Consider the following 72,089-nt stretch of genomic DNA (forward strand, 5'->3'; position numbering starts at 1 on the left):
AACCAGTAAACTTTGTTATCATAGGGGGCACAAACAATCAGGGTACAATGATAACTATAAAACATAAACCATGTTAATTACAATCCTATATATTTAACTTGTGTATCTCCAATACAATAATATACTTATCCTTCCACGTAAGGTGTAAAATATAATTTCTTTTTCATTTAAGTCAATATGGTCATCATGTAGATCGACCTCACTTCTGCAGTATTGACTATGCTCTGCGTCTTTTGAGGACACATAAAGCCATATACGTCCTTAAGTCCTCTCTTCTGACAGAGTCGAGTGAAGTGCTTGTTGTTCAAATAAAAAATATTAGGACATGCATATATAACATGAAATAAGAAAATGATATTGTAACTTATAAAATAGCCAGTTGCATGAAGACTATATCCAGTCCTCAATATTGAGGAATTAAACGAGGTCCTTCTCGTCAATGGTGAAGTTTTATGTTACATCTGAACCTATAACCCCCAATAGCATGTTGAATGTAAAGGGGTTCTCCATGTTTGCCACCATGGAATGAAGAAGCACCAAATTTCAATGCATAACCCCAACGTGATTAGGAAGAGGCTGAAGGATAGTGTCCCATCCCAAAAAATTTTATTTGACAATAAAGGATTAAAAATTGAGGGTCAATGTAGGAACTAGACGGGGAGATGAAACAACTTTTGATATGGAACCCCAAAAAGGTCCGGGCTGACATTTCCGTAATTATAGGTCTAGGAAGGGCAAAATGGGAAAATTTGAGAAAAATTCTAGCAATTCCCCAAAAAAAAAAAAATTGTAGATTAGAGGTTTTGGAAACTCAGTTGAGGTCCAAAAGGTGGAATTTCAGTGAAAGTGAATTATTACGGAATTTCCCGTAAACAGAGGTTTTTCGGGAAATTATTAGGGAAATGAAGGAAAATAATTATTTTAATGAGTTAGAGGCCTCAATAAATTTTAGAGATTAATGGAAAATTCATATAAATATTTATTTGAATTTATAAAATTGTTTTTAGGCCTTGAAAACTTAGGAATTAATTTTAGAGAATTTATTTTCCCTCAGATTTACCAATAAAGGCCTAATCGGAGAAAATTCAAAATAAATACCTAGATATGGTAAAAAATTCTGAAAATTTTTAGATCATATTCTCATATTAAAAGGTGAATTATCATAGAGAGAAATGAATTTTTGGAGCTCTAGAAAAATTATGGGATGTTACTAGTGAATAGTAACCAATAAAGTTTTTAATTGGTTTGAGATAGTGATTTGGTTTATGGGTCATATTTTTGGGCCTGACCAAATCATTTGTGAGGCACACAATGGACCCATTAAAGGCCCAATTTCGTGCACTTTCCAGATTCCACCATTTTTATTAAATAAAAAGTGAAAAATCATGGAAAATGCTTGGAAAAATCTAGCAAATGTACACTTGTTCAAATCTGAAGGTTTGGGGCACTTGATGGCTGCCAACGCACCTCCTTATCTGTCATTTGGGTGTGCTAATTAGGGGGGAAGTGGCAGAATTTTTGGTCTATAAATACCCCTTGAAAATACAAAGAAAATGTTAGAAAATTGGGAAAAATAAGGGGAAACTCTGCCACTGTTCATCCAGCCCTGTTGCACGAAATTCTTGAGGATTGTTAGGCAAGAAATCATCCAACTTACTTCAAGAAAACACTAAGGTATGTCCAAGCATCACTATCCTTAAGTTTTACATTGATTAAACAAGGATTTTTTCTTGAAAAAATGCTGGAAAATTCTGAGAAATTCAGTTGAGATGTGTGATGCTTAGGAAAGGATAGAAACCTTAATAATTAAGTGGAATAAGCAAGATTAAGGGATGTATGGATTGATTTTTTTGATGAAATCAAAGTTAGGGTTAAAGGGGAGAATTTTCGTCCCGCACTGTTCATGCAGGAGCTGATTGATTTTGCTTGATTTGATGATTCCAATGGCTTTAAAACATGTTTTTGTATAGGGATATGATGTTGAAAGTGTTTAAAATCATTGGAATCAAAAATAAAATTTTTGGAGAACTAAGGACCCTTATTCAGCCAAACCAGGTTCATGAGGAAGGAGTTTGAACTTTAAAAATCTGATTGCATCATTGGATTTCTCATGAAAAATTATGTAGGATTGAGTTATGAGATTATTGATTCTAAAAAAGGAATCAATTGTATGTCACCGACAAAATTGGTACCCCTAATATTGTATGAGAGCGAGACTCTGAGTGCTTTTGTTTTTCTCTCTCTTGGTAATCGTGCGTACTAGCCTATGATGAACACTGGACACCGGAAGGTCCCATCGGACCGTCCTACAGTAGAGGAAAATAATGATTGAAAGAAAAAAATGAAAATGGACGAGATCTCGTATGCCATCATGGATGATCAAATGGAAGAGAAAGCGAGCGAAGATCAATCTGGAGAATTAGCTGGAAATCGTAATGGAAAAGAAACAGGGCAATGCTCAAAAACTTCAACCCCTAAGTTCCCTTCCTATCGAGCATCTCTGATGGGATTCAATGGAATAGCCCATGGTAGCAGCCCGATGGATAAGGATGACTTATTCAACATGGATAAAGAAATTTACTGGAAAATACCAGAGGAGTCAGAGAAAGTCAAAAGGCTCATGGAAATCTACCCAGTGGTACCCATAATGCAAGAAGAGTTTAATGAATGGTGTAAACCATGGAATTGTGCCTTAATCATAACAGTCTTGGGGCAAAAATTTAACCTTTACACCCTTGAAAGAAGCCCTAAAAAAGATGTGGGGATTCTCAATGTTCGAACTCATCAATCTCCCAAATAACTACTTTGTAGTGAGATTCCAAGACACAAAGAACTAGAAAATGCAGTACAAAAAAGTGCTGTGCGATGGCCCATGGGTGATAAGGAAGCATTATGTGATCGTCCAGAGATGGTCCCCCTACTTCAACACCTACCAAAATCCACTGGGACAGGTAGCAACCTGGGTTCGCATACTAGACATTCCAATACACTGTTACAACAGTCACTGTATCGCCAGAGTGGGGGATCGGATAGGAAGAACACTAAAAGTAGATATGAACACACTTAGGGATTTCCAGTCACCAAATGTGAAGATTGAGTGGGGGAAATATGTTAGGATATGTGTAGAATTAAATACAGAAAAGGCTTGTGCTGAAGATCATTGCTGTTGGAGAAATTTTCAAGGTGGAATATGAAGGCTTAAGCTTGATTTGCTTTGCTTATGGATGGTATGGCCACCGACGTGAAGCATGCCCCTTTAAATACAACTCTAGTACACCATATGGAGAAGCACCTAAGCCTTCACCAGTAGTGGTTACTCCGACGAAACCTCTGGTGAAGAACTCGAAGGATGATGACTAGTTTGGTCTATGGATGATTAACCAACGGACAAACAAAGCTCAGTTTTCCAAGCAGCTGGAGTAAGAAGGAGTTCAGAGACATAACATCAGCTCTAACAGAAGTACGAAGAAGGAAGCTAGTTTCTTGAAGAAAAACCGATTTGCAGTCTTTGAGGATAGCTTGGAGGAAGAAAGAAGAGAAGATGACAATAGTATGGAGGAACTAGCTGAGCCTATCACTGAGGTCAGAGCTGATAAAGCTTTGATTATACAAGAAAAGAGAAAGCTAACAGTAGTGGAAAATGATGTCAGGAATGGGTCTCAAGGTGGACTTAGTAAAACAAAAGGAGCTAAACCTAGGCTTAAGTACAAGCCAACTGGAAAAGAAAATAGGAAACCGCAGACTGGGCCTATCATGGTACATGGGCCAGATGATAGACATGGAACTAGTGAAGCAGTGAAACACAGAAGACAATGGGCTAATAGGCTAATATTACGCCCAATCAGAAGAACCAAATTGCAAGCGGGCTGGGTAATCAACCGATTGAGGGTGACCAAGATGCCTCGACTCACAATCCAAACCCAAGTGTAATCACCAAGAAGAAAACCAAAGGAACTAGAACTCATGTGGTGGTTCAAGGAAACCTTAGCACAGTAGCTAACCAAAGATAAGGCCAATCTCAGCCTAAAAACCCAACGGAAGGAGTGGACGGATCACTAAACCCCCCAGCTACAAACTCCCAAAGCCAACAACTTGATGAAGCAAACTTAGCCCTATCACGTCCCCCAGACTTAACTCTACAGCAGCAACCCCCAAACCCGATAGAGTTGGATTGCGATGAAGACAACGTGACTATGGACGAGAATGCCACAATGGTGAGCGAGACACAGGAGGGTGTGCTAAGCACGTATAATGAAGCGGCTGATTGATAGTAAGCTTCTAATACATCTCCTGCTTTCCTATTGTTTAATGATTATTGCAGCTTGGAATTGTCGGGGAGCCGGTGGCCGTGCCTTCCCAATTATAGTTAAAGATATTGTACAGAAATATAAATTAGATGTCCTCTGTCTTCTTGAGCCTCGTATAAGTGGCGTGAAAGCTGACTCTGTTAATAAAAAATTGGGCTTTAGTTACTGGATTAGAGTTGAAGCCAATAGTTATGCTGGTGGTATATAGATAATGTGGAATAAAGGGGATTTACATATAGAGTACCTCTTTTCCAACTCCCAAATTCTACATTGCAAAATCACGGACTGTGTAGCTCAGCGATCATCTGTGTTATCAGTGGTCTATGGAGAAACAACTTTAACTGGACGGCAGGCCTTATAGACCTCTTTACTCACTCTAGCCCAAGCCACCAACGAACCATGGCTAGTCTTGGGCGATTTCAACACCTATATGACCCCGGCTGATAAATTAGGGGGGACAGAACCTGCGTGGAGCTCAACAAATCAATTCAAAGAAGGGGTGGATGGTGCAGGATTATTAGAACTACATTACCATAGAGAAAAGTACATGTGGGAAAGAACTGGTTTAAAAGAGAGGCTTGACTAGGTGTTTAGTAATTACAACTGGCTCTCAAATTTCCCAAATGCGAAAGTATCTCATGAGCTTAAATTCAAGTCTGACCATAGGGTGATTGTTGTAAACTTCTGGCCTCTGCAGCAAAGGAAACAATCAAGGAGGAATTTTATGTATCAAGTAGCTTGGAACCTAGAAGAGGACTTTCCAGAATTAATTTCTTCTGCCTGGTTGAATAAAAACTGGATAGAAAGGCTTCATAAGTTCCAAGATACAACAAGGAATTGGAACACAAATAGAGTAGGGAATTTCTCCACAAAGAAAGCAAACTTGACTAAACGAATTGAGGGGCTAGAGAAAGCCAGGAACATCAATACCAGAACAGGGCTCTTTCGTCTGGAGAGGAAGTTATGGTAGGAATACCATCGAGTTGCTGCTCAAGAAGAACTAATATGGTATCAAAAATCTAGATGTAAGTGGCTCCAATGGGGGGACAAGAACACAAGCTTTTTTTATGCCTCCACGGTACTTAAATGGAAAAAGCAACGCATAGAATCTCTTAAAGATGCATAAGGGAATTGGATCGAGGATTCAGAAACTCTGAAACAAATGGCTACTAGTTTCTTCAAGGAGCTCTACACTAGAGATGCTACACTAGATAACAAAAAAGAATGGTTCTCAAATTTCCCACCTCTTACTGACCGTGAACTGAGTAACTTATCAAAACCAGTCAGTAGAGTTGAAATTAAAAATGCTGCGTTCACTATGGGTGCCTTCAAAGCCCCGGGACCCGATGGGATACAAGCTCACTTCTTCCAAACTCACTGGAACAGAGTGGGAGATACAATCTACAGATTGGTTGAAGAGTGTTTTAGTGAACCAGACAAACTCACAGAAATCAACCAAACCAAAGTGGTCCTCGTACCAAAGATAGAGAAACCAATGTACTTAAAAGATCTGAGACCCATCTCTCTATGTAATGTAAGCTTCAAGATTATAACTAAATTGCTTGCCACTTGGTTCAGGGAGGTGATGGGGAAGTTAATCAGTCATGAACAATGTAGCTTCATAGCTAATCGATCCAGTTGTGACAACATTATTGTAGCTCAGGAAATTATACACTCTATGAGAATGGGTGGTAAAAGAAACGCTTATGTTGCAATTAAAATAGACATAGAAAAAGTGTACAACAGACTCGACTGGCACTTATTCAAGATACTCTTCAATGCCTGAATTTGGACTCATGTCTAATCAACCTTATTATGAAGTGTATCTCAACTACCTCTATGTCGATGTTATAGAATGGTGAGGAAGGGCCTATTTTCACACCTACTAGAGGAGTAAGACAAGGGGACCTACTCAGTCCTTATCTCTTTGTCCTCTATATACAACATCTGGGGTAACTTATTAAAGAGGAATATCAAAAGAAGCAATGGAAACCGTTCAGTTTCAAACGCAGTGGACCAAGCATCTCCCATCTCTTCTTTGCAGACGATCTCATCCTCTTCTCTGAAGCAACCATAGACCAAATGGAAGAGATTAAATCCGTAATGTAGACTTTCTGTGCAATCTCGAGCCACAGAATTAACCTCTCTAAATCAAAAATGTTCTGCTCCAAGCACATTCACTTCAATAGGGCCCTGGAACTCAATCATGCCCCTGGCATAGGACTTACGGCTGACTTGGGCAGATATTTGGGTGTGCCACTCATACACTCAAGAATTACAAAAGACACCTACTTTCCCATAGTGCAGAAAGTTAGGAAAAAAACTATCTCTTTGGAAGAGTAGATTCCTCAATATAGCAGGCCGGTCAGTGCTAATTAAATCAGTTCTTGTAGCGATGCCCGGCTACCAAATGCAGTCTACTCTACTTCCTTTGGGTAACCTGAATGAGGTTGAGAAACTAAGCAGGAGATTCCTCTGGGCCCAAGACATCAAAGCAAGAAAGATGAACGTTATTGCTTGGGACAAGATTACTCTACAAAAAGAACTTAGAGGATTGTGAATAAAAAATCTGAGACAACATAACAAAGCTTTTATCTTAAAACTATGTTGGGGACTGATTATTAAGAAAGAAGTGCTATGGGTTAAATGCTTGTGGACCAAATACAACTGTGGACAGGGATACACGCCAGTGGTGGCAAAAAAACAAAACTCCTCCCCAACCTGGAAAGCCATTTTTAAAGTCTGGGAGATATATCAGGTTAGACTTGGAAAGAAAGTCAACAATGGAGAAAATACAAGCTTCTAGGAGGACATGTGGTTACTTATGGACAAACTGCTCATCTCTTTTGTACAAAATGTTTCACTTGTAAACACAGCAGAAAGAGTGTGTGACCATGTTACAGCTTCAGGATAATGGGATGAGGGTAGATGGAGATGAATACTCCTTAGTTGGGTGATTGGTATACTCACCAAGATAAACCCACCTTCAAGTAATGCTCCAGACAGATTCATGTGAAGACCGGCAAAAGATGGTACTTTCTCGGTCAAAATGGCATATAAATTCCTTACAAAGTATGAATTTAGTAGACAAAGAAGACTTTGGAATCAACTATGGAAATGGCAGATACTAGAAAAGGTCAAGTTCTTCATGTGGCAAGTGGCCCATGAGAGATTGACTACAAATGCACTCAAAGCAAAGAGAGGTCTTTCAAACACTTGTGAATGCCTATTTCAGTGTGCAAGAGAGGAGAGTGTCCTTCATATTCTGAGAGACTGTGAGAAAGCAAGGGATGTATGGAAAAAAATTTTAAAACCTAATGTTGTTTCTAGATTCTTTGCTGGTAACTTGTAGGTATGGCTAGAATGGAACATAAAGCACCATCCAGTCAGTAGACACTTCAGCCAATTTGCATGGAACCGAGTGTTCAGCTCGATTTGTTGGATACTATGGACTAATAGATGCAAATTCATCTTCGAAGGGAACAAGGCAAATACCAGAGAAGTCTACATAACCTGATGGAATATACTACCAATCAGTACCTTAAACACCAGATTTTCAAACACGACAAGGCTGAGGAACTCGTTTGGACACCACCACCACAGGATGCTGTACGTACTGACATAGATGGTTCTGTCCGACCTTTTAACCAAGCAGCATGCAAAGGAGTCACCTGAGATAATCATAGAAACTGGATCATGGGTTTTCACAAAATGCTTGGTCTATGTTCAGTAACAGAAGCAGAAATCAGAGCTATATATACTAGGCTGGACGTTGGAAAACAGTTGGGCTTCCAAAAAGTGTTGGTCTATATAGACTCCATTGATGCTTTTAATTGTCTGATAAGGGATGGTCCCATTGAAAATTCACTGAGAGATGTAATAGCTGAAACCAGGGAGCTAATCTTCAGCGACTGGGAAGTTCAACTTTACCATACTGGTAGAGAGTTACTCCGAAATGCTAACTACTTGGCAAGGAAGGGACATGATCACCACCAGCTAATGCTTGTGCCGTCAGCTCCCCATGAATGCTTGGAGATGTTTATGAGTGATCAACAAGAGAATTATTAGTCTCCAACTGTTGAGTTTTTTAGGATAGTTTCCTCTCTTTTTTCAAGCTCTAGCTTGTCGTTGTTATGCAAAAAAAAAAAAAAGAATCAATTTGTTAAAAATGAAAGAAAAGGGGGGGAATTGTTGAGTTAAGATTTAAGTATTGGAATTAAGTCGTTTTGTGATTAATATAGCCTATGATTATGCTTGGTTTAATAGGCATTGAGAGGAGGAATTAAGGAGAAGCCTTGCTCCTTGGAGGAATTAAGTGGACAAGCTTTGCAAATGTAGTTTTGAATTATAATTTGATGTTTATCTTGCTTGTTTGTTGTGATTGTTGTTACTTGGATTGGAGGAAATTTGTGGTGACATTGATTCTTTGATTGACATTGGTTATGCTTTGGCCAAATGCTTTGTGATATGTCAATGTTGATAATATGATGTTCCTCTCCTTGCATGATATTTGGTATGAATTCCTATGAGTTGGTAATGGTTTGGATTGCATGACATTTCACAATTAAACTTACATTGATTTACATGACAATTATAATCCATATGCTACTGATATTTCTTTGAAATCTCATTCCTCCTATGTTATTTTATGCCCTAATTAGGAAGTGGACCAAGCATGGATCAAGGGAAGGAATTGGCCTTGGCATGAAATGGCTTTATGAATATTATGTTATGTTAGAAACTTGTCTCAAGTGTACCAAACTTTATGTTGATTTTATGATAAGTTATGATGATATTTTGATGTAAATTATATTGTTATCCCATGTTCCAATGTTGGAATTATGCCTGAGCATTGTGGAAGGAATGTGGTTGAAGGAAAAAAGGGAAATAAATCAAGAAAATGGTAATTAGGGGATAGAAATTCCCTAAAAAGTGCCAAACTTGTAGCACATAAAATAATGAGCAATTGTTAGAGTTTGGATATGAAATTTTACAAGCAAATAGATCTCTCTTTTTTTAAAAAAAGAAAGCAGTAATTCATTAAATTTGGAGTTTTGTGCTAAGAGTTATTTCCTTCCAAAGTTGGGCAAAAATACTGAAAATTCAAAAATTTACCAAATGAACAATACATTTTGATGAATTTCCTAGAATTATTTTGGATGGAATTGGACATAATGATTATTTTTCCACTATATAACTCTTAGCAAAATTCGCATGAAAATTGGAACCACTTTGTTTTGATTTTTTTGGATTTAGTTATGAATTTTCAAAATTGGCTCATTCTCAGATGAATAGTGTACGGACAAGATGAATAGTAAAATCCTGAATTTTAAATTTTTCATCTGAAAATATTACGAAACAACTTATATTGGTTCCAATTGACATATAATGGGTTATAAAGAGAGTGTGATAGATAGGATCTGATGTGCTTGTTATCACCTTCTTCATTGCTGTTGGCTTTCCAGCAAGTTTCTTTGGCCACAAAAAAAAAATTCCTTTAGCCTGAGCTAGTAGTTGAGCCTCATCAATAGGGTAAGGCACTGGTGTACCACCTTGACCACTATGAATCCTATCCATCATCACTCCCACTTGATCCTTAGGAACTTTTCTTGCCACGGATTGTTGTGCCTGAGAATGTTCAACCATTAGCCATATGAAGAGATGAATCTTCAAGGTCCACATATAGAGCACACGGCATTCTATTGTCTTAGGCAGGGTCAAGGCTAGGGTTAACGTTAGACCCAGTCAGCTGTTGCATCTAATTATTATTGCCCTTCACACTTTTAATCATAGGTAAACCCTGAAACATGAAAAGAAATTACTTAAAGTACGTTAAATAAGTTTAAATGAATAAAATAAACCTTGAGAAGATTTAAGAAGATGTGTGATTATTACCTATAACGGTTCAGACACTCGAGGCATTTGGAACCTGCTCGTGCCCATCATCATCATAGCCTGTTGAAACTTGGTATCGAACTCCTCATGCATCTTTTACATCTCCGCCTTGTGTTATTGACTGAGTTGAGCTCAAACTCTCTCTATTTCTTCTTGTAATCACTGGTCAAGCTCCTCTTTAGATACCATCTCAGAGGAGAATGATCCAGCACTTCTTTATGAACCAGGACTAAAGAACTGTTTAATGCCAATCCTTTTAGGGGCCCCTCTAACTCTATTGGGATGGTCGGCCTTTCGAATCATAGTGGCCAAGATATCCATCCGTCCATGAGGAATGAATATACCTTGGGATAATTGCTCCTTAAGTGTATCCTATAATATTAAAGCAACAACTTCTATAAGATAATTCAAAAAAGTAGTTAATGAAGCTTAATGCAATGATATTACTTATAATCCTTTTAGCAACAATAGCAGTCTTTGGAGTGATATATTGACCCTTTTTAACCCTTCCCACCTTTCAGTTTTCTTGGCAAGAAGGATGTTGGATGGGTGGAATGACTCCAGTAGGGTCTGAAGTAGCAACCATCTATGTAGCTTGTAACCGCTCTTCCATCATACTTCTTTCCGACCCACTGTACCTTTCACAAGACATGGTATGTTGGTACATATTCAGCTCAGTGCTTTATAACAATGAAACAAATTCAACAAGGTTAGTTTAGTTAAATAAAATATAAATTCATTAATAACTCAGTTTAAAGAAACTAAACCTGAAATGTAGGGTTTTCCTGTTATTGCACAAACCTCTCTCATGCCTTATCACTAATGAAGGAGTATCGATCCTTAGGATGCTTAACCTTTCTTTTTCCATGGAGATAGTCCCTTGTAAGCATGGATTAAAAATCTCTCTACTATTCATAGAGTTGCTTTAACACACATTGTTTCATCTCCTTTGTTGTAGAAATATCAAAAGTAAGCTACAGTACAATTTAATAGAGCTAACAGTAAATAATCAATTATAATTGAAACTAATAAAGAAAAGAATTCGTAATATATCAAAATATCCTCTCTAATCATATTTTTCATTTCTTTGTCTATCATCCTCTAATTAGGAATGTCAATCCCAATCTTATTACGTGCTAGATAACCTACATAACTATTAAACTAAGTCCCTTCAAGACCGACAACCTTCAAATCATCAATAAACTCTACTGCGATCCTCGTGGGCTGTGTGATCTCATCATGCAAAGCCAATTTCTTCATACAGGTTGGCCTTTTACCCCTTTTCTTTCTACTAAAGGAGCTGTTGTCACTAGAACACTATTGACCGGATCTATCTATTCCCATTTAGAGAACAACCAATAAATGTAAGAATAAGAAACATCAAGTAAATTCAACAAAAAAGCATAACAATATGAATAAATGATAAATATCAAATAAATTTAATAAGAAACATCAAATAATTTATTTAGGCCTTACAATGATTATCCTTCCAAATTCTTTCACAATGATCATCCTTAACAATGTAGTCATCATCTACCAAATTTAATTCAGCTATTTTAGGTCGAGTAGCTGTGAAAGGCGGCGTTTCGTCAAGATTGAACTCCAAGTCACTGTCATCTCTACCAACTCCTTGCCTCTTACCTTGGAGCATGATAGATAATTTTTTCATTCTAGATCAGTGACATAAAACACTTGTTTCACTTGACTTGCTAAAATAAATGGCTCATCTCTATATCCAACCCTCTCAAGATCAACCAAAATAAATTCAAATTCTTCATCTACTTACAAAGCATTACTATTAACACACTTACATTTGAAGACGGGAACTTTAAACTTGGTATAGCTAACCTCCCATATCTCTTCTATTACTCTATAATAGGACATTGAACCCAATATTGGGTTTTTATCTTTTGAACTAGTAAAATGCATAACTTCGACTACTACCATCACCCTACTATTTTGCATAGTACTCTTATCATCTTAGGGTTTTTTTTGTAAATTGAATAACTATTTATGTCATATCTACCCCAGTATACAACCTCAAAAGGAGACCCTGCAGCTAGCCTTTGTAATCCTTTAATACTTCTTGCTTGAACCACTCTACAAATGACTTGTTATTTGCATATTATTCTTTCTTGAATTCAAGTTCTTAAGCATATTCTTGTGAACATCCAAGTAAGGCAAAACTTCATCCGTGTTGTTTAGAATATATAGATGTGCCTATATTACAACTTTATGAGACATGGACCTCACTATAACACCCCGTGTTCCTATGCTTCTCCCCTGATCATGTCAAGATTGAGAAAATCTAATTGCCTTTACCATATCAAGATATGAATTATAAAACTCAACTGCCTCCTCAACTACATATCTCTCAATAATTGATGCCTCAGGCCGATAAGGATCCTTAGAGTACCTTTTTAGGATTTTTATGTATCTCTCAAATGGGTACATCTACCTTAAACACATAGGGCCATAAAGTCTTATCTCTCGCATAAGGTAAGCTATCAAATAGACCACAGTGTTAAAAAAAAGAATAGAGGAAAGTGAATTTTCAATTAGGAGAGGATCATATAACCTTTATTTTCTAATTCATCTAACTCAGCAAGATCAATGAATTTGCTGCAAATAGCATTGAGAAGCATATAAAATCTTATAATAGTGCTTCTGACATTGTTTTTCATGATGCCTCGAATAGAAACTGGAAGTAATTGTTGCATCAACACATGACAATTATGAGACTTTATCCCCGTTATCTTCAAATCTTACATTGAAACAAGCTTCCTCAAATTATAAGAATAACCTTGCGGCACCTTAATGCTATTCAAAAAACCACAAAAACTTGTTTTCTCTTCCTTTGATAATGTGTGCACAGCTGAATGTAAATAAGCCCTCTTACTCAGGAGTTTTCTTATTCCAATTTTAACTAAATCTCGTCTTACATTGATTCCATCTTTAGTCTTTCTACTTACGTGTAAAAGTATACCAACAAGGCTCTCATACACGTTTTTCTCTACATGCATTACATCTAAACTATACCTCACATCAAGACTTCACCAATATAGAAGATCAAAAAACATAGATCTTTTTCCCCATATATTCCTCTCACCTGTAGTCTTCTTCTTTTTACTGAAGATCATATTAACTCCCTCCACCTGTTGATAAACTTCTTCCCTAGTTAATGGTATTGAAGCCATTTGATATTCTTGTTAGCTGTTAAATACCTTCTTCAACCTACGGTAAGATTAGTGCCGACTAAGAAACCTTCTGTGACTAAGGTAAACCGTCTACCTTCCATTTTTGAGTTTCATGTGGCAAGTGCCTTCTTTGCATATCAGACATGCTTTATGCCCTTAACACTGTATCCTGACAAATTTTCATATGTCGAAAAGTCATTTATCATGGTGAAGATCGTCACATGTAAATTGAAGGTCTCTTGTTTATATACATCAAACACATCAACACCTTCCTCCCATGATTTCTTCAAGTCCTCAATCAAAGGTACCAAATATACATCGATATCATTTTCTGACTATTTTGGCCTCAAGATCATCAAAGATAACATGATATACTTTCTTTTGTACATAACCAAGGAGGCAAGTTGTAAATTACCAGGAGAACATACTATGTGTGCTACTAAGATTACCATATAGATTAATTTCATCAGTATACAGTCCTAACTGAAGGTTTCTTGGCTCATGACCGAATTGAGAAAATTTTTTATCTATGGCTTTATATTCAGGAGAATCTATGGGATGACAGTTTTTCATCACATATTTCACATCAAAAAGCCATCTCAAGTTCTTTGCTTCTGTGGCATTAGCAAATAAATGCTTAAACCATGGTATTATCAGAAGATAGTACGATACCTTTAAAGGGGGACCTTTGGTCATCCCATTATAATCATCATCGTCTTTCTTAACTTTATATCTTGAAGTGCCACATTTAGGGTACTTATTCAGCCCTTCATTCTCATTTATAAACAATATGTAGTCATTAAGGCACGCATACATCTTCTCATATTCCAAACCCATCCAACACAAAATTTTCTTTGGCTAATAAATTCCTTTTAGAAGTGAATTCCTTTTTGGAAGAATATCACTCAACAGTTCAAGCAATTTTGTAAAACTAGCATCAATCCAACCATTTCTTGCCTTCAAGTTCATCAACTTCAACACGGTTGTTAACCTTGTGCAATTATCTTTATACCCTCGGTGTAAAGGCATCTCTGCATCACTACATAAGCTTTAATATATGGGAGAGAATGGTGCAAAGGACTCAGACCTTATGTCACGAAACATATCAAAAATTCTATCACTAAAGTTATCATTCACAACTTTCTCTTTTCCAGATAGTGTAGTCATTCTAGTTTCACCATACCATATCCAATTTGTATACCTCAAATTTATCCTATCATAAATAAGATGCTCTCTTATCTCAAGAATACTCTGGCAACTATTTTTTAAGCTTTTGTGTCACATCTCAATTTTTAGACCTAAGAGCCCTGGAAGTAGCCTGAAGAAGGTAGGTTACTAAACTCCTTCTGAGTAGAAGTCCCAAAGATGAGAAAGGAAGTCAAAGCAGTTTCAGGAACTAAACTGCAAAGTAAAAGTTTTCAAGGGCTGAGGTATAATCAAAGTTAGAGGCTTCAGTAAAGTCTCAAGGGCCCAAAAAGAGAAAAGAAATGAGAAATAGGCCAAGGGGTAGGTTAGAAATCTCAAAGAGATAGTTGTGTGAAGTAAAGTCCAAGCAAGGACTAAACTATAAATTCAGAAAGTTACAGCCAACAGGGGTAAAAATGGAAGAGTATACAGAGAATTCTAAGAAAATCCCAAAAAATGGGAAATAATATTTTAAGACTTTTGTGAAGACAAATGACAAAAATACCCCTAAGGCAGCTTAAAGGAAATTTATGAAGTTATGCGCCGATAAAAAGTATACAGTTTAAGATAATTATTTAAAATAGCAAGAGACCTCAAAAATATACATAAAAATGAGATTAAATGGTTGAAAGGTTGTACTAATTTATAAAATTAGTTCCGCAATCAAAAAGCCAGTGGAATAGCTTTAATAAATTAAAAAGCCATTTATGCTGATAAAAGGGTATTTTAGGGTTCACTAGGGGTATGGTTTGGCCAAGATGAGAACTATAATATAGGATGTGATTTTGATGATTCTAAGGCTTCCAATGGTTTTAAAATGAAAAATGGTGTAGGATAAACCTAAAGAATAAGTATTTGGCCAAACTGATTTTAGTGAAGGAGTTGCATTTTCATTAATCTAAGCTCATATTTGGATTCTTTGGGAAAAATTTTATAGGATTGGCCTAAGGCAACAATTTTTACAAAGTTAGAACAATAATCCAAAATTTAGAGAAAAGGTTGAGTTTAAAAGAGCTAGTCTTAAACTTCATGTAATCTAGTAGTTCTAATGGATTGTATGATCAATGTGACTATATTTAGGACCTCAGAACATCTAAGAGGATGTTTGGTTATTTTGACTGAATGCCTACATGGTTGGAAAGTCAAGGGAGTTAAAGGAAAAGTAAGAGGAAAGCTTGAAGTCCAAGGTAGTGAACCTACCTATTATCATTGCTTGATATTGTATGCTTGTGTGTTGCTGTGTACATGTTATTGTAACATGTTTTAGCTACTATAATTGCTAATTCATGATGAGTAGATTATGTCTCAATGGCCATGCATCAACAAGTTAGCTTTGAGCATGCTAATATGTCACTAATTAATAAGAGAATAAACAAGTTGCGTGTAGTGCATTAGCATCCATCTAGCATGATTAATATGGTATTATTTGCTACTCAGATTCTCTCAAATCTCATCCCTCCCTAACCAACCATTTAGGTCAATCAATGATAGGCAATAATGGCATGAGAAGCAGGGAGGAGAAAGTGGAGAATTATTCGTTAATGAATGAAATTAATGATCAATGTATAATTCTCGTATGATGTAAATTATGTTTATGGATGCCTTAATGCAATTTATTTGCATAGAATGCTTATGGCATGTATGAAAATATTTGAGCATGAACGGGAAAGAGTAAACCCAAGTTATGTATGCCAAATAAATAAAAAGAATTAAAGCAAGCAAAGGTGAAAGGATAAAACGTAGGTCCTGAGGTAGTTAGTTTCGAGCTTCAGTTTGACCTATCAAATGAATTAGTTAAGCCACAAAATTTGGTAGACTTATAGTACACATCTTAAGCTTTAAAATGAGAGATATATCACCTTAATTGGATTTGTACATAAGGAGATATGAATTTCTAAATTTGAGGCACAGAATCTGAAAGTTCCAGATTTTACCAAATAAATAGTAATATTTATCCAATAAACTGTACAAATTGGGTAAGGATAAGTGCAATCAAATATTTTTTTTTTCCCCTTAAAGAGCATTGAAAGAGCTTTCTGTAGAATTTTGGAACACCTCTGTACAATTTTTTTAGAATTAGTTATGATTTTTCAAAATTGGAGTTGTAATCTAAAGACTGCACAAGTGAACAGTAATTTCTGAAAAGTAACGTCCAAAATGGGATTTTTTGAGATCTAGACCATCCAATGTGGGCTAAAATAATTCTAAATGAACTATAAGGTATTATATAAGTAAGGTGTGACATTTTTGGTCTTAGAGCAAAAGTTTTAGTATAGGAAAAAGAGAACTATCTGCAAGGATTTAAAGAAGCTCAGTTTAGGTCAGAGCTAGTAATGGAATACTAGCTAAGGTCCAACTAAGGTTATGTGTAAAAACTTCTTCCCTCAAAATATAAAGAGCATAGCATATAACCCACTACTATAGTAGAAAAGGAAAACTGTTATACTTGCTACCATAGTAGAAAAGAAAACAAGTAAACATTTTAAAACTGACAATTAAACTGTGGACAGAAACCCAAGCAAGTTGCATGCAACCAGAGATCTTTCATTCATTCATTCATTCAATCAGTTCATTCTATTGGGCCTCTAAGCCTCAGGCTCGGGTAAATAGAAAATCACATAAAAGGTCATCTAACTATCCACATGGACATAAATTCAGAATTTTGTATAATAACAAGAACAGCCTCTGACCAACAAAATAGAGAGTCAACGTTTCCAGCTTACAAATGTGCTATGTCAACCAAGATATTTTCAAAATGGCCCTATGCGTGGCAATATAAAACTATCAATACATCTACACAAGCAAGAGGCATTACTGCTAAAAGTAGCTCAAGCCTCAGTATCCCTCCCTAGAGGTGCACGCCTAGAACTTTCACCTAAAAATATTATAAACCACGGGGTGAGACAAAAAGCCCCAGTAACCAACCTTTCTAATTCAGGGTACAAACTAATAGGTGCCATGAGGTGTCAAGTGAGGCAATTAATAAGTAATAATATAAATGATAGCAACAACAAATCATCTAGGTGCAATGATGCAACCCATTACCAAATGCCTTACTTTGGAAGATTTTCAAGAGCCGAACCCGGCCTATCCCTCACTGTGGGGGACGTAAGGAGCCAAAAGGCCAATCCCTCACTATGGGGGGATATAAAGAGCCAACCATTATGCATTAATGGAGGCCTTACCACATGGTAGTAACAATCAAGTCTCTCACCAAATCCCAATACATGCATCATGCTCAAACATCTTTACTAAAGAGTAAATACACCATTTCACAAGTGGCTTCAATCAGTGGCATATCTTTCAGAAATTTCCCAATATATTCAATATTATACAAAACCCCACACGACAAATTTCTCTTTCAATATACAAACTACCTTTAGAACATCATATATTTCTCGAAACGCAAAAACATAAATCCACTCACAGTACTATAATAGCATATACAAAGGATTGGAAAGTGGTTACCTCTCACCTGAGCAAGGAAATAACAAACTACCAACAATGCCCTGTACACCAATAAGACTCACAACCAGTCTACACAAGCACACAAACACACAACCACTAGGTATTAGCTTTCAAACTAATAATGTGGCCAAAACAACATTTGGGGACACAAAATTCCCAGCCTCAACCAAAACTTTACCTAACTCAAAAGGGTATAACCATCAAGGTAACACTCCAAAACCACAAGAGATCATTATCATTCTAGTTCTCCTTCTAGACATCAATGGAATTCATAACCTCAAGGACCCACTATAGGAATTCAACACCCAAACATCCAAATTAGAATAATTGAAGCATTAACAACATTCTAAACCGATTAAACATCCAATTTAACCCTCCTTAACATAACCCAATTCACAAAACTCAAACTCAACCACTACATTATCATCCTCAATCATAACCTCTATTTTCATAAACCCTACTTCAAAATCTCCAAATCCAAGAAAACTACACAGATTAAATATTTAGACTAACCCAAAGCAATCATTTAAACTCAAAACAATCAGTTAAAAACCTCAATTCCATCATAAAGTAGAAAGCCCTAGGGTTTCCCTACAAAATCCTCAAAAATCCCAAGAGAAAGAGTATATTAGAGGTTAAAATCACTTAGTTAAGGCAATGGACCCTTAGAAATACCTCCTTCAAGCCAAAAATTCAAAACCCTAGCAGAGCTCCAACTCCCACGTTTAGAAATTTAAATTTTCACATAATTGACCCCTTCTACGTATTTATAAACACGGACCCTTCACCGCGATGAACTCAGAACTTTACCAGGGTGAACTAATCCCGAAAGGGATTTACTCGCCAGAAAACCCTACTTTACCATGACAAACTCCAATCTTCACCACGACGACAGTTTCCTGAGAGGAAACTCTTGCTCACCTAAATAACCTTCCTAAGACAACACACTCCCTAAACTCCCTGGTTCACCGTATTGAAGTTGCGATGAACACATCTTGAGAGGGATTGTTCACCTGCTCCTCCAACTCACTTTAATCCCAAACTAAATAACACGTTTTAAGCTCAAACACCAATTATCCTCAAAAATCAGGGTTAAAGGGCTATTAAACTCAAAATAAAAACCCAGGATATTACATTATGAATTGGAAGTGAATGCTCTAGGGAAAATAAGTATTGAGGATCACTAAGAGGTGATGTTTGAGTCCTCAGTTAGAAAGGAACAAATAAATGATGATAAGAAATCATAAGCTAAGAAAGGTCACCACTGTTTAACAATAAAGAGACTTCCCCTCTAGAGAAAGAAAGGATAATAGCTTATAAGTTAGACAAAAGTATGAGTCTAAATCCTAGAAGAAAAGGGTTAAGTGGCAACCTAAGTTAGATACAGTTACTGTAGCCTTAATATGATGTTAAGGCAGCACGATCAAAGTAGCTATCTTCGATTCCTAGATGGATATAAAAAGCTAGAAAGAGCTAAAGATAGATTTCTGCTTGCCAGTTGTCCCTCAGGATAAAAGAAACCAAAAGTATTAATGGCCTAGAGATGTAAGCTAGACCCTTCCTCAATTGGCTAAAAGGAAGTAGCTGACTGAGTTGGGGATCACAGTGAGGCTAGGACATGGAAGTCCTTCAGGTAGCGGGCAATGCTACGATGAACAAATCTAGGTAAGACTAGCAGAGGTTAAGAGAAAGTATGTTTCATCATGATGAACCAAGAAAATTGGTGGTGATGAATGAATACAGAAGTGATTACCAAAGGAAGTGGTGACTTTCATCGCGACGAATAAGAATTCTAGTCATGACGAATAGAGACAGTGACTCTCAGATACTGAGGTGGTATCTCGGCAAGACTCGATAGACTATGGGGTCACTAAGAGTAAGACTGGTAGAGATCAGAGAGAGAGTGGTAGTCACTATTTAAGAGATATCAGATTCCCACTCAAGAGGAAGAGTAATAATAAGGAGTTGAACAAGATAGTTAGGGTAGAGTCTGTACACCACTAAGAGGCTGTAGTGGCCACTTAAGCTGGACGAACTTTTACAGCCTTATTAGGATTGGAGCACCATGATAGAGTAGCTATCTCAAGTCCTTGAACAGATAAATAGGAACTTGGAGATAGTAAACTCAAGATGGATAGCCCTAGTGAAATTTTTGGGGATCAAGAAGAAGAGAGAGAAAGAGACGAGAATGAGATAAATAGATATATAGGGAACTAGCATTATGAGGCTGGCATGTTCCTGATAATGTTAAGAGATACTCAGTCACTTAGGGTTAGGTTGAGAGGCACCCTTCACAAGGGATATGGTATTGGCTATGAGTCTGCCTAGAAAAATTGGGAGATTTGTCCTCCGACTCAAAGTTGACACTGCTCTAGATAGAGCAAGATACCCTGTCTAAGTAGGAAAGGGAAGCAGCTGAGGCAAGGCAAGCAGAGTTGACTTTACCCTAATGGAAACATGACTAGCCAAGAACAAAGCTAGGGTTCAATGTCCCTGAGCTTAACAGAGAAGGGCAGGCAAGAAGAAGAGAACCTCATAAGTCTTCTCCCTGTAACTCCAAAATTAGTTGCATTAGGATGGGAGACTCCCTTTTTAGGGATAAGATGTCTAGATGGCACGCTGCAGACATAGCAACCAGTAAGAGCTTGCACTCCTTGGATTGAATATACCAGGGCATTATGTATGTTGAAGTATGCTCATACTGAAAGTGAAAAAAGAAAGAGAAGTTGCATAAGTCCCTCCCTGTACTGTCCCACAAGGAGCTAAGAACAATAAGAGCAGCTAAAGGAGTAAGAGAACTCCTAAGGCAGATTGGCTTAGACACCTAAAGAATCAGATAGGTGGCCTGGAGAATTGAATTAGGCCCAAGAAATGATATTGGCTATTGGAAAATATCTTAGGGAATGAGTAAGTCAGTTACCAACTAAGTGGAGGTGACTTATTATATTACTTAACTCTACCGATTAGAGTCTCCCAAGATCTTAAAAATGGCTTAAGTGATTATAGTATTTTAGAGTCACCATAGCTCCTAAAGAGGCTTATAGTAGAGCACAGTGGCTCTCGAGGTCACGGTAGACCGAGCCTAAAGAAAAGTGGCTAAGCCATAAGAATAAGTGTATAGTACTTCTTTTGGAAGATGAAAACCAGGGATGAGTTTAAGATACAAAAACCTCCTTCAGTGGTAAACCAGCACAGAGAGAGTACCCATGACTTCCTTCCAAATACCTTATCATTAATTAGGTTGAGCTCAATTTCCTTCTGATTAATAGAGGAAAGCCAAAGTTAGAAAATTTAGAGCTGTAGGACCTAACACAAGAGGTATTTAAGCTAGCTCCAAACACGATAAGAACCCTTTTGTGATACAGAGACAAACTGAGTATTAACAGCAGATCCCTAAGAAGAGGCTAGAGCCGTCGGAATAAGCTGGAAAGACCTAACTAAAGGTAGAACAAGAAGGGTCCAAAGACAGCAAAATACCAGGGTTTCAAGCCTTTCAGTATCAGTGTCTCAGATTCCCGTCACTACTGTTCAATCAAGTGTGCTCGGGCAAGAGTAGCCTAATGAAGGATGACCCTAGGAATTAATGTAAGAGAGTATAAAAGGCTAGAGATGCTACCCATTTTTGGCAAGAGTGCACTAAGTCCAGCAAGATAGTCTAAAGTTGACAAAGAGGATTGAGTAAGGTCTATAACGACACATCAAATGCACCTTACTGAATAGTTTCAAATGAGATGGCGAAGTAAAGTAATAGAAAGGAGATTCATTAGACACATATAATCTCCCTTAAGTGCTCTAGTACTCTTCACTAAGAGAAGGGATGGTAGTCTAAGATTAAGCATAGACTACTAAGTGTTAATAAAGTGACGGGAAAGAATAAGTAGCCCTACTACGGATTGATGAATCTGCTAGACCAGCTAGTTGGAGCTATGGTATCTTCTAAGATCAATTTATAATAAGGATACCACCAGTAGTCTTTATCGATGACATCCTTATGTACTCCAAATCTCAAAAGAAACATAAGCACACTAAAGTTAGATTCCTATGCCACATAATTATGAAAGAAGGTGTGGCCGTGGATCCTAGTAAAGTTGAGACAGTGCTTAACTAGGAACAACCTAAGATGGTAATAGAGATAAGAAGTTTCTTAGGATTGGCAGGTTACTACGAGACTTTTCTAGGATTGCCCCATCACTAACCAAGCTCCTCAGGAAGATTTAGCAATTTGTATGGGACAATAAGTGTGAGGCGAGCTTGCAAGAGCTAAAGCAAGGCTGACCTCCGCTCCAATACTAGTGATCCTTGATCCAACACTACTGTATGTAGTGTGCACAGATGTGAGTAAACAAGGATTGGGATGTATACTAGTGTAACAAGGCAGAGTTGTTGCCTATGCCTCACGACAGCTAAAGTCTCATAAGGAGAATTTCCCGACACATGACCTGGAGCTAGCAGTGATTGTTTATGCCTTAAAGATATGGAGGCATTAGTTGTATTGGGCGACCATAGAATTGTTCTGTGATTATAAGAGTCTCAAGTACCTATAAGATCAGAAGGAGCTGAATATAAGACAAATAAGGTGGATGGAGCTACTCAATGACTATAACTACCAGATCGTCGAGTACCATCGGGAAAGGCCAATATAGCAGCTAATGATCCTTGAGTAGGAAGATAGTACAGGTGGCAACCCTAATTAAAAAAAAAGGTGATTTATTAAAAGGCATTAGAGATTTAGGGTCCTATCTATCAAATGCAATTGAAACTATAATGAAGCAGAAGAAGCAGACCACAGAGGACTTATTGACTAATCGATGAGAGAGCTCAAGAAGGGATGAGTTAGCAAGAACCCTTCAAGCTAAAGTGCTAAGCAACGAGACAAGAGATTTTGAAACCTCCACTAATTGACATATAATGAAGCAGAAGAAGACAGGAACAGAGAGACTTATTGACTAATCAGATTGAGAGCTCAAAGAAGGATGAGTTACAAGAACCCTTCAAGCAAAGTGCTAAGCAACGAGACAAGAGATTTTGAAACCTCCAAGGAATGTTGAAATATAGAAAGGAAACTCGTCCCTCTAGTAAATGGTTTCAGGAACCAAATTCTAGATGAGGCATATAAGAGTAAGTACACAATTCAACCAGGAATGACCAGGATGTACCAAGACCTTAAGCAGAGGTTTTGATGGCCCGGTATGAGACAAGATGTCACCCAATATGTGATAAGAAGCCTCACGTGCTAGAAAAATATGGATAGAGCATCAGAAATCATCAAGATTTCTGTTGTAGGATTACCCCGCACGTCATCAGGTTACAACGCGACATGGGTCATAGTCGATCAATTGACAAGTTGGCCCATTTCCTTGCGATTAAGGTTAAAATGTTAGTCAAAGAAATTAGCAAGGTTATACGTTAAGAAGGTCGTTAGACTTCATGGGATACCAAAGGACATCGTGCCAGATAGAGATCTAAGTTTTACGTCCAGATTCTGGAAAAGATGTTAGAAGCCATAAGAACCAAGTTGAGTCTCATTACGTCTTATTATCGCAACCAGAAAATAAAGCAAACCATCCAGACCCTAGAAGACATGTTGATGGCATATGTTTTGGATTTTAAAAGGAGCTGGAATGAGTACCTGCCACAGGCGAAGTTTGCTCACAATAGTAGCTATCATTTCGGCCTTTTAATGGTCCCGTTCGAAGCTCTGCACAAGAGAAAATATGAACCCCTGTTTTACTAGATGAAACTTGGAGAAAAGAAAGTTTGAGGTCCAGATGTAATTGACCAAACCTTTGAGAAATATAGCTAGTTAAGCAGAAGTTGCTTAAGGCTCAGAGCAGACAGAAAGGTTACACCGATAACAGGCGGAAACCATTAAAGTGAAAAAGTTGATGCCAAGATACATAGGATTATTTGAGATTTTAGAGCTATAAATCCTGATGAGGATATATTCAGGCATACTAAATAGAAAAAGAAAAAGAAAGGGACATTCTCTTTGGATAACCTCTCAGTGATAGTCAAACTAGAGGTTTAGCCCTAAAATTTCGAGGATGAAATTTTTAAAAGAGGGGGAGAATTGTCACATCTCAATTTTTAGACCTAAGAGCCCTGGAAGTAGCCTAAAAAAGTAGGTTACTAAGCCCTTTTTAAGCAGAAGTCCCAAAGATGAGAAAGGAAATCAAAGCAATTTCAGGGACTAAACTGTAAAGTGAAAGTTTTTAGGAGTTAAGGTGTAATCAAAGTTAGAGGCTTCAGTAAAATCTCAAGAGCCCAGAAAGAGAAAAGAAATTAAAAACAGGCCAAGGGGTAGGTCAAAAACCTCAAAAAGATGATTGTATGAAGTTAAGTCCAAGTAGGGACCAAACTGCAAATTCAGAAAGTTACAGCCAACAGGGGTAAAAATGGAAGAGTATACAGAGAACTCCAAGAAAATCCCAGAAAATGAGAAATAATATTTTAAGACTCTTTTGTGAAGAGAAATGACAAAAATACCCCAGAGGCAACTTAAATGGAATTTATGAAGTTATGGCTAATAAAAAGTATACCGTTTGAGGTAATTATTTAAAATAGCAAAAGACCCCAAAAATATACACAAAAATGAGATTAAATGGTTGAAAAGTTGTACTAATTTATAAAATTAGTTCAGCAACCAAAAGCCCAGTGGAATGGCTTTAATAAATTAAAAAGTCGTTTATGCTGATAAAAGCGTATTTTAGTAAATGAATTTTATCCAAGGCTTAAAGGAAGTGTTATGGCCTGAAAAAATTTATAGATATTTTCTAGAATAAAATAGAATTTAAGGAGTAGACAAAAGAATTTTCTGAGCTTCGGAAGGCCATCAAGAAAGCCAGAGAAATGCAGGCTAAGTAAATTCGAAGGAAACGTAGGCCAACATGAGAATACTAGGGAAGCTCTTGCAATTTTATTTCTTGAAGCATAATCAAGAGGAGGACACCTACCTTTGATCAACCAAGCTTGGATCTAAGGTTAGTAGGTTTTTCTATGTTGTTTCTTGCTTTGTATTCTTGAGTTTGATGGCTAAAAAATTTGGAATCCCCTAAGGGGAGTTGCTAACCAAATTTATATATGTTTAGGGGAGGATAATTTTGATGTTAAATTTAGTTAAAACTCATTGATTCAAGGTTATTTCAAGTGGTTTTAAGTTGTTATTGAAAAGATTTCATGGTTGGTTCACTAGGGGTATAGTTCGGCCAATATGAGAACTATAACCTAGGATGTATTTTTATGATTCTAAGGCTTCCAATGGTTTTAAAATGAAAAATGGTGTAGGGTAAACCTAAAAAACAAGCATTGGAAGCATTGGAATTAAAGTTGGAATTTTTGGAGTTATGAACCCCCTTATTCGGCCAAACTGATTTTGGGGAAAGAGTTAGATTTTCATTACTCTAAGCTCATATTTGGATTTCTTGGACAAAATTGTGTAGGATTGGCCTAAGGCAACAATTTTTACAAAGTTAGAACAATAGTCCAAAATTTAGAGAAAATGTTGAGTTTAAGAGAGCTAGTCTTAAACTTCATGTAATCTAGTGGTTCTAATGGATTGTATGATCAATGTGACTACGTTTAGGGCCTTAGAACATCTAAGAGAATGTTTGGTGATTTTGACCGAATGCCCACATGGTTGGAAAGTCAAGGGAGTCAAACGCAAAGTAAGAGGAAAGCTTGAAGTCCAAGATAGTAAACTTACCTGTCATTGCTTGATGTTGTATGCTTGTGTGTTGTTGTGTACATGTTATTTGAATGTTATTGTGACATGTTCTAGCTATTGTAATTGCTATTCATGATGAGTAGATTATGTCTCCATGGCCATGCCTCAAAAAGTTAGCTTTGAGCATGCTAATATGTCACTAATTAACAAGAAAATAAACAAGTTGTGTGTAGTGCATTAGCATCCATCTAGCATGATTAATATGTTATTGTTTGCTACTGAGATTCCCACGAATCGCACCCCCTCCTTAACCAACCATTTAGGTCAATCAATGATGGGTAATAATAGCATGAGAAGTAAGGAGAAGAAAGTGGAGAATTGTTGGTGTTAATGAATGAGATTGATGATCAATGTATAATTCTCCTACGTTGTAAATTATATTTATAGATGCCTTGGTGCAATTTATGTGCATAGAATGCTTAAGGCATGTCTGAAAATGAATGAGTATGAATAGAAAAGAGTAAACCCAAGCTATGTATGTCAAAGAAATAAAAAGAATTAAAGCAAGCAAAGGTGAAAGTATAAAACATAAGTCTTCGACCAGTTAGTTTTGAGCCTCAGTTTGACTTATCAAATGAACGAGTTAAGTCACAAAATTTGGCATACTTATAGTGCACATCTTAAGCTTTAAAATGAGAGATAGATCACCTCAATTGGATATTTACATAAGGAGATACGAATTTCCAAATTTGAAGCACAAAATCTGGAAGTTTCAGATTTTACCAAATGAATAGTAATTTTTATCCAATAAACTGTATGAATTGGGCAAGGATAAGTCCAATCGGATTTTTTTTTCCTTAAAGAGAATTGAAAGAGCTTTCTGTAGAATTTTGGAACACCTATATATGATTTTTCTAAAATTAGTTATAATTTTTCAAATTTGGGCCTGTAATCTGAAGACTACACAAGTGAATAGTAATTTTTAAAAAGTAACGTCCTAAATGAGATTTTTGAGCTCTAGACTATCTAATATTATCTAAAATGATTCTAAATGAACTCTAAGGTATTATATAAGTAAGATGTGATAATTTGACACAAGGACAACAATACAAACAATCTCTTTTACTATAGGCATTTCTCTGAGCAAACTTAACAAATCTTTCAATCTCATCCTCATATTCTTTGTTAATTCTCTTAACTTTCATCTAATTATGATCTATTGTTTTACAGAGTCAATAAGTATAGTTATACTTTCAAGCTCAATTCTAACCACTTAATTCAAATATTTAAATAAATAAAATAATTAAGTGTTAGTCAATAAATTAAAGTTGACTAACACTTAGTCACAAATTAAAGGGAATGTCTTTTTTATTTTATAAAAATTTTGGCAGAATTTTTCCTTAAATATAACAAATCCCAAATTATTTAAAAGATAGACAAATCAATCAATCAATAAACTAACAATATAATAAAAAAAATACAAGACAAATTTGAAGAACTATAACTAACAAAACAAAAGTAACAATTCAATCTCAAACTAATTCAATGCATAAAGATTTTTTAAGCTAAAACTTCTAAATTCAAAACAAGAACACAAATGATATCCATTTGTCATAAAATTTTAAACAACACTTTATCATCAATCAAAATTCATAACAAAAAAAATTGGCCAAAACACTTAACAAATTATTTATTAGAAAATTCTCAAATTTATTACAAAAAGTTTGACAAAAATTCAAAATAAATATAAAAAAAATTATTAAAAAAATTTAAAACTCAAGAACTAATCAACTTTGAATATCTAAACATGTTTCTAATGCTGTGTACAGGAAGTAATTAGGGTTTTTTAACTCCAAATGTTACCAACCAACCCCTCCAACATATATGAAATGCAAAATAAACAATGCAAGACATCCGAAATATAAAATCAATTAATCCATTTGAAATACAATAGATTTCTAATATCAAAACATTTAAGAATACCAAGAAAAAATGAAAATGATGGAAGAAGAGGAAACTTATTCAGTAGAGAAGATTAAAATGAAGGAAGATGCAACAGTGGTGGCGGAAGACAGTGGACACAGTGGAACAACATCACAAGTGAAATGGAGGAAGAAAAACGGTAGGAAATAGTGGGGATATGCCAGTATTGCAGTTCAGTAGTGGAACACGGGGGGACCATGGCACACTATGAGTCTATGAAATTGTGAAAATATGAAAAACAGAATGCACAATAGGGTTAAGTTTTGAACTTTCCACAACGGTTATTAAGAAAACCTCCATAGAAAGTTAATAGTCACGGATTTTATTTACAAAAATACCACCACTTTTTTTTTTCACAGTGTTTTTCTTTTTAACCGTCATTGTTCTTTGACGTTATATGTATTTTTTGTAGTAGTGAATCCAAAGTTTTGCCTTAATGGTGGCTTAACTCTGGTTCATCCTGAACCCATCATGAAAACAATTTTTTAATTCAAATTGACCCGCTGACGAGTCCAATCGATGGTCTGATGGGGTTCATTCTCCCCCTATACATAGCATCGTTCAACATGACCGACGCTACGTATACCCAACTTGACCTGAGGGAAGTAGAAGCTGAATTCGTTAGTTACTTAATGATGAAGCTAAATGCTTAGTTACATAACTTCAAAAATTCCATATGAACTCATGAGATCTCTTCGTACTATTAGATCTTATGCTAAACTTCTTGCATGCATTAAGTCTGTGGGCCCATAATTAGCTCTAGATGATGGAATTTTGTTGTCTTCCCACGCATTTAACTTCTTTTCTTCTTTGGCCCAACGGGACTGCCAGAGGGTCAATTTGTTGACCATGCCATGACCATATAATAAAGCTAATTACTTACTTAGCTATATATGATTTGAATGGCTAACTGATACGTATTATTCGACTTTAGATTTTTCTATTTGAGGCTGTATATGAGATGTGTTATCCTTTAAATTTTAATTCAATTAATTAAATCTCTATGAAATATATACTAATTAACTAATTAAATATGCAAGGTGGGTGAATTTTAAAATACTAAATTAGATCCCTTATATTATTTTGGATTTTTAAATATTACAAAATAATGCAAATGTCCCCTCACTGTTTTCCCTTTTTTTCAAAGAACGTGACCTCAACACTCTTGGCCAAAAGTCGGTGGCCAGATTCTAGTGCCAACTGCTCCGGTGGCTAGCCCCTTAACGGCTAGCCACGGGAGCTTTGATTTTAAGAATTGATTATTCTTGTTTAGTGATTAATTACATTTATTTTTAGAGCTTCAATAACTGTTTTTATTTAACTGTTGACTACTTTAATTTCATAATTAAATACTTTTGTTCCTAAAAATTTGGTTTATACTCTTGTTTAGTTATTATTACTCTATAGTTTCACTATTTCCTACTCTTATTTCGTTAATCATGCCAAAAGTCCTGTCATAATGGATGACCATGACTCTTTGAAATTTCGAATTACTTTTTCTCTTGCATACACTTCTATTCTTCACATTCTATGGTCTACTTGATTTCAAATTAATGTGAAAATGAAGAAATAAAACTGATTCTCCTCTTATGTCATTGTCCGAGAAGAAAATTGCGATAAAGCTTGTCAAAGTAGCCTGTGAATGAATGAATTGAATAATTTTAGTCATCATATAATAATGATAATAATACTACGAAGTAAATCAATGACTCGTAATATCACTTTTTTTTGGGTATACTTCCATTTTGAAGAACTAGATGGGCCTACGATCAAGATAAAGATACTAATATATAATTCCCGTCTAAATTTTTTAATCCCATGTACAATGAATTAATGACAGTGCAAGATGAGGTGAACAAATTAGGTTATAATAATTCACGTTCTATTTGCACTCTTTTTGGTTTTGGTTCCTTATATTTAAAACTACTATTCTTGGCCTCTTAAATTTATTCTGTTTAAAATATATGTCCTTATATTTTTAGAAGAACTTCGGTTCAAAGTTAACACCATTATTTTTCTGCTTTGGACGCCAATGGGCTGGATGAGGTGGAAAAAATTTGAATCATGCCATATGTGACCTTGAAGATGTAAAAGTAAGTTGGGAAAGGAAAAAAAAAAAATAGAGAGAACAGAGGTCAAAACCCTTCTGGCCGTCTTCAATCTATCTGATTAAAACCCTATTTGGCACCTTTTCTTTCCTCATCCGATTTGCAGTCACTTTTGTCCTTTTGGTAGAGTTAGGAAAACAGACTGAACTCATTAGGCCAACTCGTTTAAGTTGAGGGCCGAGCTTGTAATTTGGAGTCTCAAGTGAAACTTGGACTTAAAAGGCCCAACTTTGTAGGGTTGAAGAATAAATAGGCCCACTCGTTTAAACCCGCCAACAGTAATTTTTTTCTTGACCCTAACTTAAGTTCCCAAAATTTTACATGTCACATCCTGAATTTTGGGCATAAAAATACCAAAATTAGTTTAAATGGGCAGATTGTCATACCCCTTATGACAGGGGTCCCAAAGATTCCTTGGAAGGATGGAGGAATTCCCAAGGACTTAATCGCAGAAGGAAAGTTTTCTAGGACTCAGAAAAGAGAACGATAGAGATTCCAGTAAAGTCTCAAGACCCAAGAATGAGAAATGAAGATAAATGTAAGCCAAAGATTTTGTTGGAGGCCTTAGTGAGGTGAATTACAAGTTAAGCTAAACTAGAGACCAAATCGTAATTTTATAAAGTTTTGAGCTGGTAAGGGTAAAAATAAAAATTATGCCCAAAAAATTCTAGAAAAATGGGAAATGGCATGTTAAGACCTGTATGTGAATACAATGACAAAAATACCCTTGGATTGACTTTAAATAAATTTTAAAGATTATGGCTTGTTTTAAGATATAAAGCTACATTTAATTATTCGAGCTATGAAGAGGCCTTAGAAATGTAAGTAAAAATGGAAATTTATGAATTAAGAGAGTATACAAAATTATAAAATTAGTATCATCCCTAGAAGGCCAGCAGAATGACTTTAAGAATATTTAAAAGCCAGTTATGCCGAAAAAGAGTAATTTACGGGAAATTCAAAAAGAAACGCTTGCCGATCGAGTTATGGATTGAGAAAATTCATATATTTTCTCTAAAATATGAGAAATTTTATAATATTTTTAGATGAATTTTTGGAGCTCTAGATTGAATAAAATGCTCCAGTTAAATATTAAATAAATTTTGTCCCCTAAATAGGAGATAAAACTAAAGAAAACATCTGAAGGCCATCATGATGGTATTGAGTCAGCATGCTGAGTCGCCAAGTGTAATCACGACACCTCTCAGTTAGCGTGCTAAGTCAGTAAGGGATATTTATGGATAGCATAAAAATCAGAACACAGTACGGGTATATTTTAGACAATGCTTTGTTTAGTGAAATCTCTACTATGTGACTCAGTAAGGCTAAGTAGCCTGTCAGTAGAGCTAATTATTTTCTTCTATACTCTTCTAAGATGACACCATGTGTGTCCTTAATTGATATGAGAAAATGGTATCAAAACATGTCACAGTGGTACAGGGTAAGTCAGGACCCCAAAAAGTACTCGATACTGTGCAAAATGACAAGATAGGTGGAGGAATACTTAAGAGTTGTATTTTACACGAATTTTATATTAATTCTCTTCCTATTTTAATGCCATAATGATGAAGGGACATGAAAGAGACAAGTGTATGGTTGATGAACGACATGTGTATGGTTAGATGAGAAAAGAAGGTATTACGTGTACGGTTGGATGAGAGACACGTGACTTGATGATGTAAGTATGATTTAAGCAAGGTGATGTAAGCAATCTAGAAGGTAGACACTTGGCTTGATCAAGATGGAAGATAAGGGATAAGGGACACATGGCAAAATCACAAAGAAAGATTAAATGAATGGCCAAAATTAAGCCACACATACACAAGATCAACAGCCAAGATTCAATCTTGTTTTCTACATATACCCCTCCCCTCCCCTCATTTCGTCCAAGGCTCTTGAAACCTTGGGAAAACTCTTACAAAATGAATTCTAGAAAGAGAAAGAATAAGGGGAGAGAAAGGCCAAGTGATCCCATGTAAGATCAAATTTTAAAACAAGGTATGTTCATGGTTTTTGATGTAGTTTTCACTACTCTTGTTATTGTTGAGCTTGGTTATGGATTTTTATGATTTTTGGGAGTTTGAAACCCCAAAAGGACATGTTGCACGAAATTGTTAAGTGTAGGGGAAGATGAAATTAATGTTCAAATAATATTTAAAGACTTGAAAGGAACAAGAATTGTAGTTCTAGCTTTGTATTAATTGAATTCCATGACTTTGGAACCAAAAAGGATGCCACAGCTTGATTGGTTCTTATGCCGAGGATGTTATTTTGATGATTTTACTACTTTTAATGTGTTTAAAATGAAAAATTTTGTAGGAATAAGATGCAAGAATGAAGTTGGAAGTATTGGAATCAAAACTGAAATTTAAGTGGTGGATTTCGGTTTTGGCCTAGAACCAGGGAAAAGGGTTGGATTTTAATGAATCTAAGCTCATATTTGGATTCATTGGACAAAATTGTGTAGGATTGCTCTAAGAAAACAATTTTTACGAAGCTAGAACACTACATTATAAATTAAGGAAAAGAGATTAAGTTTAAGGATATAAGTCTTCCATATTGTGTAGTTCTTAGTCCTAGTGATTAATGTGACCCTTGTGGCTGTGATTAGAACCTTGAGATATTGAAGAGAAGATTTAGATGTGGTTGACCGAAAGCTAGATGGTTGGGAAGCTTCGGGAGCAAGTTGAAGAGCAAGAGAAAACTTATGATGCAAGGTAGTGAACTTATCTTTCTTGTGTGCTTGATGTGTATGTTTGTGTGTTGATGTGCATTATACTGTTTGATGATGATACGAGATACTAATACTAGCATGATGCTCTATTTTATTGATATTTTTCATGGCCATGCATGCATGTTTATGTAAAACATTGAGCATGAGGAAATGTTGTAAGTAAGCATGTCATACACTTGTACTCATGTTTATTACTGAATTTATAAGCATACATACACTTTTCAAATGTCCATTTTAACAAATGTTAATTTTAAAAATTACATTAGAAGAGCTTATATAAAAATTTACAAGTATTCATAAGTAAATTTACATACACACACGCATTTTAACAATTAACAAGAGTAGATAATAAGTGTGGTAAGAGAACTTGACTTAAGTTATGTCATTTTATTTAAGCCTTGGTTTGTCAACATTTTATTTAATTCTTGGGTAACCTTAACTTGCGCATTATGGTTTATTTGTTAAGGCGGAATGTTAGATAAGGTATAGATTTGACTATAGCCTTTAAAATTCAACATGATGCCCTTTGCAATATTACTTGCATCTATGTATACATGCACATAAAGATGCAAATAATGACTATCTCAACTTCTAACAATTAAAAGCTAATTCCAAAATGACCTTTTAAGATTAAAAGTTTTGAGTTCAATAATAACTAATTTATGGTATTCATAGGTGAATTGACAAATATGCATAAGTAGTTGATCGGATTTGGAGCGGTTTAAATTTAACTTAGAAATTTTTTAAATGAAACGTTAAGAAATAAAGGTGAAAACATTCCACATAATACAATTACAAATTACCTTTTTTATGGCGTCCTTTCTACATCGATTGTTGTGGGGATAGTATATACAGCGTAACTTATGACAATTTCTGTAAATAGAAAGTAATAAGACGGTTGATTTATATGTAGAAGACATTTTCTACACCAATTAATCATTGGATGATTTCTGACATTGATCGTTGGATAGAATTTATCTTTTCATATCAGCAATGTAATTGCTTCTAATTTTATAGATATATTAATATTGAAATAATTTTTATGCAATAAATCTCTTGTAACAGTAAACCTGACGAACGATACACAGTATTCCCCAATGGTGCGAAGGGTGAATTTCCTACATGTATTTTGAACAAACATGAAAAACGCCACTTTTTACTTTTGTTTTAAATGAATAGATGTAAAAGGTGAAACTTTTTATCTGTTTCTGAAAAACAGACATGTATGTTTTTTTCTATGTTTCATGTTTGTTCTTTGAAAATAGACACAAAAAATAGGACTGTTTAAGCCTTGTTTTGGCAAAATGCAAAAACACCAAAAAAAAAAAAACAAGAAGAAGAAGACCTAAGGAACGTAAAAAGTATTGCAACAAGAGCAGACACTCATTTGCAATTTTCAATTAACATACACCAAATACGTGGCCAATATAAAAATGACAGCAAATAATTATTTTGATATTAATTTATTAATTTATTTGGCGAACTGATTAACAATATAATATTAATTTATTTTTAAGCAAAAGGGCAGAATAATCCTTAAACTTTAATTTGAGGAAGTTCTTGAGCTTGGGCAAGCTAATCACCAAGTTAACGAATACCTTCAATTCCCTGCAAGAATAGAAAAGCAAAGATGATCACCATACATAAAACAAGGCTGTACTCTTTTATTTTAATATCTTAAAATATTTCTGTTTTGGGGCATGTTTGAAACATATTGAGAAAATTTTCGTCTTTTTTTAATAAGTAAACTTATATATCGTAACACAGAATAAGGGGTTTAAGGTATAAAAATAATATTGCATGAAATTCAATAACAAAATTTATAAGCTGGTTCAAGTAGATTTAAAAAGAAAGGCCGTAAATTTAAAATTTTGTGTATGACTTGGGAAAATTATGAAGCATGTGAGTAATACAAATATCAAATTATATATAATTACCATTAAATTTTCAAACCGTTGGCGGTGTCAACTAAAACCCATCACATGAAATCAAGCAATTATTAAAGTGAAATTTCATGTTCCTTCGTGTATGATCTAATATGATCTAATTGAGAGTTAATATTTGTCATATATGTAAGACGTATTTTATATGTTTATCAATTTTTTTAAACTAATCTTAATAATATTTTTCAATAATAATCAAATACGGAAGGGATGGGGAAAATTAAGGAAATGCTTATAGTGTTTTAAAAAAATATATCATATTAACTAATTTAACTAATATTCTCAATCTGTTTAAATTAATTAATTAGATCTATGTTAGGGAACGAATGAGTATAAAATTAGGCTAAACTTTCATGAATTGAGAATACATAAATGAAAAAGAGAAATTAACAAGTGACTGTTCTTAATTACAGTTATTACCTTTGCATTGGGGAGGAGCGGTGCCACCACACTTAGCAGGCAAAGCCATGACTTTCTTGGGGTCAATCCCTAGTGCAGGAAGCACCGACTTGTACTTGCAGAGGCAAGCCAGATCGGCATGCCGACCAACGGCACAACAGGCCTCCGTGGGCGGCGGAGGGTGCGGCCCAGTAACCGCCGGACGGCACAAGCTCAGCTTCGTCGTGTCGGTGTTGCACAACACAACTCCTTGGGTTCCTCGGGGCAGGAGCCCTATCATCAACATTGCTATTACCGCCACAAGGCACAAAATTAAGGACCTGAATTTGATCGCCATGTTAATTATGTATTGGTGTTATCGGAGTTCTCGCTGTTTATATATTTGTGGATGTGGTAAGGGACGCACCCAGCAATAATTAAAATATATGTAATTAAAAATATCACATAATTTTATTAGGTAAAAATGCACATTTAATCTTTTTTAATTTTACAAGATTGTATTTTGAACATAGATCTTTTAATGTTATAAAGTGTCTTTTCATTAGCTAAGCTTAATATTATTAACAAAAGACGATAATATTGAAAATTTAAATTCTGACATATTAAGGTTAGTTATAAAAAAATCATAATAATTGGTTAAAAAAAAAACTAGGTGAAACCAAGGAAGTAAGGATGTCATTATTAAAGAATTGAAACGATATTTTAAAAAATTGAGGAATTTAATGCAAACCTAATATGAAATTAGATGATTAAAAGAATAATTTTTCTATTTTATTATGAAGGATGATAAATTATGATAATTCAATTTGATTTTCCTGTTGATAAAATAAATGTTTATTGTGGAAACACAGAAGTTAATGTGTATACATTATTTAACTATTGTATTTAGAAAAAACAATTGAAGTTATTATAAGTATATGAAAATACTTACATCAAATCTTTTATATTGATTATATTAAGTTTTTAAATCATATATGACCATGTGTCCTTTTTTTTTTTAATGTGCTTTTATAGTTCAATGATAATATTTAAAAATAGTAAATATGATTATGTATCATTAGAGAATTTAATATAATAGGTATAACTGTATAAGAATTGTCCTTTTAAGTATATGTATGTAAAGTTATAAAAAAATACATTATTTTAAAAAGTAGAATTTTTTTTAGCAGAATAATAGATGCATTTGCTGTAAATATGAAAACGAGTAACGCACTTCGTATATGATCTTAATGTAGTAGTTTTTTTAAATATTTTTTATAGAAGATCATAAATATAATAGTTAATTGAGTTGTTTGATATAATTCCAAGTATGATCTGCTTTATTTTTAAAATTTTTAAATTTATAATTTTTTTCAATTATTTATATCAATTGCACCTAATAAATAAAAGTTTTTATGTGGGATAGTTTTTATTGCAAATTATCAAAATGACATCTTGAGAAAATCAAGACATAGTTCTTACGAGTAAATAGTTTAATTTTTTTTTAATTTTAATCAATTAATTATTTAATTCTTGTATATATCATCGTAAAAATATTAAAAAAAACAAAATTTTTATCATGGCTAAAAAATAATAAAATTTTTACGGTTGGTGGACCCCACAATGGATCCTCTCTTCGGATAGATCAACGGTATTGGCCTTGGGAGTCAATGGTCTTCGCTTTTGAACAGCTGTCAACCTGTTTTTGTGCAATGAACATGACTTGACCCATCAATTACGGTCGGCTGCTCGGAACGTCAGAGTCCGTGAACAACAAGTTAAGCTGGTGGTCCTGATCTCAATAATTCACGGGCAGTTGTAGGACCCACTAGGACATTACATCAGTAAAGGAAAAGACACATTCCCCCACCGGCCCGCCCACCTTATCCTATAAAAAAAAAAAAATTATTTTCAATAATTCACGGAGTGCCCACTGGGATATTAAATGGGCAAGTGAAAAGATACATTCACCCACCCTGCCATCCATATTTACACAAGAACGAAGGAAAAATGACATGGGGATTAAGTACTCTGATACTAGTACATCAATTTTAATTTTAATTTTAATTTTCTTAAAATTAACTTGCTAATTTTTTATTTAGAGCCCTTGGTAGTTTCAGGCTAAATGTAGGAACATGAATTATAAATTGTTAACACGTGAGTGTTTAATTTTAGAAAATTATGATTAAAAATTAAAACCTATTGTCCGTGGATTCAGCTGTAGGAACTACCCTCTCTCACTCAAAAGGGAGAGGGTTTGATTCCCATCATGATGCTTGAAAAGACATCCTAAAATAGAGGTGCCTAAGTCAAAACCTGAATCTATAATGTAGATTTGCAATGCCCAACATTGATATCACCTTGAAGGAACCATTTAAGTGTCCTGTCCTTAACTTGGGTTGAGTTCAAACCCTTGTCTAAAATTTATGTGCCAAAAATAATAATAAAAGGTTGGAGGAAGAACATTTTTTTTTTTTGGGTACAAGGATCAGATTTTAGTACTTTAAGGTTAAATATGAAAATACGAGGCGTAACTTTTTTAAAATGGAGGGTCAAATTGTGGACCGTGCTCTTCACCTATGAATCAAAGGGCCTGAATTGAAATTGTGGATGACCTGTGGCTCCGTGCTCTTCACCTATAATTTGTTAGGCAGAATGAAATGAAAATGCTCAATTTCGTCTCAAATTGCTATACCTCCTCCAAATGAGATAGAGACTATTAGCAGGACAATAGAAAGAAAGAATTATAATCAAGTTTCATATAAGAGAAATAATTACCAAAAAGTTCCAATAACAATCTCAACAACCTATAATGACAAATCATATAGTGAGAATGACAACTTATGGAACTTGTTTTTCAATTGTTTTCCTTGCTTGGGACCTCATTGTAATTCTCTCCAATAGAAACTAGGGACTTGCTTAATTTTAATTTTTTTTCCTCAAAACAGTTTTATAAAATTATTTTTAAAATAAATTTTGAGAATAAAAAAAATGTTTGGATTATTATTTTTTTAAAATGACATTTAAAACAAGAAAAAATTTTAAAAAAAACACATTTTGCAAGTGGTGGCCATCGCCAGCTACGATACGTTGCTGGTGGTAGGTAAGAAGAGAAGAAAAATTTTCTAGTTTTCAAAACAAAAGACACAAAATAAAAAGCAGTAAACATCTAAAATTTTTTTTTTAATTTTTAAAAACACATTACATGTCATTTTCATCATTCATCATTACATAGCATTAATTGGCATGTACAATTCATACATCAACATAAATGGAAGTCATTATATAGCATAACATAAGAACATTTTTTCAATTCTTCACTTTATTCGTTTGATCTACATTTTGCATTCCTCTTCCATGTTCATAATACCTATTATAGTGGGTTAAGAGAGAGTGAGATTTAGGAGAATCTCAAAAGCAAACCTACCAATACGCATGCATGATGAATAGTAATATATGACTTGCTTACCTTGTCTAGCTCATGCTAACAATTGATATGCTCTTATACTCAATATTTCATACCATCATGCATGACCATGAAACAAACTAGAAATAGAGAATCTTTCATTCATACATGTTTTATGTCATCATCAGTTAACATCATGCACATCAATACAGAAACATATACATTAAGCACACAAGAAAGGTAGGTTTACTAACTTGTAAGTTTATGCTTGCTTCTTGCTCCTTTTACTTCCAATCATTACGATTGCTTGCTCAACCTTGCCATTCTTTTTCCTTGATGTCGCATGGCCCTAATCACATAAACACATTAGTACCATTTATTCATTAGAGCCATACCATTAAGCCACTTCCAAACATAGCTCTCTTGAATATAACTTTAACTTTAATTTTTCAGTTTTCATTCCAATCTTTCAAAAAATTAATTTCACATGATATTTTCACATAATTTTGCATGTAAAATCTATTTTCAATTTCAAAATTAACAAAATCTAACTCATTCCCCTTCAACTCATTATGGCCGAACAACTAGAGTGTAGGATTCAAAATTTTATTTTTAATTCTAATACTTCCAAACTTACATTCTCACCTTTACCCCCACATAATTTTTTATTATAAACACATTGAAAGTATTAAAATCATCAAAATCTAAAACCCTAACTTAAACCCTAGTCTTGGCCAAAATTATACAAAGGTTATGGGGAAGTTGGATTCTTTCCAATTAAATCACAAAACCACTTGGTTCCTACTCTTTTCTTTCTCTTAATCATTAAGCTAACTTCAATCAATTCTTTCAATAACTTAATCACAATTGGACAACACTTCCCATAGGATTTTATGCTTCTAAAAATTATTAAAAGCCATAACCAATCTTTACAATACATAAAGCATCATAAACTATCTCAAAACCCATAATCTTGTCTTGTATTAAAACTTGACCTGGCTTGAAGCTTCTTGTTCTTCCTCTTCTTCCTTCTCTCCTAGTTCAAAAATTTCATCCTTCTCTCCTCTCAACTTGGTCAAAAATCTTCATGCAATTGGAGGCATATTTATAATGCCTCTTAAGTTAACCCTTTATACTTTGCCACTAATCCCACACAAAATTACAATGGTTATTTGTCATCTATTTCAAGCCTCAATGTGAGTTTGAAGATTTTATTTTGCCCCCAAAATTGGTAGAAATTACCATGGCCATGTGTTATCACCTCCAAGCTTTCATGTGCCTTAACTAAAATGGAAAGTATTTTCAAATCCAAAGATGTTTCCTATCCAATTTTGTCCTTTAACAATTGCTAAAATTCCAACACCATCCCTTCATGAAAATGGCACCAAAATAGAGAAAAATTGGAAGAAAATTCATCCAAAAATAAACTCTAGGCTATTCCTCCATCAATCTTACAATATTGTATCGTATCGAGTACTTTTTGGGTCTTGACTTCCCCAATAGCATTGATATGTGTTCTAATATCCTTATCCTGCTGTTACATTCCCTCCCTTATTATCTATAACTTCAAATAATGACAATAACTAAGTAATAGTGGCTCTAGGGTTTTTATTTCTTAAAAGAAACATCAAATTATTTTATTCCACTGTAACTTTAACCAAATGCTTTTTGATGTTTTCTGATTGTCTAAATTCATTCCTCTACTTCACTAGCTCCCTTTTATTATAAGAAATTATCTAATTTTTCTTAAACCAAAACTCAACCTCTAGAAATTCTCTAATTTTTCTTTAATTAGGTTTAACCTCAGGAATCATCCTATTGAGGTTTCTAACATGACTTCCAGCCCATAGTCATCCTCATTTCTCATACTTGGCCCTCGAGGCTTCATTGTAGCCCCTACCTCCTCGTTTCTCGGTCCCATAAAAATTTTGCTTTGCATTGGACTCCTGAGAATCCTTCTATTCTTTTAGGAAATTTCTAAGACTTTTACCAAAAAGAGGTCTAATAGCCTACTCATTTCAAATTATTTCTTACATGTGGAAGTAGTATACCTTTTAAGAAATACCTATATTGTAACATTCCATATTAATGAAAAGTTTCATAATGCGACTAACCTTATTCTCAAAAGAGGATAAATGGGTGTCTACCCAAACTAGGTTTGAACATAATGGGCATAAATCCAACTTTGGGTTGAGAGTCTCATAAGGATAATACAAATGCTTGGAAAAAGTTCCACTGAAGCTATACTTGATTATTATTGTATTGAAATGTGTTATTATATGTTTAGTTGTGATCATGTTAAGTAGGAGAGCAGAAAGTTTGCATGATAATATATAGTTCTTAAATATATGTTATAATATTTATATTATGCTTACTTGATAGATATACTAATTTTGATATGAAGTTGAAATTGTTTATACAAATACATTCAAGATTGAAGAATAGATGAGCAGAAAGAGTGGTATTGAATGAAAAGAAAGACTATTTGCTCGAAGAATGAAAATCAAGATGTCTAAGAAAGGTGCTCATGGAAAATCAATTGTTATTAGCTTCTTAATCTTAGATCCAATGTAAAATACGAAGATGATGAGCAACTTCAATTTTGGGCTAGGAGTCCTATAATGATAGCACAAATGCTTGCAGTACTTAGAAGTCTCTCCTACTCCTCTGCCTTCACCTCCTCCACCTTTTGCTTCATTGGATCCTTCCTTATGCTCTCCATTATCTCTAGTAGCTTATAACACCTTATCTAAAGCACTTGTGTCATATCCTATTAGTTATAACATAGAGAATGAGAAATTTGGGACTGACTAAGGGCCATACAGAGTAGTAGAGACATAGATAGAGTAACTTTTGACGTGAAAGGGATCAAACTCTCATTTTGAAAAGTTTCGGTTAAGAAAGGGTAATAGCAAAAATTATGCCTAAAATTCCCAAAAATTCATGAAAAATAGATAAAGAGTTTATAATAGTATTTAAGGCCTAAAAAATAAAAATAGATAAAAATAATTTATTTTATAATTTTTTATAATTATAGAGATTTTTTAGCTAATTAAGGGAAATTTAGCCAAAATGAACTATTTCAAATATGCAGAGGCCTCAATAATTTTAAAAAAAAACAGAGAAAATTTAGTTGAGAGGTTATTATAGATTGTAAAAGTTTTTCCAACCTCTGGAAGTGCACAGGTTAGCTTTAAAAATATTTAAAGTCAAATTATGTTGGTAAAAAGCCGATTTCAGGAAAAAAAATTGAATAGAAAGAGTAATAGGTCAAATTTTTCCTTGAGAAAAAATGGCAAAGCTCTTCTCAATAAAAGAAAATTATAGGCATAGAGAAATGAATTTTTAGGAGTACTAGATTTGACAAGATCCTGGAAAAATTTAATCAATACGGTGAGGTTATGCAGTGAAATAACCTAAGACTTAGTAGGACAAAATATTTTCCAATTTTTATGCTTATTTTGGTGCCAAATTGGAGGGAGAGGACATGGATGGAATTATGCAAATTGTTAAGGGGCAAACTTGGAAGAAAATAAGTGGTTTAATAAAAAAATTATTTTTGTAAAGCATATATCCATAGGTCGAAGGACACTTGGCAAGATGAAAAGACATGCGGCAACTTGGAGGGACATGTGGCATGATCTTATGATGGATGGGTAGATCAAGAGCCAAGCATGTATGGAATTCTAGGATTTTCCTAGGGGCAAAAATGAAAATCCAAGCAAAAAATTAGTCTATAAATACTCCGTAATTCAAATAAATTTTGAAAAATTGAAAAAATTGGGAGAGAAGGTTTTGCTCTTGAAATTTTGAAAAGGAAAAGGAAAAAAGGAAGAAGAAGATTAAGTTATCATCAAGTAATCATCTAAGGTAAGTAAAACATCCATTAAGGATTTAATTACCTTAATTAGTGCATGATTTGGGATTGATTTGGATGGTTGAAATGGCTAAAACCCTAGGATAACCATGCTACCCAAAATGTCACATGATTTGATGTGAATGATTTAAAGATGGTATATGAATTAGAGGATGAAAAATGGTTGGAAACTGGTGTTTTAACTTGATTTATGAAAGAATTCCAACTCGTGACAACAATGTACCTGTTTTGGCCAAATGCGAATCTTAAGGCTACGTTTGATTCATTTTAATTTGATGCTCTCAATAGGTTTAGAAGGTGAAATTGTGTATAACTACGCTTAAAAAAATGTATTTGGAAGCACTAAAATTCAAAAATAAAAGTTTTGAAATATGACCCCTATGTCTCGGTCAAGTGAGGATCTATGGGAAGGAATTGGGTTTTGATAAATATAAGTTTAAATATGGATTTTACATAAAAAATCATGTAGGAAAAACATATAAAAGTTATGTTAAGAAAGATGATGCCAAAATCCTAAAATTAAGGATAAAAGGTTAGGGTTTTAGTTTAAGTTTGTCATGAAGTTGATTGAGTTGATTTAGAGTGCCATTATTGTGTACTTGATAGGTATTGAGCTTGAGCAAGAGGAGACTCAAGAACAAGGGCAAGGAATTAAGAAACAAAGCTTAATAAGAGGTAGCAAGAACTTACAATTTTAGTGTTGACTTATGATGGTGGTTTTGCTATGTGTTCTATGTCATGATGTGGTTGAGTTAGCTATGATGGAATATGTTTAAATCCTTGTATTTATATCTTGGCAATATGTATAGTTGAGTTGTTTAATAGTATGTTTTATGCTCCCTTTCATGGCATAATGATGCATGATGATAATGTGAGTAAAGGTATGAGAATGTTAATTGTATAAAGCATGAATTAACCTTGCATTGTTAATATTATAATTGTTGTTCTTTGCTACTATTTTTTTTTTAAATCTTGCCCCTTTTATATTGAAATGACACTACTAGAGGTTGGCTCATCAAGAGAGAAAGGGAAGAGTGTGGATGCATAAGAAGAAGCTTGCATGAAATGTCTTGTATTGATAAACTTGTCCATGTCATGTAATTATGAATTTGAATAGAGTTGTGTAATATTATGTACTCTATAATGGATGCTTGTATGCAATGATGCTTCTATTCCTTGGGAGGAACTATGATGCATAATATATTGTAGCATGAATGGCCATTGGTAAAAGTGTAAATTACGGATTAAATTTTACAAGTTAAGGTAATTAGAAAGGGTTAAAATACTTGAAAAACTTTAGTTTTTGAGGCTACAACTTCTCTGACCAAATGATGGAATCTGATCATGAAATTTGGTGAGCTTAAATTTTCCATCCTAAGCTTTGAATAAAGTGATAGATTACCTAATTTGGATTTTTTTTATAAAAAGTTATGAATTTTGAAGTTATGGTAAAAAGCTAAAAATTAAATATTGACCAAATGAATAGTATTTTTTAGAACAAAATGGAGCTCGAATGTAATGGGTAATGGATTGGTGCCTATTTTTTATATCTAAATAAATGAAAGATCTTTGAATAGAACTTACAATCATCTCATTTTGATTTTTCTAGAATTAGTTAGGAATTTTTAAAGTTGGTCAAAATTTTAGAGTTACCAAGTAAACAGTAACCCAAGAAAGTGATTTTTCAAAGTATAGTTTCCTAAGTTTAATGCCATACAATGTGATTCCATTTGACATGTTTTGGCTTTATATATAGTTGTAAGTTAAGGTGTTACAACTTGCATACTTAGTATCCAATCAATACCCACAAGGATTTAGAGACTACCCCAAGGACATATATGTTGGACTCCTACAAACAAAATTTATAAAGTTAAATTCTTGAGATACTTTAATTAACCTATACAGAAAAGTTCATAGAGTCATGACAATAAAATATAATCACAATATATGCTTGAGGAGAGCACAATAGAGATAGAGCCCTCCAGGCTTACTCCTTTAGTGTATCGCCTTACTCTCTATAAGATCTTTCATTTGAAAAATACTAAATAAGTGAGGTGAGAACTACCATCTGAGTAACTGATTGCGCTAGTCATATCACACTCAAATTAATTACTAAATGAATATCTATATAATATAGTGGTTAACCTAGGTTGATTCTCCAAATAAAGTCAATGTTAAATTTGATTCCTAAATTAATAAGTGTAAAGACAAACTCTAAGAAAACAAAAGAATTAAAAAAATATTTTTGGATTCACATTTTGCAAATGATTAAAGAAAAATAAAAAATTAGGAAAATAAGAAAATAAATGAATTTGGATGATGAAATCTTGAAAACATATGCGTGGCTATCATAAGTTCAAAAGATATAAAGTTAATTAACTATAAGTCTCTAACATGTAAACCCTAGGCATATTTTGCATATGCACCAGGTATCTTGGCCAACCCTTTAAGGAATTACAAACGAGACTAATCCGGATCAGGTCATAGTAGGACCCATACAGGTGGCAATCCTACCACTTACACTAGTGTGTTCCTAAAGGATCGAATCCATGACTTTTAGTTAAGCTGGAATAACTCCTACCAATTGGTCCAAGTGCTCGGTGATACCTAAATCTAATTATTTAATCAATAAACATACCTAGAAACCTAGAATATATGGCTCATGATTTTCAAATTTGTTAGTATGAAGAAGCCTAGAGACGTTAACAGGCGTGATGCTCAATTCGTTAGTAGTGAGTCCCCATATAATTGTCGTATTTGTCCAAGAGCACTTGAATAGAGTCAAGGTAAAAAGCCCTTGATAATTTAATTCGATGGTGCCAACTAGCTTTCCATAATAGGGGATTGCTCCAAACGGCATGTCGTCGTCACTATTGCTGGCATAACTCTTCACCCCAATCATGTTGAAAACTCTAGAGTTGTGTCAACAAATCTTGATCACGTTCAACCATATAGAACTTGAAACTGTTGACATTATACACAATAAACCTTCTTGCATGCTCAAATGTACCAACTACAAGAATTTTAAGTTCAGTTGTGTGAAGGTTGTTGTCACTACGTATTCGATGGGTAAACCAACTAGGGAATTCTCTGTGGACTTTTTTATCAACCTCAGTGGACGTTTGTGTGTGGAATCATAGCTACTACTTGACATGACTTCTAAACTCCTTGCAAATAAGGATAATTTTTTAGAAGAGTCAATGATTAAGAAATAGGATATATAGAAAGATAAATAAGCCAATGTAAAACTTACTAGAGAAAGGGTTCAACTTGACTGTAATTTATCAAAACATGCATGTGTGCTTGTAACTTTTCAATAGGTGTAAGTTTGAAGTACTTAAAGGCTCTAACTAGCTTCCTAACAGGAGGGAAGAGATCGCTTGATGTGGACCTATTTCTAGCATGGTCTGCATAATTTAATTAAAAAAATTGTATCAATAACATTTAATTTTTATATATATAAAACATTTACCAAATTGACATAATTAAATAAATTACTTATCCCTAACCTTAACCTCAAAGCAAGTTAAATGCCCACTAGAATGATGCAATTGATTTTGCTACTGCTAGCCCTCTATCTCTTCTTCCTCCTCTTTATCGTCTCCCCCCACTTGGTGCAACGCATCATCATCATTAGCATCATTATGTAGGATCAAATATTAAAGTCGTCGTCAATATGAAAATCCTCGATGCTGATGTCTTGGTTGATAACGAGGTGGTCCTGCAACTATTCTAGCTCTTCTACCAACTCCTTAGATGGGCCTAGCTACTCTGGATATTAAGAGGATTTGGTAGGTGGCATGGGATCATGCCATGTCGACAAACCATACTAATAAACATATATAATATAATAAATAAAATAATTTCAAATTAAATTGTAAAAAGTCTAACAAAATATATACAAACCATTAAAAATAATAAATAAAACAAATTAATTAGATAAATTATTAATCAAACAATAAAAACAATATCTTATTTCATATTGTGATAAAAGGTAACTTTTCAATTAAATTATAAAACTTGAGAATTTTTTTTTATAAAGAAATATATTAATTTAATAATTAAATGACCACACGAATTAAATAATAAAATTAAAAAAAATTAAATTCCTACTTTAAAAACAATTATATAGACAAACAAATGAAATTAATTATTAATCATACAAATAAAAAATATCATATTTCGTATTGTAGTAAAACATAACATTTTAATTACATTATAAAACGACATATTGATTTAATAATTAAATTACTAGAGAAATTAAAATAAGCAAATTAAAAAATTACAAAAATGAACAATTATGATATTTCATTATAAAACAATTGAATAAACAAACTAACTAAAATACAAATATATAAATAATTACATTAATTAATAATTAAAACATTATAAATAGGTTAACAAACTAACTAAAGAAATTAAAAAAATTGCATAAATATAAAATTTAAATAAGAAATATTTTTTCCTATAACTAGGTAGCTAAATATGGAGAGTTAGATTTGGAGCTAGACCTAAACCTTTATTCTTTCCCTCTAAATATCTAGTTAAATACCTAAGTGAGCCTAGTCTAGGTATAACTCAGAAAGATTAGAATGTCCTTCATACTCGCAATAAAATAGAATAGAATAAAAGATGTATGATCTGTACCATCTTGAGGATCAAAATTCCTTTTGTTCTTTCTTTCCTTTGGCAACTCAATATAGTTATATTATTAAACACAATCCTAACATGTGTCGAGATTCCCTTTTTTCTTATTCCTAACTTCGTGACATACGATGGTGATGAGGGAAAGACACATGAGCTATTAGGTATCACCTCTATTTACCTTTGTTCCCCTGTCTCTTACACCATATGTGCTTGTTATCGTAAGTCATCATTGTGAATCATCAACCAAAATGGGGATTCCAGGAAGAGCCTTTCCAAAAAGTGAGAAAGCTTAGGAGGATTTTGATAACCATTCTTCATCCCCTCATGATAGAAAATTGGCAGAGCTTTACAACTCAATCTTCCTAAAAGAAAAAAAAAAAGAGGGGAACAATGTTTACATAGACATTAACTTCATAGAGGTTGTATAGAAAACTGCTACAAACTGTCATAATTCGTAGAAGTTGTCTATAAAACCACTACAAATGGGAGACATGTGTTAGTTTCCCATAGAAGAATGTGACACTTTGTAGTGATTTGGGAGACAACTATTACAAATGTAGTTGTCATTAATGTCATCACTAATGATATTTGTAGTTGTTTCCATCAAACTACTACAAAGTCAATAACCCTGAAATTCTACAGTAGCTTTTATCTTATAATTGCTACAAATTACATGCTATAAACTTGGCATCAAGTTGGTGCCAACTTTATTGTGATTTCTTTGTTATAACTACTATAAAATAATTGTTACAAAGATGGCACCAAGTTTGTAGTAGTTGTTTTGCCCCAAACCACCACAAAATTCGGCCACAAACTCATGCACGGTCAAAGTGCTGCAACTTTGTATCTATTTTATGGATGACGGCTACTAAACGTGCACATTGTAATGGTTTGTTCTAACGGCTATAAAATAACCACTACAAGTGATTCCTTTTTCTGTAGTGAAAATCCAAGGAAGAAGGAATAGAAAATGACAAAGGGTGGAGTGGAAGACAAACAAAGGGAAGAGAAATCCCATCTTTAAGCTTCCTAGTCAGATCAATGAAAGAGTTCTTATTAACAAAGATGAATATAAATAAAGAAATAGAGGAGTCTTGGGAGTAAAATGAAGGGTAGATAAAAAATGGGAGAGAGAATACATGAAGAAAAGGTGGACCGCATATCCAAATTTAAATTTAATTTCAAGTTTTTTGCACTTGTGGGATAATTTTACACAAAGATTCAATTGTAACACAGCATACAGGCCAACATGAGTTGCTTTTGTAGATAGTGTCGTATACTATAGAACTAAACAATAAAAGCATAAAGGAGCTACTAAGTATGTGATAAAGATGCGACTTAATTTATGATCAAGGTTTCTTATTTTATATTGATTGGTTCTCCAACTAGTTTGTATACTAAAAATCAGAGGTAGTATTTGGATATGATGAAGTTATGGATTAAACTTTGAATTTGGGTTGGATAATATAATTTTATTAATATATTTATCTTCAAATACAGATATTTCAAAAAGCTTTGGATGAATTGTCTTTAAATTCAAGCCCAGTTGTAATTTCAAAAAGTACTGTTCATTTGGTCATTTTCCAATTTGTTTAGTATTTTTGCTTAACTTTGGATAGACATAACTTTTTGCATGATTATCCGTTTAAGGCATATCATCACTCATTTTAAACAGAAAAATAAGATCTATTAATCTGAAAAGTTTCATGAACTAACTCCCTTAAATGATCAGATTCACATTGGTCAAATCTTCCTCTCAAACGATTGACTTTTATCCTTAACTATCAATTCTTCCTATAATTATTTCTCTAGCTTGGCATACTAATTAACCAACTACATAGTCAATTTTAACGGCATACTTAGCATATAATTACTCAAAGTAGTCATACAGAGTCATCACAAAATATTTATTTACATTTGTCCTCAAATATGCATGAAAGGATTCAAGATCATAAGGTGTCATTACAGTTATAATTCCTTCATACATTGGCCATCTCCTTGCCCTTTCCTTGTGATGTTGAAGGCTGTTGAAGGCCCTAAGTTTTTGTTAAACATTGGGGGTAAGATTCATGGGAATCTAGTAGCATAGCACCACATTCACAATGTCACCCAAGCAAAGCATTTTGTGCTAAATGAACCTGCTATTACATACTTTCACTTAATGCATATGCCATAGAAAGGACATAACATACTTCTCATTCATAGTAATTAACATAGCATAAGTCAAGGCATTACATGTATGGAGTTATATATCACATAACATTATCATTTGATCCACATCATAGCATAGCAACATAACATAACATAAGGCAATAAATACAACGCAAGCCAACATTAAAATGATAATTGCTAGCTACCTCTTTCAAGCCTTTTTTCCTTTCCTTTAAGCCCTTTCTCTTGAGCAATTCTTCTTCTTTTTGGATGCTAGGCCTATTGATAACACAATAGGGCATTACAAATTATTATTTCATCCAAAACATTAATCAAATAACCCTTAAACCCCTTTTCTTTAATTTTTGGGTTATTACTTTCAAATTTGATTAAATCTATATAATTTTTCATGTAGAATTCAAATATCCACTTAGATTTATGAAAATCCAATTCCTCCATATAAATCTCAATTTGGCCGAATTAAAACCCCTTGGAAAACAAAATTTTCATGTTTAATTTTAATGCTTCCAAGCTTCCTTTCTTAGTGTTTCCTTACACCATTTCATCATTTAAACACATTGAAAATATCAAATTGAATCAAATCCAACTCAAACCCCAATTTCTCTCTTTGGCCGAAACACTTCCTTAGGTATAAGGGTTGGATTTTCTTTCCAAAACTCAATCAAAACCAATCAAATCCTATCCTTTTTAAGTGTTTATCTATGTTTCAAGCCCTCAATCAAATCCTTTCAAATTTTCAAAAATTTGGGCAACATTTTTCCTTAGAAAATGGCCATCTAAATCAACATAAGATCATATAAAAAGAGCCCATAATAAATCACAAAAAGTTTAGAAACTTACTTTAGTGATTCCTGAACTTAGGTAGACGTTCTCTCTCTAAAAATAGCCTTTTCTCTCTCTAAACTCAAAAGCAACATAACCTGCCCTATAGTTCTTGCTTTGGCCAAGATGTCAGGGGGTGAGTGGCTATTTACAAACCAAGCATTAACCATTTGCCATCCAGGTTCTTTCTAATTACCATGCTTGGGTGTCAGCTTCTTATGTAATCTTACATAATTTCCACTTTAAAAATAAATCCAATTGAAATTGAATTTTTCAAAGTCAAAATTGTCTCCACTCTTGGCTTGACAAGTGGCACTAAATCCTCTCCATTCATAGCTTGACAAGTGGCATCTTCTTAGCCAAGTAAAAATCAAGAAGCTTATTCCTTTTCTCTCTTTTGTTTTTCTTCTTCTAGAAACTATTTTCTTTTCTTTCTCTATTTAATTATTTTCCCCTATTTTGGGCCAAATTAAGCATGAACTATGGGCCTAATGGGTTGGGGATTTTTGAAAATTTTCACTTCCCTAGTTATCCTTAAATTACACTGAGTACTGGTATAGTGCTGGATGAATTTTTTCTGTATCCTGTCAATTTTACTATCTCAAAAAATTCATATTATTGTACTGTTAGCCTTCTATTAGTGTAGAGAAGTTCCATGATTATTCTTGGAATTTAATTCCCTCAGGGATTCTCTAAATTCTATTTTTTTTCCAAAATCAGCTCTTTCCAACGATAATTATGCTTTAAATACTATTAAAACTAACTTCCTCATCAGTTGGAGTCCGAAATAATTTTATAAATTATTATAATCCTCCAAGATAGTTTTTCATTTTTTTTAATTATTGAGGCCTCTAAATATTTTTCATTATTAACTTTTGGTCACCCTTACTTGGTGTAACAAAAAATTCCTATAAATATAGGAAATTCTATATTTATTTATTTTTCTTCCCATAATTCCTCTAGGGCTCAAATATAGTTTATTGACCCTTATTTTTATCTTTCATGATTTTCTAGGAATTTTTGAGAATTTCTAACTTAAATTCTCAATTAAATCCTTCTTTAACTGATGTTTAAAATATCAGTCCAGCCTTTATCTGTATTTCAAAATTCATAGTGGTGCTAGATGTAATTTCCTCTATCATGACTGGCCATTGATCTATTTAATTCCCTTAATCCCAGTGTTAAGATTTTCAGGATGTTACAGTATCAATACATAGTAATCATGAGACTTCATCCTTACTAACCTCAAATCATCTATCGAGACAAGTCTTTTCACATTAGAAGAGTACCCTTGTGGCACCTTAATGGTATGCAAACATCAACACAAGCTATTTTTCTCTGTCTCGGACAACGTGTGGGCTGTTAGTTTTAGATAAGCCCTCTTAACCCTCTTTCAGGTTTGAATGTAACCGTTCTCTTATTCCCATTTCACCCAAGTCTAGTCTTGCATTGATTCCGTCCTTTGTCTTTCTTGATATGTGCAAAAGAGTACTAATCAAGCTATCACAAATGTTTTTTCCACATGTATCATATCTAGACTGTGTCTCACATCCAGAGTACACCAATATGGAAGATCAAAGAAAATAGACCTCTTCTTCCAAATGTTCTTCTCACCTACAATCTTTTTATTCTTCCCGAGGATGACATTAATTCTTTCTACCTTTTGATAAATTTCTTCTCCATTCAAAGGCTTCGAAGCTATTCCATGCTCTGATAAGCCATTAAAGATTTTTTTTAATCTACGATATGGGCGGAACCGATCAAGAAACCTCCTATGACCAAGGTAAACTGTCTTCCTTACATGCTTAAGTTGATGGAAGTGTGTGTGTGTGTTTTGCATATAGGACATGCTTTATGCTCCTTCACACTATAACTTGACAAGTTTCCATAGCAGGAAAGTCATTTATCGTAGTGAAAATCATTGCATGTAACTTAACAACTCTTGCTTATGTGCATCAAACACATAGATACCTTCCTCCCACAGTTTCTTCAAGTTCTCAATCAAAGGTACCAAATAGATATCAATATTATTTTCCAGCTATTTTGGTCCTGAAATCATCAAAGATAGCATCATATACTTGTGTTTCATGCACAGCTAGGGAGGTAAACTGTAAATCACTAACAAAATTGGCCATGCACTATGTGTACGGTTTAGAGTGCCATAAGGATTAATTCCATCTATACAAAGCCCAAGATGAAGGTTTCTTGGCTTACTACTGTATTCTAGAAATATTTAATCTATTTTCTTCCACTAAGGAGAATCTGTAGGGTGCCGGAGATATTTTTCATATGATATTTTCTTACCAAAATGCCATGTCAAATTTTTTGCTTCTGTTGCATTAGCAAACAAACGTTTAAATCATGGTATTATCGGAACATACCACAAGAATTTTAAAGGTTTCCCTTTAGTTGTCTTGTTAACTTCACCATCACAACCCATGTTTTTCTTTACTTTATATCATGAAGTTTTATATTTTGGACACTCATTTAGATTGATATATACTTTTTTGTATAGTATGGAATCATTAGGACAAGCATGTATCTTTTCATAGCCCATACCCATTTAGGATAAGATTTTCTTTGCCTTATACATACTATTTGGAAGAACATTATTAGATGGAAGCATATCACTCAATAATTGAAGCAACTCTGTAAAACTTTTATCGATCCACCCATTAGTTGCCTTTAAATTGAATAATTTCAACACAGTTGTCAACCGTGTATACTTAGGATACCCAAGGTATAAAGCTATCTCAGCATCATTATTCAAGCTATCATTTATATGTGATTGTTCAAAAAACCCCGTTCCTACATCGTGAATCATATCACTCATTTGTCATTCAAGCCACCCATAACTGACTCAAGTAATGATGTTGTTCCTCTTTCATCATGCTATATCCATCTTATATACTAAAGATTTATCCTCTCACAAAATAAGCGATCCCTTATATCATTAATGGTCCATTGTCTCTCATTTAAACAATTGACATAGGGGTAAAAATGCTTTCCTTTTTTGTTATAAGTATTTCTTTTAGCAAATTCAATAACTTGTTCTACCCCTTTCTCATATTCCTCATTCGTTCTCAAAGCACTCATCTAACTATGATCCATTCTGTTAATACATAACCAATTTTGAATCATTTAATTTAAGAATAATATCAACGACATTTTAATTGAATGAGAGAAGAGATTTTCATTAATTCAAATGCTTTTAAAAAAATCACATACACATAATTCAAACTTTAATTAATAAAATGGAAAAAAATAAAAATTAGTATAAGTTGAAAATGAAATTAAATAATAATGTCATGTTGTTTCAAAGAAAATTAAAGCACTTCAAAACTAGTTGAAGCAATCAGACAAAATTAAACTACTTTTGACCATAATACATAACCTACTAATTCTAACAAGTCCAAGAGCAACAATTAAATTATTGTTCCTACTATGAGAAAATAATTATACAACTTATTAATTTATTCAGTCTAACACTCTAGCCATTGATAGTAGCTGAAATTCATAGCTTTCAAATTCATAGCTCATACACACATAGGCATTTCATCAAACATCTTAAGTGCAACAATGAAATCTCAAGAAATAATCTTAATAAAACAACATCCACCCATTCAATCTCAAATTTTCAGATAATAACAATTGGCATTTCATCAACACTTAAGATGCAACAATAAAATCTCAAATTTTTTAGATTATAACAATTAGCATTTCCTTATAACTATTGATTCTAACAAGTAAACTAACAAAACAACTTATAAACACCTTTAATCATACCTTTGTAAAGGAGAGTCAAGCTAATCACGAGCTACAATGCACAACCAAAACCACGATGAGCTGAGGGACAAAGCTGTGGGCAATGTGAGTTAGGGACTAAGCTAAGGGTGACAACTGAGGGCAACGTGAGTTAAGGACTGAGTTGAGGGTGACAAGCTGAGGGCAACATGAGCTCACGGAGAGTTGGGGGAGCCGAGCTCATGGCGAGCTAAGGGGAGGCCAGCTCACTGCGAACTGAGGGAGATGACCAGAGAAAGCAGCAAGCTGAGGAAGAAAGATGGAGAGCTGAGGGAGAAAAGTGAGCTGTGGGTTTGATGAAAAGGGGGAAAAGGGAGCTGGGGGGAGCGTTCTCCCAGTTTACGACCAAATTTTTTTTTCAAATCCAAGGGTCATACTCATCTGATAGATTAGAACAAATGAGTATGGGCCTTCATACTCATCTGTTGAGGCCCAACAGACGAGTATGGTCCCTCCATATGAGTTTGGAGGGACCATGACCATACTTGTCTATTCTGGTCCAACAGATGGGTATGGGCTCTCATACTCATCTGTTGAGGCCTAACAGAAGAGTATGAGGTACTATTCTCCTCTTTCCTCAATTTTAGATGAAAATAGGGACAAAAATAGATTGTTTTGTAGTAGTGCAATGTGTTAGTGCTCTCGGTGATGGCTCATAATCATCAAAGAAGATATTTGTTTTTCCAGGAAGTAAGTCATGTTGCCTACAAGATCCCTGGCCCCAACAACATTTGATATACTAGACACTAAATTAAAAAGAGAGGCAACTTAATTGAATATAATTTTTAGCCATAATAAACAGTGTGTGTTTCAATTAGTGATAAAAAATAGATTTTAAAAAACAAAAAACAAGTGTGTATTGGGAGGGCATTAACTGTCATATCCTGATAATTATCATCTGAAAAATAAGAAACTTAGAATGGAATAAGGGCCAGATAGTGTAGTAGAGATAGAGACAGAATAATTTTTGAAGTGAAATTCGAGTAGAGACTGAACAATCATTTTAAAAAGCTCAGGTCAAAGAAGGGCAAAACTGAAAACTATGTCCAAAACTCCTAAAAATTTCCAAAAATTCATGAAAAATAGAATAAAGGGTTTAGAACAGTATTTTAAGACTAAAAGGTAAAAATAGAGTAAATATAATTTATTTTAGAATTTTATGTTATTATTAGTATTTTTAATTAATTAAGAAAAATTGGACAAATTGAATCATTTTAATTATATAAAGGCCTCAATAATTCCTACAAAAATTTGAAAAATTAGATGAGAGGTTATTACATATTACAAAATTATTTTTGACAGTTGGAAGTGCAAAGGTTAGATTTAAAATATTTAAAACCAAATTATGTCAGTAAAAGACTAATTTTGGAAAACAATTGAATAGATAGAGTTATTGGTCAAATTTTGACTTTAAAAAAATTCATGAACCCCTCCTCATTAAAAGGAATTTATTGGCATAGAGAAATAAATTTTTAGAAATACTAGATTAGATAGCATTTAGGAAAAATTCATTTGATATTGGAAGATTATATAGTGAAATAACCTAAAGCTTGGTAGGAAAAAATCTTTCCCAATTTTTCTACATAATTTGGTTCCAAAATGGAGGGAAGGACAGAGATGAAATAATATAATTTTTTAAGAGGTAAGCTTGGAAGAATGGAGTTATTTAATAAAATATTGTTTTATAAATCACATGGTTAATAGTTGGAAGGACACATGGCAACTTGGAGGGACATGTGGCATGATCTTGTGATGAATGGCTAGATCAAGAGATAAGCAAGCATGGAATTCTAGGGTTTTGTTAAGGGCAAAAATAAAAGTCCAAGTAAAAAATTTGCCCATAAATACCCCTTTAATTATAAATTTTGAAAAATTGAAAAAATTGGAAGAGGAGGTTTTGCTCTTTGAACTGTGAAAAGGAAGAGGAAAATGGGAAGGGGAAGATTAAGTTATCATCAAGCAATCATCCAAGATAAGTAAATCATTCATTAAGGATTTAATTACCTTGATTGGTGCATGATTTGAAATTGATTTAGATGGTTGAAAATGGCTAAAACCCTAGGGAAACCATGGTGCCCAAAATGTCATATGATGTGATATGAATGATTCAAGATTGGTATATGGATTAGAGGATAGAAGATACTTGGAAACAAGTGTTTTAACTTGGGTTTTGAGAGAATTCCAATTTGTGACATTGTTGCACCCTAGTTGGCCAAACTTGGTTAATGAAGCTAGGGTTTGATTCATGTTAATTTGATGCTTTCAATAAATTTCAAAGGTGAAGTTGTGTAGGACTATGTGGAGAAAATGTGTTTGGAAGCAATTGAAAATGAAATTTTTGGAATTATAACCCTATATTTTGGCCAGGCAAGGATTGATGAGAAGGAATTAGATTTTGATAAAACTAAGCTCAAATATGGTTTCTACATGAAAAAAGCATGTAGGAAAAGTCTATGAGAGCTATGTTAAAAAAGATGATGCAAAAACCCTAAAATCAAGGACAAAGGGTTAGGATTTTAAATTAAGTGTTCAATAGAATTGTTACATTGATTTAGAATACCCTTGTTGTACAATTAATAGGAATTGAATTTGAGCAATAGGAGGCACAAGAACAAGCAAACGGAATTAAGGAGAAAAGCTTGTTAAGAGATAGCAAGAACTTATGATTTTAGTATTGAATTGCATTGGTTGATTTTGCTATGTATGCTATGCCATCATGTGGTTGAGTTATGTATGACGAAATGTGTTTAACTCCTTGAGTTTATGCCTTGAAAAAGTGTAGAGTTGTGTTGTTAACGAAATGATTATGTGCTCCTTTTTCATGACATAAAAATATAAGTAAACATGTGAGCATGTTGATTGCATATAGCATGAACTAACCTTGCATTATTAATGCTTTAATTGTTAGTCTTTGCTACTGAGATTTTCTTGAAATCTCACCCTCCTTTTATGTATGATTGACACAACTAGGGGCTGGCTCATCAAGAGAAAAAGAAATGAATGTGGAAGCTTAAGGGAAGCATGCATGAATTGCCATGCCATTATCAACTTTTCAATGTTATGTAATTATGGATTTTGAGTGGAATTATTTAATGTCATGCATACTTAATGTGTGTTTGTATGGACTATTGCTCCCAGCTCTCGGGAGGTTTTATGATGCATAATGGATGATGACATGAATGGTTCTTGGCAAAATGGAAGTTAGGGAATTATATTTTTCAAGTTAAAGCAATAAATAGGGATCAAGATACTTGAAAAACCTAGATATTAAGGCTGTGATTTTTATGAACCAATGATAGAATCTGAATCTAAAATTTGGAGGAACTCAAGTTCACATCCTAAGCTTCAAATGAAGTGGTAGATCATCTAAATTGGAGTTTTGTACAAAAAGTTATGATTTTTTGAAATTATGATAAAAAGCTGGAAAATAAAAATTGACCCAATGAATAGTATTATTTTGGAACTAAATGGAGCCTGAACGAAATAAGTAATTGACCAATGGGTATTTTTTCTATATAAAGAAATGATTGAACTTCAAATAGGGCTTGGAACCACCTTGTTTCATGTTTTCTAGATTTAACTATGAACTTTCAAATTTGGCAAAACATTTGGGATTACCAAATGAATAGTAATATGAGAAAATGATTTTTCAAAGTATGGTTTCCTAAGTTTAATGTCATATAATGTGGTTCATTTGACGTTTTGGCTCTGTTTATGAGTATAAAATAAGGTGTTACATTAACTTTCAAGCTTCTGGAATAATAGAGAATAGTCTCAAGTTTAAATTAACTTAAGGATACTATGAGTTACACCAAAAATAATAAAAACAAGTGTGTGTTTGAGACCTTGAGTTACCAGTAAAAATTACATCTCAAAATCAATTATGAACTTAAAATTATAATTATATCTCATAAACTATTAGGTTAGTAGCATAAATGCTCACTATAACAAAATTGACTTTCAATGATGACTAAGTGACAAAAGTCGCCACTAAAGATTATGACAATTGGTCTTTTAGCATCAACTCTTTTGTCATTCTTGAGAGTGCCTTTTAGCAAGCTTTATTCATTATTGTAGAAAGTGTCACTAGAGAAAAAAAGAATTGATTACTGGCCGACGTGTTGCTATGTCACTCACCACCTTGCCCCATGCCACATGTCAACACATGTCCTGCCATGTCATCAACTAGATATTGTTACTTTAAATATGGCCCTTCTAAAGTTTGAACTCTTAACCTTCTCTTTCTACGTCCCTTTTCTAGTGACAATTATTATAAAATCCAATATAATGATGATGATGATAACAAGAAAAATTGAAATAGGTTTTTGGTGGAAACATTTTTTGGCTGTTGAAACTATCTTTTACCCCTTGTTTGGATGGAAAGAAAATAAAGAAGGAAAGAAAACTAAAAAAGAAAATGAGGAGAGAAAAGTGGGAGAAAGTACGAGAGAAAATGGGGTGCGAGGCCATGTCATTTTCTCTCCAACTTTTCTCTCCACACAGAGAGAAAATGAGAACACAACCCATATTTCTCATATACCCTCCCTCATATTAGGTGAATGAATGCATATTTTGCCTTTAATATATATTTTTTTAATTTTATTTATAGCTACTTTATAATTTAACAAAATTATCTCATTGTAGCAAAATTCCAAACCAACATATAAACTCTATTTTTTCATATTCAATGTAATACTCGGAATTTGTACTAACTATATACACTCATACACATATTTCTCTATCTCTTTCCACTTTATGATACACCTTTATTATTTATTAATAATAATAATAATAATTTCAAATAACATATATTTTATTTATTTTCTTTTATTATATTTAATTTAAAAAATTATCCACATTTTATTTTTCTATCAAAAATAACATTTTTTTAACTAAACTATTTGATTTTTAAATAAATTAATATGATAATATATTTTTATTAATGAATTTTATTTTAGATTATTAGATAATATTAATGTTCATATAATTTTTTAATTGTGATATTTAATTGGGTTTTAAACATAATATATTTTGAGATAAGGGTATTTTAGTTATTCATATATTTGCTCATTTTCTTTCCTCTCTATTTTCTCTCCTTCATCCAAACAAGATGGATAATAATATTTTCTTTTCAATTTTTCTTCTCTTCATTTTCTCTCCTCTCATTTTCTTTCCTTTCAACTTTTCTTCCTATCTAAATGGAGAATTAGCAGCAACATTGTTGAAAGGTATTATAAAATATTTCTATTTAATTTTCTTATTTTATTAAAATATTTATTTATAATATCCATTTTGCATTAAAAAAATTGATACAATGTTATTTGTATTTTATTTTTTATTTTTAATTATTTAAAATATTATATTATTTATTTTAATATTTATATTTATAATTATGAAATATAAAAATAATCTATCCAAAAAATAGTAAAAAGTTGGTTATAAATTTTATCATACTTATTTAACTTTCTCATGCACACAACCATAATATCTCACTCTCATACATACATCCATCCCTTTCTCCTACTCTCACACATGCCACATTATCTCTCTAACCTTGTCTCTTGCTAACACAATTGTAACATCCAAAATTTTAAACCTAAAAGTACCAGAATTAGCCTAAAAAGTTTTCAGGGACTAAATCGCAAAGCAAAAATTTTCTAGAACTGATAAAAGAGGAAGTTAGAGACTCAGATAAAGTCTTGAGGCCCAAGAATGAGAAATAGAATTGAATATAGGTGAAAGATTATGTTAGAGGCCTCAATGAGATGAATTATGAGGTTAAGCCAAACCAGGGCAAAAACATAATTTTGTTAAGTTTCGGGCTAGAAATGGCAATACTAGAAAATAAGCCCAGATATTTCACAAAAATTTCAGAAAATTTCCATAAAATGAGAAATGAATTCTGGGGCTTATTTGAAGTCAAAAATGACAAAAATACCCTTGAATTAACTTTAAATGAATTTTAAAAATTATAACTCATTTTGAAGTATAAAATTTGTTTCAATTATTTGAGCAATAATGAGGCTTTAAAAACGTAAGTAAAAATAGGGATTCAAGAGTTAAGAGGCTACAAAAAATTATAAAATTAGTCTCATCCTCAGAAGGCTAGGAGAATGGCTTTAAGAATACTTAAAATCCAGTTATGATGAAAAAGGGTACTTTACGGGAAATTCAAAAAGAAATACCTACGGGTTGAGTTATGTTCTGAGAAAATTTACAGATTTTTTCTAGAACTTAAGGAATTTTATGGTATTTTTAGATGAGTTTTTGGAACTCTAAATTAAATAAAATACTCAAGTCAAATATTAAATAATTTTTATCCCCTAAATAGGAGACAAAATAAAAAAAATCTAAAGGTAATGATTGTGCATTTATTACGGCACTGAGTAAGCATGCTAAGTTGCCAAGTGCATTTATGATGCAAATACGACACCTTTGAATCAGCATGCTAAGTCATCAAAAGATATTTATAGACAGTAGAAAAATTAAAATGCCTACCGGTACATTTTTCTATGCTCCTCTGAGATAGAGCCATATGTTGACTTATTTAAGATGAGAAAATGATGCCAGAACATGTCTCAGTGGTACTGGGTAAGTCAGGACCTAAAAAATACCCAATATGGCACAGAATGGCAAGACAGGTAGAGGAATACCTAGGGACTACATTTTGCACAAAATTCCTATTAATTTCCTTCCTATTTTAATACCGAAATGATGAAGGGACATGTAAGGGGTTATGTGTTGTTAGATGAAAGACATGTATATGGTTGACATAGAAGATGAAATAAAAGACGGACACATGGCATATGATATAAGCACGATGTCATCAAGATGATGTGAGCATGATGTCATAAGGACTTGTAATTTCAAGATTAAGAGGCAAAATAAATGGCTAAGATTTAATCTTGTAATTTCAAGATCAATAGCTAGGATTTGTTCATGAAGTCTATAAATACCCCTCCCCTTCCCTCATTTTCATCCAAGCTCATGGAAACCATGGGGAAACTCTTGCAAAATGAATTTTAGAGAGTGAAAGAGGAAGGAGAAGAGAAAGACCAAGTGACTCCATGCAAGTTTAAACTCTAAATCAAGGTATGTTTATGGTTTTTAATCTAGTTTTTACTACCTTGATTGTTGTTGAGCTTGGGTATGGATTTTGTTGAGTTTAAGAGGATAAAAAACCTTCTTGATCTTGCTGTTCAAATCTGTTCTAGTCAGGAAAAGAATGGATTTATATTAGCTTAATGATCAAGAGGTAGAAACAAGCTTGAATCAAGTGGTTTTGTGATAAGTTTGCAAGAAATCCAACTTCCCCTTGACTTTGGATGAATTTCGGCCAAACTTAGGGTTGAAGATAGGATTAGATTTTGATGATTTTGATGCTTCCAATGTGTTTAGATTGAAAAATTGTGTGGGGTAAATATGAGAAAGCAAGTTTGGAAGCATTAGAATTGAAAATGAAATTGTTTCCCTAACACTCTATAGTTTTAGCCAAGGCTTGTTCATGGGGAAGGAGCTAGATTTTGTTTATTTTGAGCTTGGAAATAGATTCTACATGCAAAATTATATGAGAACAACATGTGAAATTAATTTTAGAAAGGTTAGAAATCAAGCTCAAAAGTTAGAAGTTAATATGGTTTAAAGAAAACAAAATATTGATATTGTTGGCTATCATGGGTCTTATGAATAAATGGCAATAATGTGTTGATGCATTTAGGGCCATGAGGCATTAAGGAAGAGGAATAGCAAAGGTTGAACAAGTTACCTTAAGGTTGGTAGCAAAAGGGAGCCAAAGAAGACAAGAGGAAACTTAAACATTACAAGATAGTGAACTTACCCTCTTGAATGCTTGACCTGGATGCTTGTGTGTTGATGATGTTTGATGATGATTTGAGAGCATGATTGTTTAAATGTTTCTCTTGATGATGTTTGATGATGATTTGAGAGCATGATTGCTTAAATATTGCTCTATGTTTTGTTTAATTCATGGCCATGCATGTATGCAATGTTGAGCATGTGAATATGCTATCTTTAGAGTATGAAAGTATGTGAAACCAAACATGTCATACACTTGCATTTGTCTTGCATGCAATGGGTAATGTTTATTGCTGTGATTCTCTCAAATCTCACTCCTATCATATTTGAATGACAACATTTTAGGTGCTGGAATTGTCAAGGAGAAAAGGGAATATGGAGGTACCATAAAAGGAGTTGAATTATGAGATGTTGTTAACATATTGATTTTTGCCTCTTGAGCAATGCTTCTGTTTTGTAATGGTAAATTATGCAATTGGCATGTATCATGAATTGTATTACTGTATAAGAATGTTTTATGCAATGATAGATTGGTATTATTTATGTATGGAGTTTATTATGAATTGTTATTGCAAGTTAAGGGATAAGGAACCCCCAAGTGAACAGTTAACTGAGACAGAGCAAATCCTAAGCAAATGAACAAGCTTGTTTATGAACTTTGGTGAGTAATTAGTAACATCCACAGATTCAAGACAAGTGGTAGATCACTTGAATTGGATGTGTATATTAGAAGATATGGTTGATCAAAATTAGCCCAGAATTCTGCAAATTGGCAAATTGACCAAATGAACAGTAAAGTTTATATATTAAACTGTATGACTTGGGCAAAGATTTAGGCCAATGATTATTTTTTTCTTGTACAGGATTAAAAGAGCTTCAAATAAAAATTTGAACTATCTCGATACAATTTTTCTAGAATTAATTATGATTTTTTAAAGTTAAACCTAAAATTTGGAATTTCAAGTGAATAGTAACCTAAGAATTTTCATTGAAAATTTTATTCTACGGGCTTGCACCGCGATTCATCAGAACTTTATTGCTTCCAAATACGTACTCTGGGGGTTAAAGGACAGACGTTACAACAAGATGTGAAAATATTTTATTTCTTCATAACAAATCATAATAAATGAGTCTAAATATTATTTTTTTAAGAAAACTTAAAATAATAATTTGAAATAGACTTTTTGTGGTGACAAAAGAAGGTCGCCATTGAAACTAACATTTAGCAGCGACAAAAGAAAGTCACTGTTTTACAAGTTCCCATCCAAGCTTAATCATATAAGAAAATGTTGTACACTGTCTTTTATAATTATTTATATTTATATTTCAAGCTAGTATCATAACAAAAATCATGTAGCATCATATCTATATATTGATATGAAATTAGAGTATTTGTTTCTTTTGCTCTATATATATAGTATGATGAAATGAAATATAATATTTAATTAGTATTATGAAATAAATTTACAGGGTTAGTGTCGCAATAACTTAGACACTTAACACTTATTTATTTTCATTGAAATCAATCAATTCCTCTTGTACTTTAAAAACAGTTAAACAAATAAGAGAAGGTGATTGCTCCTCTTGAGATGCAGTACCATATCCTTTGATCAGAGTAACAATCAGAAGGTGATTTTTTATCGGATCTGGCTGAAACACTTTGTGAAGGTTCCAGAAATATTGGCCTTTGTTTTGGATAGTATTATCAGCCTTTGGAGTTCTCAAACTCACCTAGAATTTTCATGAACAACGGTTCACGTATGCTACAGTCTAGTTTGAGCAGTCTTGATCAAAGAAGATGAGTAGATGGTGATTTGTGGTTTGATTAAGCTAAAATTCTGTAAGATGATTTGGGAGACCCAAATCTTCAATCTAAACGGTGCGATAGTCAATTAGTTTTTCCCGTATTCTTCAGATTTCGTGAATAGACGGTGATTTGTTATAAAATTTTTTGAATTTAACCAACCAATCGAGTGAAATTTAAATGACAACCCAAGCAAAATAATTGATTAACAACTAAAGATATAGAATAACTACGTTTTGTTATAACCTCTTTAAATCACTTGATTTTGTTATATAATATAATTAGATTTTATAATAGTTAATTTTTTGTTTAAATAATGTAATTTAAAAAATATGGATTGGATTGAAATCCATCCTGTCCAAAGATAATTTGATCTTATAATCTACTTGAAGATTAAAGGAAGACATCGTATATTAGTACTCCTCTCTAAAATATAATTGACAAAAATTATAATTATAAATTTACAATATTTCAAAATCTTATTTCCTTTTGTGAAAAATCTTATAAATTAAAAGAAAATATATAACATAATATAATACAAGTATCTAAATAAATTACATACTTAATTATTGTTATTTAAAAAATAAAGGCTTAATACAATTTTCGGTTCCTTAAGTTTGTTCTCATTTTGATTTTAATCCCTCAAATTTTTAATCATAGGTTTTGGTCCCTTAAGTTTCTTTTCATTTAAAATATTAGTCCCTATAATTAAACAAAAATCTATATCATTTTGTCTATTGAGGGACTAAAACCTATAGTTTAAAACTTGAGGGACTAGAATCAAAATGAGGAAAAACTTGAAGAACCAAACATTATATTAACCCAAAAATAAAAATCAAATTTAAAAAAAGGTTGAAAGTATATTTATATGAAAACAGTTTGAGGTCTAAAATTTAAAATTTATTCCATTTGAAATTAATTTTATATGAATAATAATAATTGTTAAAAAAATAAAAAGTTTTAATATAAATAGTAATATAAATATATAAAAATTATTTTATCAGATTAATAATTGAAATTATCGTATAATGTATGTGTATTTTTTTAATAACTGAAACTATACTTTGTGAGACTTTAAGTGGTGATTCTCAAAATCGCTGTTGAAAGTGACTTTCAGCAGTGACATTATGCCGCCCTTAAAACTGGCTTTCAATGGCGGCTCTACAAAGTCACCATGAAAGCCTTTTTTGAGTGGTAACTTTAAGAGTTGTTGTTGAAAGTCTTGCTTTGACAATTGACCTTCAACTACGAGTGTTAAAACTTTTTTTTTGGGTAGTTGGCCCCATCTTCTTATTTCAGCAAGCCAGAGTTATTTTCTTCAACATATATATTTCACATGCCCCTTTTTATGCAAATTAGGTTAATTCTTTTCTCCTAAGGGATTAGTCAATATCTATTTCCTATAGAATAATATTGATATTTAGGCATGATGAAGTTGAAGGCTAAACTTTGGATTTGAATTAAAAAATATATTTTACTAATTTTAGGGTTAAAGAACACTTAACACTTTGAATTATTTTTGTCCTTAGAATATTAAAAGCAAAGCAACTCCTACCACAAGTTAACGGAAATTTAACCACCATTAATACTAGTACTTCTTCGGTTCTATATATAAGACCCATTTTATAATGTAATCTACACTACAAAATGGGTCGTATATTTAGAATTAGAAGAGTATTAATTAGTTTACTGTTCGTCGTCTTCATCAGATGAACCTTGCGCGTGATCAGCCATTATTCTTTTCTCTCATTGAACCAGAGGCCCACAAATAATCTTAGAAATAATCTCCTGCCATTCCCATCCCAAACCAGATTAATTACGCACCTTCCCGTTCATCTATACGAGCTCCACCCCGGGAAGCAAGAGGCGCCTATATATAGTCATTCCAAAAGCAACAATGGTTTATTTGCTAACAAACTGGCTATTATTATTATGATAGTCCCAGTCAACATGTTTTTTCTGAAGAAGTAAAGAATTAAAGGTGGTTAGTTTCTATTAGATTGGGGTGGAAATTGCTTCCATTTCAATATTTTAGAGGCAAAATTGCATGATCAGATATTTTAAGGTGCTGATTGTATATCTAAAAATAACTCAGGATGACGAACCTTAACCCAATTCCTTCAACATATATGTAACCGCAGAGCTATATATATATATGTGTGTGTGTGTGTGTGTGTGTGTGTGTGTGTGTGTGTGTGTGTGTGTGTGTGTGCGTGCCCCTCCCACTTGGAGGGCGAGGTGTTCCATGATAAACAAAAGAAATGTACGTCAAATACATATAAGAGAGAAGTGATTTAAGAGGTAAATTACTTATGTAAAAACAGATTACATAATCTTCTTTCATAAAAACATTTCCAGTGCGATTGCAAGCTAGCTAATTACAAGAAGACATTCGTAAACGGATACGAGCTTCATGAACTGCTTCAATTCCCTACACAGGGATACAGGATGTAGTCACAAAAACATGTTTATCAACGTTTATGATTGTATTATTTCAAATAAAAGCTAATTTGGAAATATACAAGGGAATAATATAATTACGTTCTGCGCTATATATCTATATTATGGCGAACCAAACTGGTTCAACTTAGTTCATGCATCCATTAAGTTAGTGGACCAATTCTCCAACAAGAAAAATTATAATATAGAATAATATAATATATTTACTAATGGATCGATTCACTATACTCAATAGCAATTGTTTTGGTAATAAAAGTGTAAAAGTTAAATAGCAATCCAACAATAGAAACCTGGCTAAAAGCTAGTGATAACTCAAGGTTGGTCGATTGAAGTAGACGTATACTTTTTAAAAGGATTATTTCATAAGAAGTTGACATTATTGCCCAATGAAAGAAATATATTAATTTTTGATAGCAAAGGCACACACATACACACTTATTTATATGTTTGAGGGTTCAATTGTGAAAGATATTTTTTAAATACTTATGAAATAATCTTCCAGTCATTAATATAAGATATATTTAAATAATTTGATCAGATTAAAGAATGTAGGTAAGTTAGATAATCATAAGAAATATGACATATTTTTTCTAAAATACAAAAGCATCTTCCTTGTCATCTTCAGTCCCTCTCCTACTTGACTATGGTTGAGAGAGTATTAATAAGAGTAATTTAGGAGAAAGTGATAAATTGAGAATTAGATCTTATATTTAAAACCAAAATCAACTCAACAATTAGATTCTATATTAAGAACTGGAAGAGTATATTTTAATTTATGTAAATTAAAATACTTATGAAGCATAATTTTCATATGTTTCATTTGGATAGACTTACATCCCAACTTTTCTAGCAATTTGAGTTTACAATTTCCGGATTTTTCTTGAGCCAAGTTAAAGCAATATTGCTTATATATGCTTTTCGAAAATCATGATCCATAATATGTATTGAAGTTCAATGAGAGTGAGAAAAAAGGAGCATCACCTGGACAATGAGGTGATTGAAGACCACACTTAGCGGGCAAAGCAAAGGCATTCTTAGGATCGATCCCAAATGAAGGCAACATATACTTTAATTCGCAGAGGCACGGGAAGTTCGCATGCCGAATCACTGCACAACATCCCTTGGTTGGCCGTGGCGGGTTCTGCCCGGTGATAGCGGCACGGCACAATTCGTCCGACTTTGTCATATCCATGTTGCACACCACCGTACCTTTGGCTGCACCACAGAACATGGCCGCCGCCATTATTGCAGCTAATGCCAGCCATTGCACTAAAGCTTTGAGTTTGATACCCATATTGTGTCATTTGATGAATCAGTCGAGTCTGTGTGCGTACTAGGGATGATTTATATAGGGAAGCTTGGAATCCTAAGTTGCGTGAAGTGAATATAAAATATAAAATAGAAAATAGAAAACTTAACATCATAACGTTTGGGGGCTTGTAAAACATAAAAAGTATGCTAAAAGCTATAACTCTTCACGAGTCATAAAAGGTCTATTCATGCTTCATGCAATTAATATATTAATATAAAATTTAGTGTATGTTATATTACTTATAAATAATAGCAAATTTAATTTATTTCTGACACTTCATAACATTAAGAGGATGCATATATATATATATATATCTATACATATATATATATATATATTAATATAAGTGTGTTGGTCATTGGGAAATATAGCAACAATTGTATTGGTGAAAAACTATCGCGTGTCACTAAGGGGGGTTAAATTTTGGAAAAAAGACTGTTCTTTCATAATGTGAGAAGCCAAAGTTTGAAATTGTATAAAGAGATTTACATTTAGAATTAATAGTGTCTCAAATAAGATTATTTTTAATTAAACAACACATATTTATTTCATACACTACGGTATAATCAGAATAGACACCTAAATATAAATGATATTCTCAAGAATCAGAGCTCAACACAATCAAAGATGTTAATGTGTAATAGCAAAAAACACATTAGATAAGGGATGAAATTATAAAATAATGAGAAAAATCACATAAGAAAATTCTCAGAGTGGGACCATAGACCCTAATGATCTATTTGGTATGAGAAAAATAGAAAGAAGGGGAGAGGATTAAAAAATTTAAATGGACTCAGTTTAAAAAATTGGAAAAATGGAATTATAAAATTTGATAAAGAGATGTAACATAAAAGAGTGAGAAAAATTAATTAAGCTTTTAAACCTGCTTTAATTTTTTTTTTTAAATCAAGCATATTAAAATTTTTCCTTCCCTCCTCTTTCATCCAATCCAAGTCCTTCATATCAAATATAGGCTGAAGGCTCATGGTCCATGCATGCCCATATTAAAATAAAGCCCATTCATGATCTTGATTTGCACTAATGATGATTGAGGTGCGTTGAGTTATTCTCATTAATTTTAGTATGTGATATTATCAATCATCAATTATATTCTTGAAAACTTATAATACCTGGTTTGTTTCAAAAATGGGTCAGGTATAACATTAAGATATCCAAATATATTTAATTGATGAGATTTGAATAATATTTTGATTGTGATTTATGTATATTGAATTAAATGAGGAGTATCATTATTAAATGAGATTTCAATTTGAGAGTCAAATGAAAGAATTAATAATTAATTTTGAGTTTGAATGACATTTTAATTGGGATTTGCATATATTGAATTAAATAGGAAACATCATAATTAAATAGTACGTCAATTGGGGGCTTAAATAGAGAAATAAATAAATAATTCTAAATTTTTATATAGTCTTCTTAATTTTCAAATCTCTAATTCATATCTCATTTGAATGAATAAAAAAAATTACACTTCTATAAAAAGTGAATATAATTTCGAGTTGCCTTAGATAATACAATTTATTATCATTTAAAATTTAATAAATATTTTAATTCGTGCATCGCACGGGTAAGAAATCTCTAGTTATTGATTACAAATTGAATGTGTTGAATTATTCCGTCTATTCCTGATATGTTTTCCAACACTTTCGTGTATTTTAATAACATATTGTTATGCTGTTAAAAATGTAAAAAAAAAAAAAGGTCAGATTTTATATTCACCCTTATTAATTAAAGAAATGTAAACTTTCCCTCACAATTCATTAGATCACTAATTAAAACTCTAAAGGAAAAAATGAAAAACTATTATTTTCAATTATCTCAACAAAATTAAAGAAGAGTGGTCAGCTCTCATAATATCTGTCTTAAATTAAAAAAAAATTCTAACTTTATGCATCCATTAAAGAATGTGGATTGAACTTTTTTTCAGATATGGGGTGCATTCTCTCTCATCTTTCTTCGCTCTGCGCATTTTTGAAACAGTCCCACCTCCCTCCACTTTCTTGGTATCCAAGACAGACTATTGAAAAGGAAAAAAAAAAAAATACAAATATGTCAACATCGGGCTCAAACAGGATCTGATCCAAGTATAACGGCTGGTGTTTCCGCATTATAACTAGTCATTAACAGGGGGGAAAAAAATAAAACCCCATAAATCCAACACCAATTCTCTTCTCCTCTTTCTTTTGTCCAAGGTATCCCACCAGTGAAAGATAAAAATATGAAAAAGATAACTACTAATAAAACCAATACAACCTCTTTCCTTCCCCCCCCCCCCTCTGTCGCGTGAATATGATTCTACCAAACTAGGGGGAATAGGTTTTTAATTCATAGAATTATGGTTAAAGTTCAATTTTACGCTTACCTTTTACTCAAATTCATCTTCTACATAAGTTTCCATTTCTTTTAATAATGCTAGATGGGACATTTTTCTTCACAAATTTAAAAGATCGTGGCAGCATTATCACTTCTGCCAGGGATACATTTGCTACGGAGAAACTCCAATGATTGAATTTTGTATGGAAAAAAATCATTCTACACTGGGTCTTCCTTTTCTCTCCAGTTGCATTCGAGCTTCTTATATGGATGCATAACTCTAATCTTCTATGATGGGTACTCAAACCTTCTCTATCTATCATTTGTTAGGAAGCATTTATTAATTTTCCTGCAGGAACTCATCATATATCAATCATGATTTGGCAGGAAATTTTATCTTTATTGCATGACTTTTATTTTTGGCCTTATGTAAAAGTTATTTCTATAATGTCTTTTCGTAGGCTATTTCCTAATTATGTTTGTTCTTTATGTTTTGGTCGTTAAAACTTCTAATTAATTAATATGGTTTTTATCGTTTTGTGAAAAACAGGAAGAATTCTTTTTTAACGTTTTTCACATGCCCCTTTTTACGCAAATTCGGTTGAATCTTTTCTTTTTTCCTAAGAGATTAATCAATACTGATTTTTTACAAAATAATAAAAATATTTTGGCATGATGAAGTTGTGGGCTCAACTTTGAAATTGGGATAAAAGAAAATATAATTTTATTAATTTATTTATATGCCCTCTCACTTATAGAACGAGGTAGTCCATAATAAACACAAGAAATATACATCAAATACATATGAGAGAGAAGTGATTTAAGATAACCTATTTGTGTAAAGACAGATTAATCTTTCATCATAAAAGCATTTCCAATGCGATTGCAAGCTAATTATAAGAAGACATTCATAAATGGGCACGAGGTTCATGAACTGCTTCAATCCAAATTCCCTGCACAATGATATAAGATGTAATCATAAAACATATTATCTATGTTTATAAAAATATCGGTTAATTATATCCTTTCAGTTAATAGCTAATTTGCAAATATACAAAGGAATATTATTAAGTCCTGTGCTATATGTATCATTATTACAGCAAGGAACTAAACTAGTTCAACTTGATTCATATTCATTTGTTAAGCTGGGCAAACCAATATTCCAGAAAGAAAAATGATAATACAGGGAAAATTAATTGATACAACTTAATCCTTACAACCTCAATTCTTTAACTTATGACAAATTAATTAATCACATTCCATGTGTATTGAAGTTCAATGAGTACCTTTACGTGCAAGGAGGTAAACCATACTTAGCGGACAGGGCAAAGGCATTCTTAGGATCGATTGTTCTCCCAAACGAAGGCGCCACATACCGCGATCTGCAGGGGCATGACCGAGTCGCATGCTGAAGCAATGCACAACATTCCTTGGTTGGTGGCGGCGGATTCTTCCCGATGACGGCAGCACGACGCAATTTGGAATTTGGTACGTTCATGTTGCACGCTACAATACCATTGGCTCCACCACAAAACATGGCCACCGCTATAATTGCAGCTAATACCAGCCAGTGCACTAAAGCTTTGAGTTTGATACCCATATTGTGTTTTCTATATATGAATTAAGTCTGTGTGCTTACCAGGTGGTGATTTATATAGGAAAGCTTGGAGTCCGAAATTGCGTAAATTGAATATAAAATATAAAACTTGACATTTTATTATAACATTTTGATGCTAGTAAAACATGAAATACATATAAAATCGAACTCTTCATGAGCCATAAACATCTACTTATCAAGCTTCATGTAGTTAATATATTAATATAAGAATTTAGCATATTATGTATTTATAAATTATAGTAATTATAATTTATTTCTGACACTTCATGACACAGAGGATGCAAGCGTGTGTGTCATAGAAATATGATGGTCATTGGGAAAAAGGTAAAGCAAAATTTATATTGGTGAAAAGCTAATGTACATTACCAATGAGGATTAGGTATTGGGCTCAGTAGAAAGGACTTTTTTTTTTTTTTTCAACGGACATAGTAGAATGGACTACTAGTCTCTCATACTTTGTTTGAATTTTTGCTACGGGAGGTGCTTGGATCCTTGAAAGATGAAAGTGAAAAATGCTAAGATATGGATGCAGAAAGAAATAGAAAAAAAAAATGAAAAGAATGAGATTGTCATGCCTCCTTTAATATCCCATTATAACACATTTCCCAATGTTTCCGAGTGAGAATTTTCAATTTCAATTTATTTTGTTTGTGTACTGTTTATTCAAATTTGGACCAACTTTAGAAATTCATAACTAATTCTAGAAAAATCAAAACGGGATAGTTCCAATTTTTACACGAAGCTTGCTAAGAGCTCTATAGAGAAAAAATATTCATTGGACTCAATTCCATCCAAAACAGCACCAAAAAATTTAACAAAATATACTGTTCATATGATTAATTTTCTAATTTTTAGTATTGTAGCCCAACTTTAGAAGGGCATAACTCTTAGCACAAAATTCCAATTTTAATGGTTTACCACTTGTTTTAAAGGTAAAAATGAGATCTATTTTCCTGTAAAATCTCAAGTCCAGATTCCATCAATTTTTTTAATGATTTTATGTGTTACAATTTTACCCCCAATTTGAGTCTTTTTATCCCCTATGTTTAATTTTCTTGAATTTTGTTTCCTTTTTCTTTTGTCCCGGCGCCCTTTAAGCATTCTTCCACATAGAATTACACATGAGGGCATGGCATAAAAATGTACTTTACATCATA

General features: G+C 33.2%; 2 protein-coding genes across 4 annotated transcripts; both read right to left on the minus strand.

Annotated features, from left to right (window-relative positions):
* Nucleotides 1-28,983: 28,983 nt before the first annotated feature.
* Nucleotides 28,984-35,222, minus strand: LOC114717517 (putative lipid-transfer protein DIR1). Of its 3 annotated transcripts, none has more exons than XR_003737720.1 (3): nucleotides 34,904-35,222; nucleotides 34,083-34,148; nucleotides 28,984-28,996 (listed from the first exon to the last, which is right to left on the minus strand). XR_003737720.1 is itself a non-coding variant. In XM_028902673.1 (2 exons), the coding sequence occupies exons 1-2, from the start codon at nucleotides 35,217-35,219 to the stop codon at nucleotides 34,141-34,143; spliced, it is 324 nt and encodes a 107-aa protein (XP_028758506.1). In that variant the 5' UTR covers nucleotides 35,220-35,222; the 3' UTR covers nucleotides 33,892-34,140. The 3 variants fall into 3 exon arrangements, 1 of the variants encoding a protein (XP_028758506.1); XR_003737719.1 differs by lacking the exon at nucleotides 28,984-28,996 and adding an exon at nucleotides 29,637-29,649; XM_028902673.1 differs by lacking the exon at nucleotides 28,984-28,996 and having other exon boundaries at nucleotides 33,892-34,148.
* Nucleotides 35,223-66,593: 31,371 nt separating this feature from the next.
* On the minus strand, nucleotides 66,594-66,962 carry LOC114717496 (putative lipid-transfer protein DIR1). Its single transcript, XM_028902636.1, has one exon. The coding sequence runs from the start codon at nucleotides 66,960-66,962 to the stop codon at nucleotides 66,594-66,596; it is 369 nt and encodes a 122-aa protein (XP_028758469.1).
* Between the last annotated feature and the right edge of the window lie 5,127 nt (nucleotides 66,963-72,089).

The sequence above is a fragment of the Neltuma alba genome, unplaced genomic scaffold (assembly GCF_004799145.2).
Source record: "Neltuma alba isolate B1F8T4 unplaced genomic scaffold, ASM479914v2 tig00011740_pilon, whole genome shotgun sequence".
Taxonomy (NCBI): Eukaryota; Viridiplantae; Streptophyta; class Magnoliopsida; order Fabales; family Fabaceae; genus Neltuma; species Neltuma alba.

Bases quoted from the DNA above. Each gene is read 5' to 3' on its own strand.
- LOC114717517 (XM_028902673.1), bottom strand. From the start codon at position 35,219: ATGGCGATCAAATTCAGGTCCTTAATTTTGTGCCTTGTGGCGGTAATA.
- LOC114717496 (XM_028902636.1), bottom strand. From the start codon at position 66,962: ATGGGTATCAAACTCAAAGCTTTAGTGCAATGGCTGGCATTAGCTGCA.